The sequence below is a fragment of the Equus caballus genome, chromosome 1, assembly GCF_041296265.1.
Source record: "Equus caballus isolate H_3958 breed thoroughbred chromosome 1, TB-T2T, whole genome shotgun sequence".
NCBI lineage: Eukaryota > Metazoa > Chordata > Mammalia > Perissodactyla > Equidae > Equus > Equus caballus.
The window spans coordinates 54,270,532-54,342,620 of record NC_091684.1 but is presented as its reverse complement, the minus strand read 5'-3'; the positions used below and the strand labels follow the sequence as shown (position 1 = coordinate 54,342,620).

General features: G+C 38.1%; 1 long non-coding RNA gene and 1 pseudogene across 2 annotated transcripts; both read left to right on the top strand.

Annotated features, from left to right (window-relative positions):
- The first annotated feature begins 734 nt into the window (after positions 1–734).
- Positions 735–1,407, top strand: LOC138918682 (polyadenylate-binding protein 2 pseudogene; annotated as a pseudogene).
- Positions 1,408–29,783: 28,376 nt separating this feature from the next.
- Positions 29,784–54,189, top strand: LOC111774018 (uncharacterized). Of its 2 annotated transcripts, none has more exons than XR_011437342.1 (5): positions 29,784–30,180; positions 47,924–48,026; positions 50,346–50,430; positions 53,699–53,773; positions 53,867–54,189. It is a non-coding gene; the product is annotated as an uncharacterized lncRNA (long non-coding RNA). The 2 variants fall into 2 exon arrangements; XR_002808857.2 differs by having other exon boundaries at positions 29,811–30,180; positions 47,916–48,026.
- Positions 54,190–72,089: the final 17,900 nt, after the last annotated feature.

Genomic DNA, 72,089 nt, shown 5'->3' with positions numbered 1-72,089 from the left:
AACCTAATCACCACCCAAAGGCCCCACCTTTAAATACCATCACACTGGGGATTAGGTTTCAACATATGGATTTTAGGGAGACACGTACTTCAGTCTATAGCATTATGTATTGGGAAATCGCCCTGTAGAAGGGTGGTACCAGTTTGCATTCTCTTCAGCGATAAATGAGAATATGTTTCCCTACAACCTCACCAATAAAATGTCATCACATTTTTTAATTTTCACCAATCTAACAAGGGTTTATCTAATGTCTCTAATAATTAATACACTTGAACACTTTTCATATGTTTAAGGGACATTTTCATCTACATATGTTTTATAAAATGTCTGGTAATATCTTTTTCTTATTTTTCCAGTGAGTTTTGAATTTTTGTCCCTCAAATTTAAAGAATTATTTATATTTAAGGATATTAGCCTTTTTCTTAATTATGTTGAATGTATTTTCAGCCAATCTGTCAGTTTTCTTTTGACCATTTTTATGTCGTTTTTGCCATAAAAATGTATTGTATTTTTGTAGTTAAGTTTATAAATCTTCCCTTTTATTGCATCTGGATTTTGAGACTTAATTGAAAGTGTTTCCCTAGATGAAGGTTATAAAGAAATTTACTCATATATTCTTCTAATACACCCCTGATCCATTTGGAGTTTCTTCCCTGAATGGTGTGAGGGATGGATCCAACTGTATTGTCTTCCACTGGCAACCCTTTCTCCCAGCACCATTTATTCAACGGACAATGAGGAGCTGCTGCTGGAGTCCAAGCCTGAATCCCAGCACTAAGAGGAGTCGCTGCCCACCCTCTGCCCCCCGGGTCCTAGACCTAGCCCAGGAGCCTCCTGGAGCCTTGGGGAGGGTGGAGCTGGGACTGGTGGAGGGTAACCCTGGAGACAGCGCCATTAAGGATGTAGAGCTGGAGGCAATCAAAGCCCGAGTCAGGGAGATGGAGGAAGAAGCTGAGAAGCTAAACAAGCTAGTAGCAAAGGAGATAGAGAAGCAGATGAAGGCGATTTCACCTCCAGGCAATGCTGGCCCAGTGATCCTGTCCACTGAGAAGACAGAGGCTGATGCCCGTTCATCTGTGCTGGCAATGTAGACTATTGTGCAACAGCAGAAGTGCTGGAAACACTCTCATGGTTGTGGTTCAGTCAACGTGCTACCGTACTCGGTGGCAAACGGTTTGCCATATACAGATTTCTCAGACAAAGAATCAGTGTGGACTTCCCTGGCCTAAGATGATTCCCTATTTAAAGGAAGACAAATCAAGGTGATCCAAAAAGAACCAACAGACCAGGCATCAGCACAACAGAGCGGGGTTTCCCCAAAGCCAATACCTTGCAGGGCCCACCCACTACAAAAGTTCCTGCTCTCCGTCCTACAGTGGTTTCTTTTCTTCCGAATTATTTTATTGAGGTCATAATGGTTTATAACATTGTCTAATTTCAGGTGTAGATTATTATTTATTAATTTCTGTGTAGACTGCAACAGCGGTTTTAACAGGCCCCTGGGTGGCACTTACGGGACTGGGTTAGAGTGACGTCATAGTATTCCGTTTTCTAAAAAAAGAGTGTATTAGGAGGAGAGAGAGGGAGGAAAAAAGGGAGTGGGGAAGGGGGCTGCTCATTCACTCTGGGGATTGCCATCGACACATCTCAGCTGCGCGGGTTGCTGCCCCTGATTCCCTGTCCCACTTCACCTTCTTGTGGGCTGCTCAAGAGTAGGTGGACAGGGGTGTAGGAGGGATTATTTTAATCCAGGGCTGTGGAAGGACACCAAACTGTTCTGTTGTTACCTTCCCTCCATCTTTACCGTAATTTTCACAGTCGTCTCCTGCCTGCTCCTGTCCTGCCAGCTCTACCACCCACCCACCCCTCTTTTCTGGCTCCCTGCCCCTCCAGATTGCCTGGTGAGCTATTCTGTTTCCTTTTGTGTTTCTTTTTTTGTTTTCCGTGCCTTTCTTTGCAGGGTAACTGGAAGATCTCCGTTCTACCCCCAGCCTCTGCAGTGTGAATTCCCTTTCCCCCTGGGGAAATGCACTTCCTAGATTTGGGGGCTTTGAGGGCATTTTTTGTTGTTCAGTGTTTTATCTTGTTTTTCTTTTTTCCCTTTTATTTGAAGGGAATGGGAGGAAGTAAGAACAGGGAGGTGAAAGGCAGATTTTGTTCATTTTTTTAGCTCATTTCCAGGGGGTGGGAGTTTTTTTGATAATGTCATGAATAAAGCCAGTTTTGAAAATTTTAAAAAAAATGACGAGTCCATCATTGTCCTGGTGAATAGAGATGCCACATTTATCATTTGCTACATTTTCATATGCATTGGAGCCTATTTCAAGACTTTTAATACTATTTCTCTGGCTTGTTTGCCTTTTCCTCCACCAGCACCATTTTGATTTAATTTTGTGCCTTAATTCTATACTTTAACGTCTGCTAAGGGCAGACTCCCTCATAGTTCCGCTCTTACTGTATCTTCTTACCTATTCTTGCTTGTTAATTTTTCTATAAGAACTTTAATATTAGTTTGTCTAACGTCATCAAAAAGCTTCTTGGTATTTTTATTGGGAACGTATTGTTTATAAAATAACTGATAGGACAGACATCTTTATAATACTTAGTTGTTCTAGCCAAGAACTGTGCATGTCATTCCATTTACTCAAGTCTACTTTTGTGTCTTTCAGGGGGATTTTAAACTTTTTTTGTTTTAATGTGATGCACATTGTAAATGGGGTTACTGATTTCTGTGTGTAAATTTTATATCCTGCCATCTAACTGAATTATTTTATTGTTCAAGTTATTTGTATCATTGATTCTATAGGGTTTTCCAAGAATCCAGCAAATTATGTGCAAGTGAAGATATTTCTCTTTCTTCTTTACCCACAGTTATGACTCCAAAGCATTTCTCTCATATAATTGCATTGGCTGATAGCTGCAGTATAATATTGAATAACGTAGATACAGTAGGCATCTTTGGTTCTTTCCTGCCCTTTGTGAAAATGCCTCTAGTATTTTTCTCATTAAGGAAGATACTGGCTTTATGATAAAGGTGTGTGTGTGTGTATATATATGTATATTTATATACGTACATATGTGTTTATATTATATACATATAAAGATACATATTTTAAAAGATTTTTTTTCTGCTTTTTTCTCCCCAAATCCCCCCAGCACATAGTTGTATATTTTTAGTTGTGGGTCCTTCTAGTTGTAGCATGTGAGACACCACCTCAACATGTCCCCGCCCAGGATCCGGACCAGCGAAACCTTGGGCTTCCGAACCAGAGTGCGTGAACTTGACCACTCGGCCATGAGGCCAGCCCCCCAAAATTTTATATTTATAATTTTGTATATATGTTCTTCAAAAATCTTTAAAAATTATATACATACATAATTTTTAAAAATTGTTCCTCAATCACTATTTTCACTATCACTATTTTCTTGGGTGTTTTTTAGCAGGAAGTGACTTTGAATTTTGTAAAAGTCTTTTTATAAGCATCTATGAAGATACTCATGTGTTGTTTTTCCTTAGATGTATTAATATGGTGTATGCTTTTAATAGATACCCTAATATTCAACCAATTTTATAAATCTAGTATAAATACCACTTGGCCGTGGTGTACTGTTATTTTAATATGGCTCTGGATTCTATTTTCTTATATGTTATTTAATATCTTTACATTGATATACATCATTGATATCAGCCTATTTTTGGACGTTTTTCATCAGATTTAAACATCAATATTATGTTTGTCCATAAAAGGAAATAAATTTTCCATGCTCTGAAACAGTATATAGGGTATTGGGTCTACTGTGTCTTTGAAGGTTTTGTAGAATTCTTCCGTAAATTTACCTGAACTGGTGCTTTTCGGGGGGAGGAAGCAGAGGGTTCTTAATAACTATTTCTACTTTTTCTTTGGAAATTGGATTATTTAGGCTTTCATTTCAGTGGGGTTTATTTTGGTAATCTGCATTTCCCTAGGAAATTATCCATCTGTTTTAGGCTTTCAAATTTATTTGCATTGAGGTCTGCAAAGAAGCCTCATGATTTTTTTTTTTTTTTACTTTATTTCAATGGTTACTTTCCCCTTGACATGTCTTCTTTTTATATTTTTTCATTCTCCCTTTTTCTTGATAAAGTTATCTAGTAACTTGTATATTTTTCGATTTAAAAAAGAGAATTTTGATTAATTAGGTCTATAACTTTTTTCCTATTCTCTACCTCATGAAATTCTGCTTCTATATTTATTGCTTCCTTCTTTATATTTTCTTTTTTGGGAGGGGTTATAAGTTTTTTTTTCCCAAGTAATTTTATTGGGATTATAATAGTTTATAGCATTGTGTAATTTCGGGTGTACATTATTATTTATCGGTCCCTGAATACACTTCATTGTGCTCACTCCCAGTAGTCCAGTTTTTACCCATCACCATATTTAAGTGCTTTTCATTTACTTTGTTATTCCTTTCCTCCATTTTGGGGCTGGATATTTAATTCATTTATTTTCATTCTTTCATTTTTACAGAAAAAATTCTTTAGTGATGTGTATTTTCCTCAAATCACTTTAATAATTTCTCCAATATGTGGTGGTTTCATTATTTTTTTAGAAATTCTGTAATGTCAGCTTGTATTTCCCTTTCAACTAATGATTCCTTAACTTAAATCTCCAAGTAGAAGAGCTCGTAACATATATAAAAGTTTTAGTAAACACAATGTATGCTCCAAAGTTTATGAAGAACACTCTACAACTTATCATGTGCTACATTTGGACTTTGCTTCCAAATCTTTCTTTAGTAAATAATGAACAAGTTGAATAATATCAAATGAATAATATCCAAGGAGTGCTTTTCAAGCTGTCTGTAAAGTAAATTAATTACTAAATAAACAAATGCATGGAGCAAAATGCTTTCAAAGGAGAGAATTTAATATTGCAATAAGTGTGAATAGCAAGAATAATAAATAATCAAATACTTGATTACAAGCATTATAGACACAATTAATTTGTAGTATACATTTTAAAAGTTTGTTTTAACTAGAAAACCTTGAGTGCTATAGCTTGGGAAACTTTTTTTTATCACTGGTAGCCAGCCAAACCTTATGCATCAGTCTTTCATATGCTCTTTTTTTAATCCAATAAGTGAAAATAATCACACACACACACACAAGACCACAGAAATTATTAGATTCATGCAAATATCTGAAATGCTTTCTAATCTGAGTATCTGCAAAAGTACCCTAAAAGTGTCATAAAATAATGATTTCTTGGGATTTATAGGTTACATTTTGGTATTTGCATCCTTATATTGGCCCTCATTAGAGGAAACTAGGAAATAGCAAAGAAAACTATTCTTAGCCTGGTTACCCAGGGAACCAAGGTGCATGCATTTTCTATGTGTCAGTCTGTTTCTATCAAAACCATTTCATCTCATGGGCATGAAGCAAAGTTAGTTAAAATTGGAAAGGGAAAATCCAAACTGAACAGATTTTCACTAATTTGATACATTCAGTGGTCATTAGGTGATATCAGTGATTAGCACTCAATTTTCATGGCTTAAAATTACTTACTGATTAAGTCTCTGTAGCCATGCTCGTTGTGTACTGCATACTTCCAAGGGGGGTACTCACATAGATTATAGACACACACTGCCCAGGGGGTTATGCAGTGCATAACTTACCCAACCTTATATATGGCAGGCCTGCAATCTGATAACAATGTCCAGCAGAACTAAAGTATGCAAAGGGAATTTCTACAACATCACAAGTTCAGCTCATCCAAAAACTAAAATGAAAAAGTGAAAAGCAAATTCAGTTAATTTCAGACATGTCTGAATAAGAAACCAAATATTCAAAACCAAAAACACAGATTTTGACAAGAGCTAGATATATGACAAAATTGTCAGTTGCTCTTATAAACCAGTTTGGGATATTCCTTAAGCAACTAATTAATCAATTATTTTCAATTTTAATGGCAGTGGGTTTTCAAAATATGTTCATTTATGCATTTATTTAACAAAAATAAATTGAGCCTTTACATGTGTACTAGTATCATCTGTAATATGCACAATCACAAATAAATGGGATCCAGTGTCAAGATGGCAGTGTAGGTGGGCTCTGAACTCACCTACTCCCACTGACGTAACAAATTTACAATTACTCTTGGAACAATTACCCCTGGGAGAGAATTGAAAACTGGAAAAAAGAACCCCCACAACAAGGGACAGTGCTAACTGAGGTGGAAGAGAGAAATTCCTTTCTGGAGAGAAATTCTGGCCATGGCACTTCACATCAGGCCAGGAGTAATCTTAAGGCATGAAGCCTTCCCTGGAGGAGTGAGGGATCTGAGAGGGGGAGTGTACCACAATAAGCAGCTTTTGGATTCAGCACAATCAAGACAAGTGTCATAATATCTGGCTTTTCTGGCTATTAACAATAATGAGGAATACCCCCAGAAAAGCTATCAGACATAAGGGGAAAAAAAGCCTGCTCTTAAAGGGCCCATGCTCAAATTCACCTGTTTTGGAAAGCAAACTAAAATTACCAGAAAGAAAAGTATACAGTCCTTTGGTGAAAAGAGACTCAGTTGATAGGATCTGGGAGCATCTCAGTGAGAGGTGAGACCTCCCCAGGCTACGACCACCTTCCCAGGGACTGAGGCATTGGCAGCAGCCACTGTTGTGACCTAGTACAGGCATGCTGACACATTCTGGCAGGTTCCATTGGAGTTCTTCCCCTGGCCCATTAGTGCAGGAGTCTGCCTCACCCTCTAGAGCACCGATTTAATCCAGCTAAGCCAGGGCAGGCAGCCCACCCTAGGGACTAGCCCCACCCAACAGCAAGCCCTTGGGTAACTTGTAGGCCCACATAAGAAGGGTGCTGGAACTTCTGCAGCTGGATAAAGTGTTCACCTCTGTGGGGCAGGGCATGCAGGAGGGACAAGACCGTGTTGGTGGAGTGCATGAAGCCTCTGCAGCAGGGTGACTGGGTTTGCTTCAGTGGGTCAGGGGTGTGCACATGAGGCAGGACTGTGTTGACAGGATGTGTGTCACTTGCAGCAGACTTGTGCTTCTCAAGCAGCCACATAGGGGAACAGCCCCACCTTCCAAAGTGTGAAACAAAATTGGGTGCTCCTATGCCTGGGGCCAGCCTTACTCAGCTGAAATCCTGAGAGAGTTGACAACAGCCTTGCAGGCCAGAGGGCTACAGTAATTGTAAGCCCCTGTGCCTAGCAACCAGTCATGCTGGGGGCCTACTCATTTAACAGAAAAATTGCAACAGGAATGTGCTATTAGACATTGCATCCAACTGTGCTTGGGTTCCTCAAGCTCAATAAAGTGACTGAAGGGACCATAGCACCCACACACAGCTGACCATTACAACCAGTCAGCCAGGGGAACAGTCTAGCCTCCCCAGGCACCTTCAGTAAGAGAAACCCTGCTACAACAGAAAGACACACATAGCCCACACAGGGGACACTCCTGGAATGTTTGGAACTGGTGCTGAGGAGGGAGCACACTGATGGGCCTCATAAAGTATCTCTTATGTAAGGCCACCTCTCCAAGATTAGGAGATGCAGCTGACTTATCTAATATGTAGATATAGGCACAGAGAACGAGGCAAAATGAGGAGACAAAAGAATACATTCCAAATAAGGGAAGAGGACAAAACCTCAGAAAAACAACTAAAGGAAACAGAGATAAACAATGTACCCAAGAAAGAGTACAAACTAATACTCATAAGGATGTTTGCTGATCTTGGGAGAAGAATGGATGAACTCATTGAGAACTTGAACAAAAAATTGGAAAATATAAAATAGAACCAATCAGAAATGAAGAATACAATACTGGAAATGAAAAATTCACTAGAAGGACTCAATAGCAGAGTAGATGACACAGAAGAACAGTTCAGCAAGCTGGATGAAAGACTAGAGGAAATCACCCAAGCTGAACAGAAAAAGGAAAACAGAATTAAAAAGAATGAAGACAGTCTAAAGGACCTCTGGGACAACATCAAGCACACTAACATTCATATTATAGGTGTCCAAGAAGGAGAAGAGAGAGACAAAGGGGCAGAGCATCTATTTAAAGAAATAATAGGTGAAAACTTTCCTAACCTAAGGAAGGTAACAGACATCCAGGTACAAGAAGCACAGAGAGCACCAAACAAGATAAACCCAAATAGGCCCATACCAAGACACATTATAATTAAAATATCAAGAATTAAAGATAAAGAGAGAATCCTATAAGCTGCAAGAGAAAGGCAACAAGTTATACAGAAAGGAAATCCCATAAGGCGTATCAGCTGACTTCTCAGCAGAAACCGTGCAGGCTAGAAGGGAGTGGCATGATATATTTAAAGTGCTGAAAGGAAAAATCCTACAGCCATGAATACTCTACCACGCAAGGTTATCATTCAGAATGGAAGGAGAGATAAAGAGTTTCCCAGACAAGCAAAAACCAAAGGAATTTATCACCAGGAAACTAGTCTTACAAGAAATGCTAAAGGGACTTATTTAAGAGGAAAAGAGAAGACCACAAATAGGAATAAAAAAATTATCCAAAAAAAAGAGCAATAAAATCACTAGTAAAGGCAAAAATATAGTAAAGATATCAGATCAACCACCTGTGAAGTTAATATGAAGATCAAAAGAAAAAATTATTTAAAATTATCTATTTCCATGACAAGAGGGTAATGAATACACATGCACAAAAGAGAGGTTAGATATGACATCAAAAGCATAAGATGAGGGAGGAGGGGAGTAAAAGAGTAAAGCTTTTAGCAAGAGGTCAAACTAAAGAGAACATAAACTTAATATAGGTTGCTAAATACATAGGTTGTTATATATGAACCTCATGGTAATCACAAACCAGAAACCTACAATAAATAAACAATGAAATAAGAAAAAGGAACCCAAACATAATACTAAAGAAAGCACTCAAACCACTAGGGAGAGAGCAAGAGAGGAAGGAAAAGAGAGGAACCACCAAAACACCCAGGAGAAAAGTAACAAAATGGAAATAAGTACATTCTTATCAATAGCTACTTTAAATGTCAATGTTAGGACTAAATGCTCCAATCAAAAGGCATAGGGTGGCTGATTGGATAAAAAAACAAGACCCATATACATGCTGCATACAAGAGACACACTTCAGATCTAAAGACACCCACAAACTGAAAGTGAAGAGATGAAAAACTATATTCCATGTAAATGGCAGTGAAAAGAAAGGTGGGGTAGCAATGCTTATATCAGACAAAATAGGCTTTAAAACAAAAACTGTAACAAGAGACAAAGATGGGCACTACATAATGATAAAGGGAACAATCCAACAAGAAGATATAACACTTGTAATATCTATGCACCCAACATAGGAGCACCTAAATATATAAAGCAATTATTAACACACATAAAGGGAGAAATAGAGAGAAACACAATAATAGTAGGGGACCTTAATATCCCACTTATACCAATGAATAGATCATCCAAACAGAACATCAATAAGGAAACTTTGGCCTTAAATGACACATTAGACCAGATGGATTTAGTAGACATGTACAGAACATTCCATCCAAAAACCAGGGAATATACATTTTTTTCAAATACACATGGAACATTCTCCAGGATAGAAGACATATTAGACCACAAAACAAGTCTCAATAAATTTAAGATTGAAATAATACCAAGCATCTTTACTGACCACATGGTATGAAACTAGAAATTAACCACAGGAAGAAAATTGGAAAAGCCACAAATATGTGAAGATTACTCAAAATGCTACTGAACAATGATTGGGTCAATGAAGAAATAGAAGGAGACATCAAAAAAATACCTGGAGACAAGTGAAAATGAAAATATGACATGGCAAAATTTATGGGATATAGCAAAAGGGGTTTTAAGAGGGAAGTCTATAGCAATACAGGCTTACCTCAACAAAGAAGAAAAATCTCAAATAAACAATCTAACAGTGCACCTAAAGGAACTTGAAAAAGAAGAAAAAACAAAGCCCCAAATCAGTAGAAGGAAGGAAATAACAAAAATAAGAGCAGAAATAAATGAAATAGAGACTTAAAAAAAGAAAAAAAGAAAAATCAATGAAACAAAGAGCTGGTTCTTTGAAAAGATAAACAAAATTGACAAACCTTTGGCTAAACTCACCAAAAAAAAAGGGAGAAGGCTCGAATAAATAATATCAGAAATGAAAGAGGAGAAATTACAACAGACACCTCAGAAATACAAAAGATTAAAAGAGAATACTATGAAAAACTATATGCCAGCAAATTGGATAACCAAGAAGAAATGGATAAATTCTTAGATTCATACAACTTTCCAAAAATGAATCAAGAAGAAATAGAGAATTTGAATTGACCAATCATGAGTAAGGACATAGAAATGGTAATCAAAAACCTCCCAAGAAATAAAAGTCCAGGACCAGACAGGTTCCCTGGTGAATTCTACCAAACATTCAAAGAAGACTTAATACCTATCCTTTGTAAACTCTTCAAAAAAATTGAAGAGGAGGGGAAGCTTCCTAACTCATTCTATGAAGCCAACATTACTCTGATACCAAAACCAGATGAGGACAACACACAAACAAAGAAAATTACAGGCCAATATAACTGATGAACAGTGATGCAAAAATCCTCCACAAAAAATTAGCAAACAGATTACAACAATACGTTAAAAAGATCATACACTATGATCAACTGGGATTTATTCCAGGGAGCAGGGGTGGTTCAACATCCACAAATCAATCAACGTGATACACCACATTAACAAAATGAATAATAAAAATCATACGATCGGGGCTGGCTCCGTGGTCGAGTGGTTAAGTTCGCGCACTCTGCTGTGGCGCCCCAGGGTTCGGATCCTGGGCACGGACATGGCACCACTCATCAGGCCACGTTGAGGTGGCGTCCCACATCCCACAACTGGAAGGACCTGCAACTAAGATATACAACTATGTACGGGGGGTGGGGGGAGGTTGGGGAGATAAAGCAGAAAAAACAAAAAAAAAGATTGGCAACAGTTGTTAGCCCAGGTGCCAATCTTAAAAAAAAAAAAATCATACGATCATCTCAATAGATGCAGAGAAAGCACTTGACAAGATACAGCATCCATTTATGATAAAAACTCTGAATAAAAGGGGTAGAGAAGGAAAGTACCTCAACATAATAAAGGCCATATATGGCAAACGCACACCTAATATCATTACCAATGGAGAAAAACTGAAAGTTATCCTTCTAAGAACAGGAAACAGACAAGGACACCCACTTTCATTATATACACAATGGAATACTACTCAGTCATAAAAAAGTATTAAATCTTGCCATTGCTGACAACATGGATGTAACTTGAGGGCATTATGCTAAGCAAAATAAGTCACGGGGAGAAAGTCAAATATTGTATGATCTCACTCATAAATAGGAGACAAAAACAACAACAAACAGACACACAGAGACAGAGATTGGATTGGTGATTACCAGAGGGGAAGAGGAGAAGAAGGAGGGTGAAAGGGGTGATTGGGCACATGTGTATGGCGATGGATTGTAATTGGTCTTTGGGTGGTGAGTATGATGTAGTCTACACAGAAATCAAAATATAATGTTGTACACCTGAAATTTATATGTTTATAAACAAATGTTACTGTAATAAGAAAGAAAGAAGGAAAGAAAGACGAGGGGGCAGAGAAACAGGGAGAGAGAAAGAAAGAACGAAAGAAAGAATAAACGAATGAAAGAGAGAGAGAGAAAGAGAAAAGGCAAGCAAGCGAGCAAGAAAGCAAGCAAGCAAGAAAGAAAAAGGCAAATAAACCTCGTTTCAGGCAGCATTCTGTCTACCTAGAGTCTGAGAATATGAGGTGGTCTCTCATTCCATTATTAAAATAATAACACAATTCTATAAATATCTAACCAATTAAATATCCACTGGATACAATGAGAAATTAATGTGGCCAAAAACTGGAAGGTGTTTTAGTTGTTGTTGTTATCGTTGCTGTTATCAAATATATGGAACTTACTCAAAACTAATATAGGCAATAAACATGTATCTCCACAAAATAGTAGAATATTGAGAGTTGTTACAGAGAAGATGGGCTAAATGAGAAAAAAAGATCAGCAGCCATATTGCTTGAGGCAAGTTAAGTAATGGAAATAGAGGAGGCATAGAAGGGAAAACCTTAACTAGAAAGCTTGAGATGGAAATTATTTTGTGAAAAATGGGAAGAGATAAAAGTTCAAAACTATCTCAAGACATACTATTCAGGTGGGAAACAGAATAAACCTGAAATGACATAATTCACATATAATTTAGACATACATTCTGGTTTATTGAAGGGAAACAACATGTCAAATTACTGGGTAGGTGAAGTTAATTGACTATTGATTAGGGGCCTGCAGAATGAAAGGAATTTATGAAGCTTTGAGTAATTGATGGGAAATATCATAATACATGGGCTTGATATTGGTAATGAAAAGTTGAAAGGGAAGTCTGGTTATTGTCGTGATTGTATTCCAAGTAGAGTTGTTTGGTGACTAATGAGATGCCACCAAAAATTTGTGTAAATAAAATTCAAGAGACCATTTCTCTATTTACTCCATGCACAATGAACAAGTAGAAAGTGACTGGAGCATGTAATAAAAGTTCACCCCAAAACTGCAAACTCTTTCTAGGAAGTCATTGAAATGGACAAGACTGAAGAATGAGAGCACGTGGGAGACATTCTCACCAGCCACTTAAAAAGACGATAACTATGGGATCAATACTGTGGCTCATCAAAGAACTATGATGGCTTAATGCAGGGAAAACTGCAGAAATCTTGTGCCCAGTCTCTCTCAGAAGAAATTTTTAAACAGAGGGCTTCAACTCTGACATAAAATGAGTATTATTAAGAGAAGTCCCCTGAGGATATCACATTCCTACCAATGTATATGGATACCCCTGAAGAAATCTTCTGAATTCCTGGACATGGGGAAAAGCATAAAACCTAGATGGTCCTTTACCTCCACAGAAACAGAAACATCTTCCCTTTACTCCAACATAAGCAAGTAGTTGACAGTCCCCAAACATGGTCTTTCAAGGAATTCAGTTACCTTGGCCCTTGGGGTCAGGTGCTGGGGAGTAGATATGGAATTATAATCCAGTGCAAAAGCTACTCATGGGCAAATGGACTCATGCCACGTGATTCAATATTACTTCAAATAATGAACTTATCTTAATCATGTATGCATTGAAATGGCTGGTCCTGACTTATATAAGCAGAACAAATCTGTGCTTGTAAAAGCAATTAGGTTCTGTTTCTCTCCTCTCCTCTCCTCTCCTATTCTCAATTCTGCTCTTACAAGAGAAACACTCAAATGCAAATCTCAAAACTGCTTTACAATGCATTGTATTGCTGTGTATTCCTTTGCTTAGCAAAAGTGAGAAGTTACTTCATTTTATATTTCCTCAAAGTGTGTGGATATTATATTAATTAGGATTCTGGTTGGAAATAACAGAACGAACTCCCACTGGTTTAAAGAAGAAGGAGGCAAAAAGAAAATGAGGAGAAAGCAAAGTGGAGGGGTGTATTTATTATAAGGCAATCATCAATTGTAAGGAAACGTTGGACTCCTAAGTAACCCAAAGCCTGGACTCTCTCTGGGCTATAGGAAAGGAAAAGAACCAAGAAATGGAACACAATAAGAATCCAGGGGATACTTTCTCTCCACCTCTCATCTCTGTTCTCTCTGTAGATCTTTATAGATGAAAGTAAATAGCTGCGTAAATAGCTTGAGCTTTTACGTCTTCTGTATTCAATTGACTTCAGAATCTTGAGAATGAACAGTTGATTGGACCAAGTTTGATCAGGTTTTCACTCTTCATAACTAAACTAAAGTCAGATGAAACAAGGCTGCCCGGAGCCTACACCTGTGCAGAGTGTGGGCTGTACTCAGGAAAGACAAATTGAACAGAAAACTCAGTAGTTTCCATCGCAATATTACAGTTTGTTTTGATCTATTCCTTGATGCTGTGTTTTTAAAAAACTAGTAGTTGAACAAATCTAACAGATCCTATGGGAACTGCTTGTCCCAGTTCTGAGGAATGACTATCACTTTAATGCAGAGAAAATAACCCTTCCCAAAAAAGTATAAGTGATTAAAACTAAATAAGATATAATTTTTAAGGTTTTATAGTAATTTCTATAAGTACATTTTCTTCAATTATACTTACAAGAATACTAAAGTGCCAACATTTAAGGATGTTGACTTTTTGTTCTTAACATAAGTAACATATTTACAAGGATGTAGTTTTAATATATCCTTAAGAAAAATAACAGAATATTGAACCACCTACTCTGGCAGACACAATACCCAGATGAATACTTTTTTTATCTGGTGCCTAGAGACCTGTTCTCATATTTCCAAATTCTGAAATATCCAGACACACTTGAATATTCAACTGTATTTTTCAATTTTCGTACAACGTTTCAAATTGTGAATGATAATCATATATAAATATTATTTTCTGATATTTCTGGCTTATCATCAAACATCAGACATCTGTTGAGGAATGCTAGAAGTGAAGTGAGGAGAACGGAGAACAAGTATGATTCTCAGAACTCAATACAATTCAGGTTCTCTGAAGTCAGAGCTGATTACTTCAAGTGCTTCACTGTGAGCCTCACGGAACTGCTGAGGTCAAAGACTGAGTTTAACACCCAGGAAGACTTAGTGAGAAGGTGTCCTAATAGATTGAGTGATAGCGTGTCCAACACCACACACCTGATTCTAATATTTAGACAGAACTCACCTGTACCCTTTCACATAGAATTATTCAGAAAAAAAATTGCCTTCATCCAGTCAATAATTTGAAAGGATGAAGGAAAATACACATAAAGAATATGCATCACAAATGGAAATGGGGGAAAGAGCAAAGGATTTGAACAGATTTTCTACACTTTAAAAAAGTTAATATCATTGTAAACAGAAGTCAAACAAGAGATTTAGTGAGAAAAGAGAAAATTAGACAAAAGTAGAAGGTAAAAAGTATGACTAATAATTGAAAGTATGCAAATCACATTAAAAATAATAGCTATTGAAAAAAATATAGTCAGGGCATGCTTGGACTTTTGTGTGTTGGGAGGTTTTTGTTTACTGATTCAATCTCCTTACCAATAATCGGTCTGTTCGGATTTTCTATTTCTTCATGCTTCAGTCTTGGTAGGTTGTATGTTTCTAGGAATTTATCCGTTTCTTCTAGGTTGTCAAATTTGTTGACCCTTTTGTCTTCTTAATAGTATCTTTCAAAAAGGATTTTTAATTTTTATTATGTAAAATTTATCAAATTTTTCCTTCACAGCTTGTGATTCATTTTGTCCTAAAACATCTTTGCCTGTTCCAGGATTGCAGTATTTTCTTTTCGACACTTTGTAATTTATTTCCTTATAGACACATTATAAATTTAACTTTATGTTATATTTATGATTCATTTTTAATTTTATGTAGTATGAGGTAAGGGAAAATATTTTTTTCCATATGAAGATCTAGTTGTTCTAACATTATTTTTTGAACAGTCTAACTTTTTTTTTTGAATTGCCTTGGCATCTTTGTTGAAAATCAATTGGCCATATTTAGGTGCACAAAAAGCCTTTGACCAAACATAGCATTGATTCATGATAAAATTTCCCAGTCAAATAGAAATAGAAGAGAAATTTGCTATTAATATAGCCTTTGCAGTTCTTTTTTTAAGAAGTACTTACAAAGTACAGTCATCCCTCAGTATTCGTGGGCGTTGGTTCCAGGAATCCCTGAGAATACCAAAATCCGAGGATGCTCATCACTTACATAAAACGATGTAGGACATTGAGTACAGTTGGCCCTATATATCCACGGCTTTCACATCCCCAGATTCAGCCAACCAAAATTTCAACCTGCAGTTAATTGAATCTGGGGATTAGAAATGCACAGAGGCAGAGGGCCAATTGTATGTCATTTCCATCCACTTATTTTACCTATATATGTCTTCATATTAAAGCAGGTTTCTTGCAGACAGCATATAGTTGGGTCTTGCTTTTTCATCCAATCTGATTATCTCTGCCTTTTGATTGGAGTGTTAAACCATTTATATTTTGATTAATTATTGATATGTTTGAGGTCAGATCTACCATCTTGATATTATTTTGTTTGTCCCATTGTTCTTTTTTCCTCATTTTCTCACTTCTTGATTTCTTTTGGGATAATTATGTAGTTCCTAGGTATTTCATTTTACCATTCTATTATTAACTGGTTAGCACAGTCTTTGATGAGGAATTCATAATAATTCTTCTGTTTCTCCCTTATATGGAATTAATCAGCCATTTGTATGGCAATAAAAGGTATTAATTTTTAGCAATTTTAATTATGATGTGTCTGTTTATTTATACTACATTAGGGTCATAGAGCTTGTTGGATCTGTGGTTTATTGTTTACACCAAATTAGGAAATTTTCCATCATTTTTTCAAATATTTTTTGTAGCCCCACTTATACATGTTACATTGCTTAATGTTGTCGCACATATCACTGAGGATCTGTTCATTTTTCTTTCTTTCTTTTCTTTTGGTGAGGAAGATTGACCTTGAGGTAACATCTGTTGCCAATCTTCCCCTTTTTGCTTGAGGAAGATTGTTGCTGAGCTAACATCTGTGTCAATCTTCCTCTATTTTCTATGTGGGACACTGCTACAGCGTGGCTTGATGAGTGGTACATAGGTCCATGCCCAGGATCTGAACCCACAAACTCTAGGCCACTGAAGCAGAGCACACAAACTTAACCACTACACCACCAGGCCAGCTACTATTTTTTTCTCGTTATGCTTCAGTTTGGATTGTTTTATTGCTATATAGATTCAAGTTCACGGAACATGTCCTTTTTAATTTTTTTGGTGAGGAAGATTGGCCCTGAGCTAACATCTATTGCCAATCTTCCTCTTTTTGCTTGAGGGAAATTGTTGCTAAGCTAACATCTGTGCCAATCTTTCTCTCTTTTGTATATGGAACACTGTCACAGCATGACTTGATGAAAGATGCATAGGTTCATGCCTGGGATCCAAACCAGTAAATCCAGGGCCGCTGAAGTGGAGGCATGAACTTAATCACTATACCACCAGGCTGGCCCCTGATCTTGTCTTTTGCAGTGCCTAAATTTCTTTTAATTTGTTCATGTGAACTTTCATTTTAGATAATGAGTTTTTCATCTCTAGATGTTCCATTTGGTTCTTTTTACTTCTTTAATTTCTCTTCCATTATCTTCATGTTTTCCTTTAAGTCCTTGAGCATTTTTAGGCTATGTATAACAGGTCCTTTATATTCTTCATAGGCTAATTCTATTCTCTCTTTATTTTGGGGGGGGGGGTTGGTTTATTTGTTTTTGTTTTCATTTTTTTAGGGAAGATTAGCCCTGAGCTAATATCTGCTGACAATCTTCCTCTTTTTGCTGAGGAAGATTGGCCCTGAGCTAACATCTGTGCCATCTTCCTCTATTTTGTATGTGGGATGCCTACCACAGCATGGCTTGATAAGCAACATGTAGATCTGCACCTGGGATCCAGCTGGCAACCCCCGGGCCACTGAAGCAGAGTGTGCAAAATTAACCACTACACCACTAGGCCAGCCCATATCTCTGTCTTTTCTGGGACTGTTTTTATTGACTCATTTTTCTTGTTTTGGGATCACATTTTCTTCTTTCTCATGTCTAATATTTTAATTGGATGCTGGATATTTTCAGTGTTGAGTTCTGTTGTCTTCTAACAAGTGTTAGATGACTTCTTTATGATAGGCAGTTAACTTACTTGAGGGTAAGCTTAATCCTTTTAAAGTCTTGTTTCTTTACCTTTATTGGGATATTTTAAAGGAGTCATCCCTCTAGTTTAGTCCTACTACCTAGGTATGGCCCTTATTTGGTCATTGAATGCACCAGACATTCAAAAATGATTCTCCACTCTAATTAGTTTGAACTGAAAAATCTCCCAGCCCTGTGTGGGCTCTGGTAATTTTTCTACTTTTATTTTCACAGTTGTTCCTGACCCAGCTTCGTAAAGTTTCAGCTTTTGAATATACAGCTTTACATACAGTAATAGGCTATAGAAAAAACCCATGCAGAGTTCTGGAACATTTCTATTTGTAGCTTCCTTTTCTCTGTTATTCTTCCCTACAATTTACAGCTTCCTTAACCTCCTCAACTTTATCTTTTATCTCTTCAATTCAACAAGAATCGAAAAGCTTCATGCTTTGCATTTGATTCCCCTCACTTCACCATTGTCTGGAAAGCACCTCTAGGTGGAAGATGGGACTCTCTCCATGCTCATCTTGTTTGTGTTCCCTCTATCATGGATTGCAGTCCTGGGCTGCCTACTGTCCAATGTCCTCAAACATGTTTTTCATATATTTTGCCCAATTTTCTAGGTTGTTTGCAATGATAAGCAAGTACTAGTTACTCCATCATAACTGTACCTCGTTTCTATTTTAGACTGTCATTTGCTGTAGCACAAGGGATGAATTGAAGCACACAGAAGCCATAAATGGGAATAACAAGGTAGAAAAGGCTGTGGTAATGTGTAAAAAGGAAAAGGAAGCATTTGAATCAGCAGCATCAGTGGAAATACAAAGAAATAGAGAGAGTCGAGACAACTTCAAAGAGAAATGAAGTGTTTGGTAGAGAGTGTTATGAGTACCTTCTAAAACTTGATCTTTGCAACCACATCATTTATTCCAATTAAATATAATCATATGTATCTATATAGCATATGCTTTACTACCTTTTTATGACATACTTTCATTTTCTATGTCTACTCCAACCAGGGCACTTTAAAATGATGACACTCTAGAAAGCAACGACCATGCTTATATACTATCTGTAGAAGGCCTTCTTGTAAAAATTCTTTATACATCTACACAGAATAAAGTGACCTATTTCTGGATAATTGAAGTTACTCCTGATTATTTTCATGAACAGAAGAATGCAGTGACACAGATACTGCAAGAAAACACGTAACTTGGACAGCATTTTTGATTTTTGAAAGCTTCATATAATTTTATTGATATGTTGTTATCCTTCTAATTATCGTTTACTTCATTCACATTCCATGAACATACATTGGATTCAAAAAACATATACCAATTGATCACGATATTATTCTATATATGAAATCGTGAAATTTTGGGAATATGTATGTATGTATCTATATAGGTGTGTATGTGCATGTGTATACACACATATCTACTAGTGGATGAAGCAACACACACAAAATAAACAAATGATGACAAAAGTGTTAGAGCCATAGTCTAGTCATGTTAGAGATACTACAGAGGCCAAAAATAGAGAGAAGTTTAACTCTATAATAGGCTGGCATTTGAGCTGGCTTGTAGGGAACCACAGGGAAAGAAATGCGGAGAAAAGGCAATTCTAGAGAGTGACAAGAAAGCATCTAAGGAGAAACATTGGGCAGGCAGCCTATGTCACTTGCGTGCTTTGTTGGGTTCATTATCTTCTGCTGCTTTGTTCTCAATGTGGTCTTTCAGAAAGTTTCCCTACCAGTTTGAGACCAATGAGACAGAGGCATTTAGAGAGCACTGGAACTACATTGGAAATGGACATTTTCATATAAAAAACTTCAGCAGCCACTCCCTTAAAAATGCAAGAAGAGGGGCTGGCCCCATGGCATAGTGGTTACGTTCAGTATGCTCTGCTTCAGTAGCCCGGGTTCACGGGCATGGACCTATACCACACATCAATCAGCAACCCACACATAAAGTAGAGGAAGATTGGCATAGATGTTAGCTCAGGGCTAATACTCCTCAACAACAACAACAAAAAGCAAGAACAATTAAATGTATTAGAGGAATAATCATCATTATCATAATTGATATTTACTAAGCACTTACTATGTGGTAGGCACTGTTCTAAGGGCTTTACATGTAATTAGTTCATCTAATTCTCACTACTTCCCAACAGAATAAAAAGAAGGAAAGAAAGAAAATGGCCTTTCTGCAGGCACCAATCACCATTGCTGGTTCTTTGTTCTATCCCACCTGGCCTGATGTCTTCACCAGAAACTGATGAAAATATAGCAGACTCCACTCACATACAAGACTCCACTCACACGCATATACAGACACGGACCAAGGCCCATACAGTCACACACATACATACATGTAAGCATTGCACTATGGTAGAGACTGGGTAACACCACCCAGATCCTCCCCCACCTTCGGAATTGCTGGGAGTCCCGATGGCTCTCTTCAGACTTCAGATGGTTCACTTTACCCTGTACTGTGGAACCCCAGTTTTCTGTGGGAGCCTGATCTGAGAAACTATGACTCAAAAAATGACTAGTTATCTAAAACAATTAAATGCAGCAGTGATACAATCAGATTTTAATTTAATACCTGATTGTATTTTGCAGCCAGCATTGATTTCCCCTTTTTCTGGTAAGAATACTCTTACTTTTGTCTGAAGAACTACCCCAATGTCTGGGGGTAACATGGAAACTAGACCTAACCAAACAAATCAATACACTCCCCTCACCATGGTTTAAGGATAAGCACACACATAGCCAGGACAGTCAAGGCTGATTTCAGGACTTTTTCTTCAAGAGCATAAGGTCTTATCTTATGCAATGAACATTCACATGTAAGTTATTGTGAAGACATACGTTTTTATTTCTCTTGGGTATCTATGTACCTAGGAGCACAATTGTGGATCACATGGTAACCCTATGTTTAACCTTTTGAGGAATTGCAAAACTGTTTTCCAAAGAGGCTACAACAATTTGCGTTCTCACCAGCAGTGTACGAGGGTTCCAATTTTTGATATCTTTGCTAACATTTATTATTATGTCTTTTTTATTATAGCCACCTTCATAGGTATGAAGTGGTGTTTCATTGTAGATTTCATTTTCATTTACTTGAAGCTAACGATGTTGAGCATCTTTACATGTGTTTATTGGCCATTTGTATATCTTCTTCTACCTGTGTTCATTGGCTACTTGTATATCTTCTTTGAACCAATATCTATTCAGAACCTTTGCTCATTTTCTTTTTTATTATTGTTAAGCTCTTTTTTTGTCTGTGAAGGGTGTAAGGTCTGTGCTTAGGTTTATGTTTTTTGCATGTGAATGTCCAGTCGTTCCAGCAACATTCGTTAAAAAGACTGTCCTTGCTCCTTTGTATTGCCTTTGTTCCTGTGTCAAAGATCAGTTGACTGTATTGATGTGGGCCTATTTCTGGGTTCTCTGTTCAGGTACACTGCTCTATTTGTCTATTCTTTCACCAGTAGCACACTCTCTTGTTTATTGTGGCTTTAAGTCTTGAGGTTGGGTAGAATCAGCCTTCCAACTTTGCTCTTCTTCAATTTTGTGTTGCCTATTCTGGGTCTTTTGGCTGTTCATATAAACTTTAGAAGTAGTTTGTTGAGATCCACAAAATAACTTACACTAAATAACTTCCTAAACATTTGTAATTACATAGAACTTGGTTTAATGGAATATCACACTATCTCATTGCACTGAGTGATCGACATATAACACAGTCACTAAAATTTTGTTTTGGAAACATCTCAATTTTTATTATATCAAACAATATATTTGAATATTGGACCCTGTCTTCCCTTTAATTTGCAGGAGATTCTTGCAATGACTTTGGACTGTAATATTCCTTAACTATTCAGTTTACTTATTGCATTAACTCTTTCTGTAGTGTATCTTTGTGGTTTAGACCTCTTAATGCCATTTTTCACAGTTGAGTATTCTAGACTCTCTTACATAAGGTTTATTTGTCTATTGCACAAATTTCTGAGCACTTACATTTTAGTCATTGACATTGACCTTGAAATAGCAGTAAATAGAAACAGATAGAACCCTGCCCCTTTGGAGCTTTCAGTGTAGGAGAGGAGATAAGACACTAATCAAAAATATCACACAAATCTGATTGTTTTCCTCCCTCCCCAGACTCTGCTCACCAGTGAGGCTTTCCTGGACCACCATTTAATATGGCAACTCCCCAACCTTGTCCTTATAGTTTTTACTCCCTTTCTTGCTTTTCTTCCCCAGAGCCCTTGTTTTCCTCTGACACTCTGCATGTTTTTCTTGTTTGCTTATTAACTGTCTCCTCCACCAGAATGTAAGTTCTTTTGGGGGCAGGAATATTTGTCTGTTTAGTTCACTGTATTATTCCCAGAGCCTAGACCAGTGTCTGGTATTCAATATGTTCATGTTAATTATTTGTTGACTGTAGGAATACATCATTCATAAAATATCAAGTATATTTTCCCAATAAATCTGTTTTTCATTTCACCATAAAACAATGACAAAGAAGTATTTTTTATGTGTTTTCAAGAAACAGCACAAGCATCATGATAGGCCAAGATGTAATGTCCCTTGATAGATTGATAAATTTCTTAAAGTATAAAAGGTACAATTATGAGCAAATTGGCTACTAACAAAAGTATTCTTCACAACATTTAAAGATATTTTGTTTTATACTAGTAAACTTGCAAAATAACACCCATTTACCACAGATAAAAAAAATTGAGAATTCCTTTGCCTCTTTTAAGTATTCCTGGAAGTATTAAGTTAGAGTATTACTGGAAGTTGCAAAAATAAAAGGTCACCTTTTTTTTTCTTTTGTTGAGGAAGATTGGCCCTGAGCTAACATCTGTTACCAATCTTCCTCTTTCTGCTTGAGGAAGATTGTTTCTGAGCTAACACCTATACCAGTCTTCCTCTATTTTGTATATGGGACACCACAACAGCACGGCTTGATGAGGTGGTGTGTAGGTCCAGCCCTGGGATCCAGGTCCGTGAACCCTGGCCTCCTGAAGCAGAGCATGCGAACTTAACCACTATGCCACTGGGCCAGCCCTAAAAAGGTCACTTTTAAAGGCAAGAAAACATGTCTTTTGTGGTTTTATACAGGGAGAGGTGGAAAGAAGAGAAGTACCTTTTCTGAAATAATAACTACATTTTGTCAACTTGGTTAAAAGATAGTTGAAAGTGGATACGTTAATAGCAGATTATTAGTTTCTCAAATATTTTTTCTGGTATTCTTGGTTTAAAAAAACAGTATGGAAAAATAGGAAGCTTACTCTTTGTCTCCTTTCAGGTAGTTTTATTCTTCTGGTTCCAAGAATAAACTTGGAGAAGACGGGTATAGTGCACCGATGCTTTTTGTTTGCTAAAAGGCATTTTTAGAGACCATCGGTTCCACTCAGCTGGAGCCACTTTGCTTACATTTTTCTCCTAAAAGTTCTTTGAATTCTTAAGTACTTTAAGTTTTTTGAGCAAAAACGATTCTGAATGTTAATAACCAGAAATTTTTATCAAGTACTTTTCTGCAGTGGCACTAGGTATGGTATTATAAAATAAGATTGAAACAAATAAAGTCTTTCTACCAGGTACCGGGAAGATTAATTTAGTTTATTTTCTTGGAATAAAACATAGACTCAGACTCCATTACTTGAAATCAAGATTGTCAATATAATAGCCTTAGCTAGATGAAACATCTGAGTTATTAAGATCATTATTACAACTGTCACTACTTTCATTATTATCATCTTTTAGAATCATGGTCAAGGTTAATCCACTAAAAGAATGAGTCATGAAAATTTTTCCAAATCTTTTTTACTTTTTTATAGTAAAAAGTTGTTTTATTTATTATGTTGTATCAATACTTCTTCATGAGACTTCTGATGCCTTAAGCTTAGAAAGGCTTCCAAAGACTTGAACTTCTCCTTCTGAAACGGCAATATCAAACAGTCTACAATGGTCTTACTAAATCCAAAATGTTTTTTACTATGTTGACAGATACAATTAGAGTCTACAGCCCAGCAGGCATAGCCAGAAAATAATGAATTCATGGTGAAACTAATCAGAAACTACCAGCTTTCTCTTTTTTCTTCATCCTCATCAAAACTAAGAACTGGGAAATAAAAACATAAGTAACAAATAACCATTCCAGAGTCCAAAATGAAAACGGCCTTTTGACTTCTCCAGTAATGAAATCCAAATGCAATGTGAAAAGAATAAATGGATCACTCAGCATATTGGTTTAATCCATTTTAGAAATGAAGGTCTTGCTTGCGTACAAGGTAAAAGGACTGCTCCCCGACCATTTCAATCAGGACTCTTGGTAGAACCAATCAACCACACACAAAATAATGGACATGTCAGATATTTCCCTGCTCAGCCAATCATACCTTTTATAAATGAAACACAGTTACTAACCACAACCAAGAGTGCATAGATACTCTGATGCTGCTGGTACACTAGTTGAATTTACTTGGGAACACTTCCCCAGCTCTAGAATTTTCTTATACTAGTGGCTGTCTCATCATCCCCCTATTAGCTGAATCATCCCCTCAAGCTTTATGAATTCCATTCTGAAGCATTCACATGGATATTGACAAAGCCTCATAGACTCAGAATCGTAGAATACTAAAGCTAGGAAAGGTCTTAGAGGGCACACTGTCCAGTGATTTTAAGTTGCTGTCTACTGACATGTGAGCAGGCTTCTGGAAACCTATACTTTTGATTCAATAAAAGCATTTACTTTATATGTTTTATAGATTGATATAACATATAATATTCTCTTTAAAAAAGAGAAAAAAAAGAGGTATGTTCTAAACCAAAATACAAAATCTACTTATCTAATCCAGTCATTTTATATTGTAGATGGGGAAGCTAAGACCTTTACCTGCTCAGAGTCTGGGACTTGACAAGAGGCCCACAGCTACTTAACAGATAGTTAACCCAACTCTATGTGGCAAAAGGCAAAAACTCAAGTCAATGAGCTTAAAAGGAAAGGAAATGTAGTTGATCATATAAATGGGAAACTCCTGAGTAGTTTCAAATAAGGTTGGATCCAGATGTCCAGACTTGGCATACAGGTGTCCTTCCCTCTCCGTCTCTCAGCACCACTGTCCTCCATTTTGGCTTTATTCTCAGGCAGGTACCGGCCACAGAGTTGCCCTGGAAACTTCAGATTTATATTCCATCAGCATCAAGTCTAGTGGAAAGAGAGATTCCCTTTCATGTGGGTTTCACCATATCTGAGCCAACATTGAGCCTTGTTGGCTTGAATCATGGCACTGACTCACTCACTGTGTGCAGGAAGATGGAATGTGTTGACTAGCCAGGCTTAGGTCACATACTAGCCTTTGATTAGAAGGTACCATGAGCCCACTTGAACCACATGGCTAGACTGTGAAGGAAGCGTGGTGCTCTTCAAGAAAATTGAGGCTCCGTTATCAGAAGAAGTAGCAACAGATGTTGGAAGAGGAAGAACACAAAATGTGCACCGCCTTTGGTCAACTGACTCTGTCCAGAGCCTGTCCATTATGCTACTCTCCATCTTTAAATGAAAGTAGTAGTAGCACACTCATGAAAGGCAGAAATGGTAGCATGCAAATGCAAGAAGCAATCAAATGTTTCACCTCTGTTTTTTCCACTCGTTGCTCTTAAGAAAAACCCTCCTTCATCCCAGGTGCTGAAGGGTGCCTGGATACCGCTTGTTATAAGAAAAGCAGCTAATGAATTAACTTACTTTGTCTTTACAATGAGTCCTAACTTCTTCCTGGGTCAGCTACTTTCTGCATATTTGTTCCCGGGCACTGAGTTCATGCCTCTATTAAATCACTTACAATCTGACACCACAATTTATCTATGTGCACCTGTGTTCCTCAAGGGCAGGCATTCCTTTATTTATCTCTGTAACACTTACCTCAGGGCTTGGCACATTCCAAACACTGAATAAATGTGGGTTATAGTTGCAGTAATGATTTAAGGCAAGATTCTCAAAATGAGTTCCCAAAACAGTGCCTTGTCAAATGTTTGACCAAGCAAGTTTCCTTGATCACATAAATTTTGCAAATACTGTGTACCACAAGACATCCTAGAAATCCATGATTCGGGTATTAGCATCTTAGGTGCTCTGATGTGTCCTCTGTTTAAGAAAATTTTTGGATTTTGTTTAAAATTGTTTGCAGTATTTATAATTTATTTTAACTTAAATACTAATATCCAATGAGATCCATATTCCACAGAAGATATCTGAGGAAACACTGTTTGTTTTACCTTTTGGGGGAATATTTTGTTTTGCAGAAGGAATTTGCAAAAGATAGTACTTAACGGAAGAAAACAGCACTCTTGCTCACTCACTCATTCATTCAGCCAGGCTGCATTTTCTGTGTGCCTACCCCATGCCAGAAGGACTCTTGCCTTCTAAGAGTCTATAATCTAGTAAATGGAAACAGGCAGGTACATTTTTAACACTAAATCATTTTATTCTTTTTAGAATGGAGTAATTCCTTAGGCATAACAGAGCAGGGTGAAGGTGGCCATAAAGGATCCCGGCACACATCACTGTGGAAATCAAGTGATTGAAAGACTCAGGAATGTTGATGGGAGTTTGCTTATTGGTGTTGGAAGGAAGGAACGAAGGAAGGAAGAAAAAGGGAGGAAGGAAATTGCAATCAGCAATTCACACATATTGCCCCTGAAGCTGCATGCTACCCTCTGTGTTTCTTTTTGCTCTTTCTGCCTGCAAGATGGCCACCTTCCACTGTGCACTGAAGCTTAGAACTCTCCAGCTGAGGCCCAGAAAACAAATAGCACCTGAAACATTGTAGGGATCACAAGGGAAGATAATGTGAATTCCACGCAATTGTTATTCACAAAGGCAGCTATTTTCTGTTTCTGCTCAGACTCTTAATCTAATTTGTAATGGAGTACAGATTTGGTTCATGAAATATTTTGATATGGTATGAAAGATTTCACCAAACATAGTCACTTATGTGTTTGGCAATATAAAACTATACAAAGCTCAGTTTCATTCTCCCTAAAGTAGCTTGTCCAAAAACCAATGTATGTGTGTGTGTGTGTGTGTGTGTATACACACACTGAAATTAAAGCCATGTTGCCTTCTCAGATCTTTTTATTTTAAGCCAAGTCATTTAGCATATCTGTTGATTTAGTAAAATTATTGATGACAGATGCTTTGTTAATTCTTCAGCTAAAATGCTTTAAGGTGTATTTTTTTTAATGCATTTAGGGCTTTCATTCAAACACATTTCCTACATACTTACTCTGAACCAGGGAGACCATTCTGGGGCTACAAACAGAATGACACAGTCTTGGGCCCAGTTCCTGTCCACACTTCACCATCAGGTGGGAGAGACCCATGATCATAATATAATTTGGACTTCTGTATGTCTAGAAATACAAACCAACAAAAACCTAGGTAAGTCAGAAAAAACTCAAAAAAGGATGGACATTGAGGCTAAACTTTTTTGTGTGTGTGTGAGGAAGATTGGCCATGAGCTAACATCTGTTTCCAATCTTCCACTTTTTGCTTGAGCAAGACGGTAGCTGAGCTAACATCTGTGCCAATCTTCCTCTATTTTGTATGTGGGATACCACCACAGCATGAGCAGTGTGTAGGTCTGTGCCTGGGATCCAAACCCACGAACTTGGGCTGATGAAGCAGAGCATGTGAACTTAACCACCGGGCTGCCAGGCCAGCCCCTTGATGCTAAATTTTGAAAGATAAGGAATACTTTAAAAATTTGTAATTTATGGAGGATTCATCTTTGACTATGACCAAAGGAAATCTCATTTTTTTTCTTTTCCATAGAGCCACTCTAACATGAATCTCTGCTTTAGTTTCTACCCTGTCATGAATTCATTTAATTTTCTTGCATTCCTGTGTCACCACAGGGACTGTTCTATGTTGGCATACTGGTGTGCTTGTCTACCTTGGGCATTTAGTTTATTTCATTCTATTTTGACTTTTCTTGAGCACCATGTGGCTCCAATAAACAAATGCAACTTCTTCACTGTTTCTGACAGATTTGGTGTCATTAAACCAACTCATGGAAATGCCATAGGAGAAGTTATACCCTTTTCTTAAAAAGGTTTCAGCCTTCCCAAATCTATGGGATACAGCAAAAGCAGTTCTAAGAGGGAAGTTTATAGCAATTCAGGCCTACCTCAACAAAGAAGAAAAATCCCAAATAAACAATCTAACAGCACATCTAAAGGTACTGGATAAAGAAGAAAAAACAAAGCCCAAAAGCAGCAGAAGGAAGGAAATAATAAAAATCAGAGCAGAAATAAATGAAATAGAGACTAAAAAAAAAAAAATAGAAAAAATCAATGAGACCAAGAGCTGGTTCTTTGAAAAGATAAACAAAATTGACAAACCCTTAGCTAGACTCACCAAGAATAAAAGAGAGAAGGCTCAAATAAATAAAATCAGAAATGAAAGAAGAGAAGTTACAACAGACATCTCAGAAATACAAAAGATAATAAGAGAATATTATGAAAAGCTATACACCAACAAATTGGATAATCTAGAGGAAATGGATAAATTCTTAGAAACATACAACCTTCCAAAACTGGACCAAGAAGTAGAGAATTTGAATAGACCAATCACCAGTAAGGAGATTGAAACAGCAATCAAAAACCTCCCAAAGAATAAACGTCCAGGACCAGATGGCTTCCCTGGTGAATTCTACCAAACATTCAAAGAAGACTTAATACCTACCCTTCTCAAACTGTTCCAAAAAATTGAAGAGAAGTGGAGGCTTCCTAACTCATACTACAAAGCCAACATTATCCTGATACCAAAACCAGATAAGGACAACACAAAAAAAGAAAATTACAAGCCAATATCACTGATGAACATTAATGCAAAAATCCTTAAGAAAATACTAGCAAATCAAATATAACAATACATTAAAAAGATCATACAACATGATTAAGTGGGTTTCATTCCGGGGATGCAAGGATGGTTCAACTTCTGCAAGTCTATCAACGTGATACACCACATTAACAAAATGAAGAATAAAAATCACATGATCATCTCAACAAATGCAGAGAAAGCATTTGACAAGATACAGCATCAATTTATGATAAAAATTCTAAATAAAATGGGTAGATAAGGAAAATATCTAAACATAATAAAGGTCATATATGACAAACACAGCAAGTATCATTCTCAATGGAGAAAAACTGAAAGCTATCCCTCTAAGAACAGGAACCAGACAAGGTTCCTTGCCCACTTTCACCACTCTTATTTAACATAGTATTGGAAGTCCTAGCCAGAGCAATCAGGCAAGAAAAAGAAATAAAAGGGATCCATATTGGAAAAGAAGAAGTGAAACCGTCACTCTTTGCAGATGACATGATTTTATATATAGAAAACCCTAAAGAATCCACCAAAAAAACTTTTAGAAATAATAAATGAATACAGTCAAGTCACAGGATACAAATTCAACATACAAAAATTAGTTGTGTTTCTATACACTAACAATGAAGCAGCAGAAAGAGAAATTAAGAATACAATCCCATTTACAATTGCAACAAAAAAATAAAATACCTACAAATAAACTTGACCAAAAAGGTGAAAGATCTGTACACTGAAAACTATAAAACATTCTTGAAAGAAATCAAAGAAGACACAAAGAAATGGAAAGATATTCCGTGCACTTGTATTGGAAGAATTAGCATGGTTAAAATGTCCATACTTCCTAAAGCAATCTACAGGTTCAATGCAATCCCTATCAAAGTTCTAACAACAGTTTTCACAGAAATATAACAAAGATCCTAAAAATTATAGGGGACAACAAAAGACCCCGAATAGCCAAAGGATTCCTGAGAAAAAAGAACAAAGCTGGAGGTTGTAGCCACCCCTGACACAGGAAGGGTTAATAATCACTGGAAAAAGCTTGCCAACAAACTGTGACCTGGAGGTGAGAAGGCCGGTTAGCCAATGACTGGTAAGACCCCCGCGCGGCGGAGGGGGGGGGGGGGGGCAACGTAAGCCAGGCGGCGGCCACCTGGGGGCACAGATGGAGAAACGATATCGATATTGGGAGCAGGAGGGACCGTTGCATAAGAGACCTTGCCTGCTCCAAGATAAAAATATAGGAGCACAGCAATAACATGATAATATCAAAACAGAGGCCAAGGGAGGGCTCCTTGAGAAATCACTAAGAATTCTTGGCATTCGCTAATTACTTCATCCAGAACACCTGTGTATGTTTAACAGCTGTAAGCTATGTATATATTGAAACGCTGGTTATAATAAACTCAGAGTGGCCATCAGCTCTCTCCGCCTCTATCCTGATGTGTACATTGGATTGCGACACCGACATATGGTGACCCCAACGTGATCCAAGATCGGCGGCATTATTGGTGAGTAACGATATGGGGGAATTTCAATCGCCTTTTGGCGGTCCGCCGTGAGAATGATGGGCCAACAATTGGCGATTCAGCAGAAATTATGCTTTAAGACACTTCAGCGGCTGCTGAAGGTAATTTCAGTTTCGCTTTCTCCTTACGAGTTACAGAGGATATTGCTGGCAATATCTCTAATCAACCGTGACTTGGCATCGGGAAACTCGAAATGGGGCACGCTCCCCAGTGCCCTGATAAATCAAATTTGGGGAGCTCTCAATCAGCAGGCTGACTCTGTGTGAATGATTTAGTGGCGGCCTCGTCAGGAAGTGCCGGAGTGGATCTCATGGCTTCAGAGACAGTCGTCATAGATTGTGTTGATGAAACCTTTCTTGTTCCTACCAATGTATGGGGACCTTTACAATCAGGATATTTTGGGCTATTAATAGGATGCTCTAGCTCAGCTTTGAAGGGCTTAAACATCATTCCCGGGGTAATTGATGCTGACTATCAAGGTGAAATAAAAATCATGCTCCGTTTATCTAGTTATTATGTGATAGAAGCTTTTATGAGGATAGCTCAGTTGGTATTAATACCTTACTTGTCCCCTGCTCACGCCTCGATTTCAGTTTCGGTTTCTCCCACCGAGTTACAGAGGATATTGCAATATCTACACATTGCCCCTGGTTCCCTGAGGATGGCACCTTGGACATTGAGTTGTGGGAAAGGGCTGGCAAGGTACTAAAGTCTCGCTTTGAGCATGGCCTTTTAAAATCTTTAAAGGATGTACATATCTTAACGACTTGGGGAACAGTATGTACTGCACTGTTCCCTTTGTGGGATCTATCGGCTGAGGAAAACTCGGCCTCTTTCACAGGAGCGCCCTTCAGGCAAAGCTGAGGAGACGCCGCCACTGCCTCCTCCGGCTTGCTAGCCGTCAAGAGACTCTTTTAAAAAGGTCGTTAGTAAGTCTCAGACAAATTTTGAACAAACGTCCTCAGACGATGATGATTTACCATTCCCCCCTCCTTTAGAGAGGCATTTCGCCTTCAAGAACCCTCCTGTCTTGCCTACTGCTCCTCCTTGTGCTCCACCAGCCCCGTATGTTGATTCCAGGCAGTATAGTGTGGTTCATAATTCCCTTCGGGAAGGATTAAATCGTGGAGATCCTGATGTTTTTTCCTGTGCCTTCCCTGTGATGGTCAATCATGGGCAAAGAAAACATGAATCCCTTTTTTTTGAGGTGTTTAAGGAGCTGAAAAAGAGCATTAGAGAGAATGGAGTGCAGTCACCTTTCACTGTCGGGATGCTAGAGGCACTGGGAGCCAGTTATTGTATGCTACCCTGTGATTGGCTTTTGCTCACAAAGACTCTTTTGTCGCATGCTGAATATACTCTTTTCAGGTCTGAGTATAATGAGATATCTGTATCCTGATCTACGGATAATCGATCTTTAAACCCCCCTCTCCCAATCAGTGCCGACATGTTACAGGGGGTCGGCCAATATGCGACGCCTCAAGCACAGGCTGAGGCAAATGGAATGTTGCATAGACAATGTTCAGAGGTGGCATTAGCAGCCTGGAAGGCAACTCCCCCTTCAGGGGCAGACAAAGCCACCAATTCCTTTATGAATGTCCGACAAGGGCCAAACGAGCCATACATAGAATTTATTGACCGTCTCCAGCAGGCAATTGAGAGACAAATAGCTCATCCTGAAGCAGCTCAAATTATCCTGTTGAAAATAGCCTTTGAAAATGCTAATGCTGATTGCCAGTCTGCTATGTCTCACCTTAAAGGGCGAACTCACACCTTAGGGGATATGCTGGAGCGTGTCAGGAAGTAGGAACTCATAGTCATGTGGCCAAAGTAACGGCAGCACCGTTTTCGCAGCTGCCCAAAGGTGCTTTTTGATAATGCCTGTTTTAAGTACGGAAGACCTGGACACCGTGCAAAACAATGCAAGTCTGGTCCAAAAGATATCCCTGGTAAAGGAGGGCCAGCCGATATTAAAAAGCCACCTTCTAAACCATGTCCTCGGTGCTGAAGGGGATTCCATTGGGCGAATCAATGTTGCTCTAAAATTAATGTAGATGGTAATCTAATCAACCGTGACTTGACATCGGGAAACTCGAAACGGGGCACACTCCCCAGTGCCCCGAAAAACGAAGTTCGGGGAGCTCCGCTGCCAAGAGGGGGACCAGTGGCTTCGGCCACACTGGCGACGGTGCTTTATAGTCTCGCCCACTGACCTCCCCATTGGCCTAAAAAGCAAACCTCTGCATCTGTACAAGGTGTAGGGGGGCTTATGACACCTGAGGGAAGTGATCACGTACTCAAAGTCAGAAGACCTGAAAACAGAAGTGCCTTAATTACACCCTACGTTCTTCTAACTCCATACTCCCTATGGAGATGACAAATAAAAATGGCAAGCAATAGGATATATTGGAGTATATGAGGAAGCCATTTGGTATAAACCTAATTCCGCCTGACTTTGTTTTGCCAAAAGGGCCTGACTGTGGCCATTGAGCATGCATTGTATATCTGTTTAGACATTTTGAGATAAAGGTGCAACTTCCCTCCCCCTCCCGACGTTAGCATCTCCTTAAGGATTAAGCATCTTTCTTTAGTCTGGGAACTGATTGTAGCACTCATCTGTGACCGCCCAGCTTGAGGCAACAGACCTGCCAGCCTGCCGGGTTCACTGAGACAGCAGACCTATCTGCCGTTTCCATCAATGGCTGTGTGGACAGAGCAGCCTCCTGACTATTGTAAAAGGGACATTTCAATCATATGTGAAACATACTCTTTGAGGGTATATAACCACCCTGTGTACCCGCACTTCTTTGGAGTGCTCTGTTCCTTTGCAGAAAGACTCTCCCGCGTTATAATCCTCAGATTTAAGCTCAGAATAAACTCACCCAAATTTTCATTTGTAGATTGCTTATGGATTATTTTCCTCGACAGGGGTGAGATTTGCTTTCTCAATGGAAAATATCTCTAAACGTTAAGCCTTTTTCCTAGGGGCCACTGATGTTATTAACATTCCTCCCATACCTATTCAATGGAAAACTACCACGCCTGTATGGATAAATCAGTGGCCCCTTCCAAAAGAAAAATTATAGGTTTTAAAGATGCCAGTACAGGAGCAACTAAAATTAGGCCATACTGTACCCTCAAACACCCCAGTATTTGTGATAAAAAAGAAATCTGAAAAATGGAGATTACTTCAGGACTTAAGGGCAATTAATGCTGTCATGCAACCTATGGGGGCTTTACAGAAGGGATTGCCAAACCCTTCTTTAATACCTGAGAATTGGCAAATTGTTGTTATTGACGTTAGAGACTGTTTCTTTTCTCTACCTTTGTGCGCCACTGATAGGGAAAAGCTCACATTCACTGTCCAAGTTTATAACAATCAAGAGGTCCCCCAGAGATATGAGCGGAAGGTCCTGCCTCAGGGCATGAAAAACAGTCCTACCATATGCCAACAGTTAGTAGGAGATGTGTTATTAACTTTTCGAAGCAAATACCCTACTATACAACTTTACCATTATATGGATGATATTTTATTAGCAGCACCAACTAAAAATTTTTCATTAACAGCATACCTACAATTAATTGAATTGCTAAAAGGCAAAGGCCTGCTTATGGCTCAAGATAAGGTACAGTTTACCTCCCCCTGGAAATTTCTAGGATTAATAATTGATAGACACCTGGTAAAGCCATGCATTCCCTCTATTTCCATACCCAATACTTTAACATTAGTTCATTGCAACAGCTTTTAGGAAATATCAGTTGGATACGTCCTTTTCTTGGCATCCCGACGCATTCTCTGAGTCACTTGTTTTCCTTGCTACATGGTGACTCTTCCCCCTCGTCTACGCGCACTCTTATCCCTGAGACAAAACCAGAACTAAGCCTAGTAAACAAGGCTCTGACCTCCCAATTTTTAGATAGCTTTGATCCAGAAATTCCCTTATGCCTTTATGTGATAAACACACCTAAGAGTCCTACTGTTATCATCTTTCAAAAAGCGGGCAAGGTTATAAAATGCTTGGGGTGGATATACTTGCCCCACACACCAGCTAAGGTACTCTATACCTATTTTGATGGAATAGCAGAGGTTATTCAAAGGGGACGTTTGCGGTGTTTACAATTGCGAGGCGCTGACCCTCAGACCATTTTTTTACCTTGCACATCTTCTCAATTTGATCATCTCCTCGGTTATCTCTTCCCAACCTATTCCTGATGCCTTAACCCTGTTCACTGACGGCTCCGGAAAAACCGGAAAAGCCGGTATAGCTTGGCTTGCTAATAATGACCGGCAGACCAAAGTCTCTCACGGACATTCAACTACTCAAATTGCAGAATTGGCAGCTGTGCACATTTCCTTCTGTTATCGCTTCTATTGACACTCACTCTTGATTTCTTTTCGCATCGGCACATACAAAAAATAGCACTAAACAAGTCATTCATCATTAGCTTGCTACATTTGCTTTCGTGGGGTCTCCTACATGCATTAAAACTGATAATGGTCCTGAGTTCTCAGCGCAAATTTTCCGCCAATTTTGTGCAAATTGGAATATTATCCATAAAACTGGCATCCCCTATAATTCTATGGGACAAGCTATTATTGAGTGATGTCATAGAACGCTGAAGGCTGCTTTACAAAAAATGAAAGGGGGAAATGAGTATTATAAGAATGATCCACAAGGTATCCTCAATCACGCCTTATTTACTTTAAATTTTTTCAATCTAGCGGAGGACGGCACATCAGTGCAGAAAGATATATGGGTCAAACTCAGAACCATATGGCCCAACAAAGGCCGCATTACACACATCTGTTTTGACACAATATCTTGGCAAAGTGTGGATTAAAACGTCCTTATACGGATATCTGGGAGGGCCCTTTTATGGTTAAATGTGGGAAGAGAGGAGCTCTTTGTGTTTTGACAGATAAAGGCATTGAGTGCATTCCATCAAAACGCACACAGCCTGCTCTGGAATAACCGGAAAATGGACAAACAGATAAGTAAATCAGCTTTTTCTTTTTCCTCTTTTCTTCTCTAATGCATGTTGAGGTGATTTCAGAGCATGAGAATCTCACATATTGGGCCTTTATTCCTAATCCTCCTCTCTCTACTCCGGTTACTTGGTGGCATGCCAATCCCCCTTTGTCCTCTAATGATTCTGATTGGACAGGAGGAACCGGGGTACCCCGACAACAACATACAGGCCTGCACCAAAAGGAAGAAGAACCTCTGGTGATGTTTGCTAACAATTCACCTTTTTGTATGGTTTATTAAAACAAAAGCACAACATGTGTCACCTTTCAGGAACAAATGTATTTTATTACCAACCTAAGAAAGGACAACAGGCAGCCAATGTGACATACATTACCACTATATCAACATCTTACGAAGACAAAAGTAATGTCACAGAAGTTCCTTCCGTCTCAATTTGCCATCCAAAAACTGATTGGCGTTACAAACATTACTCAGTACAGTGGTCCCCTTGCCGTACAGCATATCCAAGTCGGGGCAACATCTTTGGGGCTAACGTGCTGGATTGGGGACCTCATGGACATCTTTTGAACGACAGTCATACTTGGGCCTTCAACAGATCAAGTCAGAAACCTATAACATGGAGCGAACACAGCCCATCTGGACCCCTGTTACAACTATCTCACAATGAGACAGTGTACAGCCCCCTCACAAAGGAATATGGAGGATCGGGCTGCCTTTTATATCACAACGATTGTCCCATGGTAAATATGAGAATGCAAGTGGCGATAATTCATTGACTCTGATTCAAAATGTTTCTGATACCGTTATGATCTGTACCACCCATCCTTATGTGTTATGGGGAAAAAATGTCCCCACTATTGAAGAATCTTCTAGTATGGATGTAGTTAATATTTTCCCCCCATATTGGTATTCTGATTGTTTAACGCATTGTAATGTAACCTCATTGAATGTGACCTATGTAATGGTGTTAAAAGAAGAGCACATATTTGGTTACCTGTTTCTCTAAATTGGACATGGTCTGAAGAGCATGCTCTACATATCCTCCTTGAGTCCATGAAAAAATTATGCCCTAAACGGTTTTTGGCTACGCTAATCGCGTTCATTGTGTCCACGGTGATTATCATTGCATCAGCTGCTACAGCTACTACTGCCTTGGTTAACAGTGTTCAAACAGCCCATAAGGTGGAGTCCATCTTGGTAAATGTCACTCAAGAATTACAGACACAGGTGGATATTGATAAAGGGCTAATGTCAGGATTGCAGGCATTAGAGGCAGCAGTAGAGTGGCTGGGAGAGCAGTAAAATGCATTCTATATGCGTATGAAACTAAAATGTGACTGGCAATTTACCATGCAATGCATTACCCCCACACACACACTGTATAATAGCTCACTGACATCTTGACAAGAAATAAAAAAAAACATTTACAGGGGGCATTTACTACCTCCCTGGCCAATGACATCACTGGGCTACAAGCTCGGTTAGAGAGGCAGTTACAAGAAGTACATAAGGTGTTCTCTCAAAAAATATTTCAAGACATTGAAAATGGGTTACACTGGCTAGAGCCCTCCAACTGGTTCTCGGGCCTCAATTTACACATATTTGTTAATGCTGGTGTGATTTTGATATTATCCATGTTAATAGTTTATGTTTTACGTCTGCTGTGCTCCCTGAAAAAACAACAAAGTCAACAAGAGCAAGCATTGGTTATGATGGGCCTTCTGGCCTCAGCACAACATGACACCTTCGCTGCTTTAAAAAACAAAAAAATGGGGAAATGTAGCCGCCCCTGACACAGGAAGGGTTAATAATCACTGGAAAAAGCTTGTCAACAAACTGTGTCCCGGAGGTGAGAAAGCCGGTTAGCCAATGACTGGTAAGACCCCCGGGGAGGGGGGCGGGGGTGGCAAACTAAGCCAGGCGGCCGCTGCCCGGGTGCACAGCTGGAGAAACGATATCGATATTGGGAGCAGGAGGGACCATTGCCTAAGAGACCTTGCCTGCTCCAAGATAAAAATATAGGAGCACAGCAATAACATGATAATATCAAAACAGAGGCCAAGGGAGGGCTCCTTGAGAAATCACTAAGAATTCTTGGCATTCGCTAATTACTTCATCCAGAACACCTGTGTATGTTTAACAGCTGTAAGCTATGTATATATTGAAACGCTGGTTATAATAAACTCAGAGTGGCCATCAGTGCTCTCTGCATCTATCCTGATGTGTACACTGGATTGCGACACTGACAGAGGCATCACACTCCCTGATTTCAAAGCTATAGTAATCAAAACAGCGTGGTACTGGCACAAAAACAGACACAGATCAATGGAAGAGAATCGAGAGCCCAGAAGTAAACCCACACATTTATGGACAGCTAATATTCAACAAGGGAGCCAAGAACATACAATGGAGAAAGGAGAGTCTCTTCAATAAATGGCGTAGGGGAAACTGGACAGCTACACGCAAAAGAATGACAGTAGACCATTCCCTTACACCATGCACAAAAATCAACTAAAAATGGATTAAAGACTTGAATGTAAGATCCAAAACCATGAAACTTCTAGAAGAAAACATAGGCAGTACACTCTTTGACATCAGTCTTAGCAGCATATTTTCAAGTCTGATCAGGCAAGGGAAACAAAAGAAAAAATGAACAAATGGGACTACATCAAACTAAAAAGCTTCTGCACAGCAAAGGAAACCATCAACACAATGAAAAGACAACCTAACAATTGGGAGAAGATATTTGCAAACCATATATCAGGTAAGAGGTTAATATCCAAGATATACAAAGAATTCATACATCTCAACAGCAAAAAAAACAACAACTCAATTAAAAAATGGGCAAAAGAGCTGAGCAGACACTTCTCCAAAGAAGATATATAGATGGCCATAAGGCATATGAAAACGTGCTCAACATCATTAGCTATTAGGGAAACACAAATCAAAACTACAATGAGATATCACTTCACACCCTTCAGAATGGCTGTAATGAACAAGACAGGAAACAAAAAGTGTTGGAGAGGATGTGGTGAGAAGGGAGCTCTTGTACACTGCTGGTGGGAGTGTAAACTGGTGCAGCCACTATGGAAAGCAGTATGGAGTATCCTCAGAAAATTAAGAATAGATCTACCATATGATCCAGCTATTCCACTGCTGGATATCTATCCAAAGAACTTGAAAACACAAATGCATGAAGATACATGCACCCCTATGTTCATTGCAGCATTATTCACAATAGCCCAGATTTGGAAGCAACCTAGGTGCCCATCCAGGGACGAATGGATAAAGAAGATGCTGTATATATACACAATGCTATACTTCTCAGCCATAAGAAATAATGAAATCTGGCCATTTGTGACAACATGGATGGACCTTGAAGGTATTATGCTGAGTGAAATAAGTCAGAGGGAGAAAGTCAAATACTGTATGATCTCACTCATAAGTAGAAGATAAAAACAACGACAAACAAACACATAGCAACAGAGATTGAATTGGTGGTTACCATAGGGGAAGGGAAGAGGGGGGAGGGCAAAAGGGGTGATTAGACTCACATGTGAGGGGATGGACTAAAATTAGTTTTTGGGTGGTGAACATGATGTAATCTACACAGAGTTCAAAATATATTACAATGTACATCTGAAAGCTATATAATGTTATAATCCAATGTTACTGCAATAAAAAATAAATATTAAAAAAATGTTTCAGGCTTCATAAATTGAGCAAGAAAATGTTGCGAAAAGGAAGTCTAATATAAGGTTGAATTTTGTTTACTCTAAGGGAAAATGCAAACTGAGAAAATGACAATAATTCCTTAAAATCTATGGAATAATTACATCAAGCATCTGATACATATAAATTGATAGACTTTTATTAAATTTTAGTTGCATAAGTACCAAATTTTTATTGCATAATTTAAACACAAGTAAACAAACAAAAAATATGAGGAAACTCAAAAATCATCATACTCTCAATTCCCAGTGATAATCACCATTAACATTTTGGGGTACATTTTTCCAGACATTTTTCTACACATTTATTTGTCTTCATAAATATGTTTTTAATAAAAGTGGGTTGATATTATGCAAGCTGTTTTCAGTTTGGAAAAAACCTACATTTCCCACTTTCACTGTCAATAAATATATGTCTGTGCTATCATTTTTAATATTTCCATTAGTTATCTAAACAACACAATAATAATACAGGATTTTGCAAATAGAAACCACACTTCAACAAATGTTGTTTAAATGTCTTTGCATATAATCTCAATTACTTAATTGACATAAATTCCTAGCAGAATTTTTCAGTCAAAACATATGAATTTATAAGAATTTTTTTACTATACTGCCTAATTTTTCTTCAGAAAAGTTCTATCAGTGTAAATATCCATCAATAGCATATAATAGTGCCCACCTCTCTTTACTTTTACCATCACTGAATACTAGTTATTTTGTTTGTAATCTGCCAATCTGATAGGCAACAATTTTTTATTGTTCTAATTTGCATTTCTTTGATCACTAGTAAAGTTGAACGAGTTTGGAGGGGTTTGTTTAGTTTATTAGTTATATTTTTCTGTTATGGGTTATCTAGTTACATCCTTTGAAAATGTCCTATGTAAGTTAAAGACTTTTATTTATTTTTCTGAATTATTATTTATTTTAATTTAATTTTTTGTTGCAGTAACATTGGTTTATACCATTACATAAATTTCAGGCGTACATCATTATATTTCCATTTCTGTGTAGACCACATCATGTTCACCACCCAAAGACTAATTACAATCCATCACCATACATGCATGCCTAATCACCGATTTCACCCTCCTCCCTTCCCCTTACCTTCTGGTAACCACCATTTCAGTCTCTGTCTCTATGTGTTTGCTTGTTGTCGTTGTTATCTTCTATTTATGAGTGAAATCATATGGGATTTGACTTTCTCCCTCTGACTTAAATTGCTTAGCACAATACCCTCAAAGTTCATCACTGTTGTCACAAATGGTAAGATTTCATCCTTGTTTGTGGCTGAGAGCTATTCCATTGTCTGCTATTCCACTACATGCATGTGTGTATAAATACCACATTGTCTTTATCCATTCATCTCTTGACAGGCACCTAGGTTGCTTCCAAGTCTTGGCTATTGTGAATAATGCTGCAATGAACATAGGGGTGCATATGTATTTATGGATTCATGTTTTCATGGTTTTGGATAAATACCCAGCAGTGGAATAGCTGGATCATATGGTATTTGTATTCTTAATTTTCTGAGGAATCTCCATACTCTTTTCCATAGTGGCTGCACCAGTTAGCACTCCCACCAGCAGTGTGTGAGTTCCCTTTTCTCTACGTCCTCTCCAACACCTGTTATTTCCTATCTTGTTCATTATAGCCATTCTGAAGGGTGTGAGGTGATATCTCATTGCAGTTTTGATTTTCATTTGCCTGATAATTAGTGATGTTGAACATCTTTTCAAGTGCCTGTTGCTCATCTGTCTATCTTCTTTGGAGAAGTGTCTGCTCAGTTCTTTTACCCATTTTTTAATTGGGTTATTAGTTTTTTTGTTGTTGAGATGTATGAGTTCTTTGTGTATTTTGGATATTAACCCCTTATCAGATATATGCTTTGCAAATGTCTTCTCCCAATTGTTAGGGTGTCTTTTCATTTTGTTGATGGTTTCCTTGGCTGTGCAGCAGCTTTTTAGTTTGATGTAGTCCCATTTGTTTATTTTTTCTACTGTTTCCCTTTCCCAGTCAGACATGGTACTTGAAAACATGCTGCTAAGACCGATGTTGAAGAGCATACTGCCTATGTTTTCTTCTAGAAGTTTCATGTCTTACATTCAAGTCTTTAATGCATTTTGAGTTAATTTTTGTGTATGGTGTAAGATAATGGTCTACTTTCATTCTTTTGCATGTGGCTATCCAGTTTTCCCAACACGATTAATTGAGGAGACTTTCCTTTCTCCATTGTATGTTCTTGGCTCCCTTGTTGAAAACTAGCTGTCCACAGATGTGTGGGTTTATTTCTGGGCTCTCAATTCTGTTCCATTGATCTGTGTGTCTGTTTTTGTGCCAGTACCATGCTGTTTTGGTTACTATAGCTTTGTAGTATATTTTGAAATCAGGGAGTGTGATACCTCCAGCTTTGTTCTTTTTTCTCAAGATTCCTTTGGCTATTCGGGGTCTTTTGTCATTCCCTATAATTTTTAGGATTCTTTGTTCTACTTCTGTGAAAACTGTTGTTAGAACTTTGATAGGAATTGCATTGAACCTGTAGATTGCTTTAGGAAGTATGGATATTTTAACGATGTTAATTCTTCCAATCCAAGAGCACGGAATATCTTTCCATTTCTTTGTGTCTTCTTTGATTTCTTTACACAATGTTTTATAATTTTCAGTGGACAGGTCTTTCACCTCTTTGGTTAAGTTTATTCCTAGGTATTTTATTTTTTTGTTGCAATTGTAAATGGGATTGTATTCTTAATTTCTCTATCTGCTACTTTGTTGTTAGTGTATAGAAAAGCAACTGATTTTTATGTTGATTTTTTTATCCTGCAACTCTACCATATTCACTTATTATTTCTAAAAGTTTTTGGTGGATTCTTTAGGGTTTTCTATATATAAAATCATGTCATCTGCAAATAGTGAGTTTCCCTTCTTCCTTTCCAATTTGGATCCCTTTTATTTCTTTTTCTTTCCTGATTGCTCTGACTAGGACTTCCAATACTATGTTAAATAAGACTTATGAAAGTGGGAATCCTTGTCTTTGTTCTGTTCTTAGAGGGATAGTCTCAGTTTTTCTCCATTGAGAATGATATTAGGTATGAGTTTATCATATTATGTTGAGGTACTTTCTTTCTTTACCCATTTTATTCAGAGTTTTTATCGTAAATGGATGCTCTATCTTGTCAAATGCTTTCTCTGCATCTGTTGAGATGATCGTGTGATTTTTATTCTTCATTTCATTAATGTGATGAATCACGTTGATTGATTTGTGGTTGTTGAATCATCCCTGCAATCAATGCTAAAGTTATATACTTTTAAAGGACTTATGTGTTTTATAAATTTCAGCTATCACATATTGTGCCAAAGCGGTTAAGCAGTCATGTTCATGTATACGGTTTTGTAAGATAAGATATTAGATGGGTCATTTTGAATGATGCCCTTTCTCGTTGCTTCCTGAGCTGCCACTGGGAGGTAAGAAGAAAATGAGGAGAATTTTTTCTTCTTTATTTCCTTCACATTCATGATCTTGAAATTTTTGAAACTTAAAGACAGGTATTTTGTGAAATGTCTTTGATTTGGGTTCATCTGACTTTTCTTCACAGTTAGACTCAGTTTATGCACCTTTGGCAGGAACATCACAGAAGTGATGCTATGTTCTTCTTGCATCATTTCAGGGGGCACATGGTTTTGATTTGTCCCATTACTGATGATGCTAACTGCTTAAGGCAGTATCTGCCAAGTTTCTCCACTGAAAAGTTACTCCTTTGTAATTTATAAATATCTGATGATGAGCTACTTTGAGACTATGTAAATATCGTGTCCATCAAATTTTCTTTTATTTTATTTATTTGTGACCATGTAGATGCATGGATCGGTGTTTTATTTAAAGGATACGATTCATTATTATCATTATTTATTTAATTCTCAAATTGTCCTGTATTTAACCAGAGAGAACCCCTTAACACTGACTATTATTTCCCCAGCACATTTTGAGCATTTCCTTATGTTCTTTGACAATGAGATATTCCAGGCTTATCGTGTACCCTCCTTGCTCCAGCCTGGAATTAGCCATTTCTCAAAGAGCCATGATTTCTTTTGATGGAGAATAGTGTTTAGAAGATGAGATCTGGGGGCTAAGTGTGCTCATTGTTATTGGGATGTTGCTACCAGGCCCTCTCAGTGGACAGATGTGGTGAATATATGTAGAACACATATATACACACACACACATTTGCATCTATATGTATTTCTATGTCTATACATATACATTGAAAACCACAAGTTCCAACCCAATTCCAACCCAAGTTCCAAATCCAATTCCAACCCAATGTAACAGAATTTATCCTTGTTTTCTCCCTTTCCATATTTGTAACTTTATTTTCCAACAATGAGAAACTTGCTCCCATTATCTTTATATACTTACTAGTTTTATCAACCCCCTTTATGTAATCTGTCTTCCATAGTTGCTGCCACCCCTTTCTCATGCGGATGCCCTCGTCACTCCACTCAGGCTATTACTCAACTCAGGCTCCAACACCTCACACAGGAATGCCTGTCTACGCAGACGCCCTCCTTATCCTGCTCAGACTCTGACAGCCTGTTGCAGGCTTCCCCACTCCACGGACATCTGCTCACCCTTCTCAGATTTCAATATAGCATGCAAATCACACTTCCTGTGGATGTCATTATTGCCCTACTTGGGCTTTGACACCACCCTCCATCCCCCCACCCACCCACCCCAAAAGATGCCTTCCTCACCAAACTAGAGTGCCAACACCCTGGACCAGACCACCCTTCACAAGGAAGACCTTCTCACCCAGCTTGAGCTCCAACATCCCGGGGAAGACTATCTCACAAGGACATCTTGCTCACCTCACTCATACTGTAGCATGCTGACCCCCTACATGAGTGTGCCATCATCACGGGGCTGTCCTCCTACACAGACCTCTCTCTTCTCTCTGCACATTTTTCAACGCCCTGTGCTGAGCCACCACCTCCCAGCACAGACACCTTCCTTACATGAGTTAGCTACCCCACCCTTCCCAAGTGTGGACACCCATCTAGCTTGGCCCTTTCTAATTTCTTTTGGACTGAATTGTTCAAGGAAAACAGAAAAAGAAGGTAAGAGAGAGAGGAAGAAGAAAAATTGCATTTTAATGAAAGGAAATTTATAGAATTCTTACCCTGACAGTTTATCACTTATAAATGGACCTCCCCTTGCACAGTGGAAATGTTCTTACCCTTGTTAATCAAAAAAAGTGATATTTATTTTTCTTTTTTAAAAAATGAGATAGTTGAATATTAAGAACGATCAAAATTTATATTCTTGGGTTGGGGGGAAAGGATTCTGAAGGATTTGTCTATACAGGGTAAGTAGATTACATCAGAAAGAGACATTTTGTGCCTGGAGTCAATTTAGTAAATCTCTCTAATTCTAAGAAGTGTCTACATTATGCAATTATTCATATTTCTTAAGCTTCTCTGGGTCATTGCTCCCTTTTCAAATCTAATGAAAACCATAGCTCTTCTCAGAAAAATTTTCATACTGATTCAGAGGCACACACACACAATTTGCATTCAAATTCATAGTATTCACATTCTTCTCTATAGAACATTTGACCTTCAGGTCAAGAACAGAAATGTCTCTCAATAATGTCAACGTTTGCCTAAATAAACATAACAGCAGCATCCAGTCTTTGCAGCAGACCTACCTAGGCTTAAGAATAAGCTCTACCACTTACTTGATTTATAACTTTAGCCTTAACTTCTCGGAGCCTTATTTATAAAACGCATATGATAACTACCTCTGGGCTATTGCAAGAATTTGAGTTTATGTAGAAAACAATGTCATACTCACAGTGGCTGCTGAGATTGAGTTAATTTTTACTAAATGACTACTTGGAATCATCTGAACACTTTGCAGAATGCTTCAGCTTCTCACGAGATGCTTAGTGCCATCCTGGAGAAGAGGTTTTGAAAATCCAAGTTCATTCAATTCCTATCCTTTGGTTCTGTTGTAAAAAGATATTTTCTTAGTGACAATTCTTGAGTTTTAAAGGAATCAGTGCTCAATGCGTGTTAACTCTTCCATTAAAATCAGAGATTCCAACCTAAAATACCTTCAGGGTTCGCCCGTGAGAGGAAAGCAGGTCAGAGGGAAGTAACAGGAAGTGGAGAAGACAATAAAAATTCTCCTAGAAGTAACAGTCAATCCTCAGCTCTGGACCAGCGTTCCAGTGGAAGAATGTGGGACTAGGTTACTAGAATGTAGAAGTTTTTCAAAGAAGTCAGAAATTTGGGTTTTATAAGAAATTTCCCAATTTTAATACATTGTGTGGCCCATCAATTTGCAACCTCTGCCTTAAATGGAAACACACTTATATGCCAACATTGGTCTATTTTTGAGTAAAAAGAAGAGAAAAGCATAACTACATGAAAATACATGTTAAGAGTAGCAAAAGTTTTTCCATAATCTTAAGTCCATTTAAGATACTAAACAGAGAAAGCAGAACCTCAGCAATTACACAAGATGTCCATAATAAGCTTTATTATTATAGCTTGAATATGACATTCATAGGATTATGTATATTTGTTTATGGTTTCAGGCTTATAGACAACTTTGTAATACTTAAAAAATTAAAAATTGTATGTAATCATGAAAGGCTTTGAATAAATAGCCAGAACTTACACTTCAACAAGTTTATTTATAAATTCTAGAAAATCCAACAGTGGTAGAGTGTTTTTATGTTCACCCAAATAGTGATTAACCTAAGTATAACTTATCAAAACCACAAAACCTTTGTTTGGACATCCTCATTAAAATGAAGCAATTCAAGGTAGAGTTGCCCTTATCAAGCAAGATTGAAACAAAACAACACAAGACTGTCCTAGAAAGAATTACTAACTTTGATTCTTACTTTAAATTAAGAAAGTATTTCAGGGGACCGGCTCAGCGGCACAGCAGTTAAGTTTGCACGTTCCGCTTCGGCAGCCCAGGGTTCGCCAGTTCAGATCCCGGGTGTGGGCCTACGTACTACTTGGCAAGCCATGCTGTGGTAGGCATCCCACATATAAAGTAGAGGAAGATGGGCACGGATGTTAGCTCAGGGCCAGTCTTCCTCAGCAAAAAGAGGAGGATTGGCAGCAGATGTTAGCTCAGGGCTAAACTTCCCCCCAAAAAAAAAAAAATTGAGTATTTCCCTGAGGCAACATATTCCTTGCTTCAAATAGCATGCTTTGGACTCATTCTTGCACTGAAGTTATTTCCCTCACCTGGCTCTACGAAACCGGAGCCCAAACAAATATTCAACTGAACAATATGGACTCCAACACCGCCAAGATACCGATGAAACAGAAACACACACAAAATTAAGACAATCTTCAACAACAAACTAAATATTTAAAAAGTCATAAACTTCAGATGACTCATGGAAAGAAACTTACTATTTTCTTATAAATTTTGACTCTTTTAACAAAGTCAAGCTTACAGCAGGTTAACCAGCATTGAATACACAACCATCCCCATGTCTGCTATTGCCCTGTTTTGTTCCTATAAAAGTGAGCCCCCACAGACAACTTGGTTACCAAAAAATGCTGCTTTTCCTCAGAAATCTTTAAAATATCTTTTAGGAAGTACAATCTATGTGCTCTGGGTGCTTTCAGAACTGAATTATGAGAAACGCCTTCCTGCCCCAAGGTGCCGTGAAAAATCTTATCTGAAGCATTTCCAAGGCAGTCATCAAACTGACTACTTAATTCAGTAGATACAGCAAATAAATTCCTGCGGGGAAAAAACCCACATCAGTAAAAAGGGTAGAAAAATTAGTGCATTTCATTAGACAGTCCTTCAACAAGCAAGGCACTGATTATTTTCAGCATCTGAATTATGATCAGAAATTGGAATTAGTAAGGTCTAAGAGAGAAAATTCCAGTACTTAAAAAGAAGCATTTGCTGAGTCCCGAGGAGCAGAGCTGCATAACCCTAGAGCTGGAGTTGTGAGAGGAGGAGAGGCCTGCACACAAGTTCTGGAGTGAAGCTCCAGGCGGACTGAAGGTCCTATAGACATCCCCCGTCATCCTCTCACAGTGTGGCCACTTTAGTGTAGGAAGTGCATGGCGTTATCTGCATTAAGAGGGCCTGCGATAGCTCCCAAGAGTCCTCTGCCACTCCAGGTAACATGGTAGAATATGCAAATTTTCCTTTGATTCCAAAAGGGCACCAGAATTGCAAGAGAAAATAAGAAAGAACAAGAGCGAGAGCAAGAGAGAGAAAGAGAAAGAGACAGAGAGACAGTGAAGGAGAGAGAGAGAATACCTGAAAGGCTGCTGAGACAAGGAAAGGAATAGAGGAAGTAAACTAACCACTGGAGATGGATGGAAACGTGTTATCCAAGCACGTCTGGGAGAAAAGTTGTGATTAAGAGAAGCTAGTAAGAAAAAAGATTCAGCAGCTAATGCCAACAAGAATGAAGAGCCAGGATGAAACACCCTCTCTGATGAAGCAACGCTTCATAACCTCCCTCTAAACTTAGGGCAGCCCTACAGATAAAAGGAAAGGAGGAAAACTCTGGATGACTTTGAGAACATCTGAATTAGCTATGAGAAACCTGAACTAAGTGAGCAATTACTCAATTGATCAAGCTTATATTTGCATCAGTGGAATTGGAACCCTAGGAATGATTAACTTCAGTTATTTTTACAATAGAGAAGAATTATATTTCTTATATTCTTGAGTTTTGTGGATTAAAAATTTACATTGATGCAATTATTATGAATACTCGGTAAACATTTTAGTCTATTCTTTCAGTCTTTTTCCCATTCAAATATTATATTTAATGCTTTTGGCTTTGGGTTGGGGTGGTTCACAAAAATCCAGCTCATACTGTCAAGTGGTTTCACTTGCTATAATAATAACAGTAACAAAGATGATGAATAATAACACATATAGCAGTTGCTCTATGTCAGGAAATTTGCTAAGCATTTTAAATATACTAATTAATTTAAGCTTCACAGCTACCTAATGAAGAAGCTTCCCTTATCATCCCATCTACCAGATGAAAAGACCAAGGCACAGAGAGTAAGACGTACACCAGGAAGTGGCAAGATCAGGACCCAGGTGAGCTCTAATCCGTCCTCCTGAACACTGTGCCTCCTTATTAGTCTTTGAAAGCAAGCTTCTAAGACTTTACATGCTGTCTGGCACATGAACATTCAAATTGCTGATGGAGGGACAAGCCTGGTGGCATAGTGGCTAAGTTTACACACACCACTTTGGCAGCCTAGGAGTCCTGGGTTTGGATCCTGAGCACAGAACTATACACTGCTCCTTAAGCCATGCTGTGGCAGCATCCCACATACAAAATAGAGGAGGATTGGCACAGATGTTAGCTCAGGGCCAATCTTCCTTACTAAAAAAAACAAAACAAAACTACTGATGGAATAAATAGATGACATATGGTGTCATAATATTCTAAAATTATTTATGTACCATCATTAGTTTAAATGCTTGCCCAGTTGCCAGACAGTTCAAAGGTACTGAAAAATAACACTATGATGGCCATCTTTATATATAAGCTTTCTTTCCTAATTTCTGACATATAACTTAAGCTAGGTCCCTAAAAAGGGATTATTAGGTCAAAGAGTATGAATGTCATTAGGTCCCTTTATAAATATCACCAAATTGTTTTCCAGAAAAGTCATACCAATGTAACAGCTGCCAATGGTGTATTGTTTCACTTTATCATCGCCAAACATTGGATAACCAAATTTTTTTCTTGTTAACGTAACAGTGAAACATATCATCTGATAGTTGTTTGACTCTTTCGTTTCTGTGATTACTAGTGAAGTTAAATAAGGTGTTTTTTTAATGTTTATTGGACATTTGTATTTCTTTTGTTTCACCACCTTTGTAAGTCCAAATCTAACTCTAATTTAACTATTTGTTTTTCTTTATACATATTTTTCCCACTTCCAACTTTGCAAAATGTTCTGTTGGCCTAGAAAATATATTACTATTTTCCTTTCTGCAAAGCTACCTACAGTAAGGCCCCTGTTCAGAACAAGTGGCAGAATAAGGGCATCAAAGGGCAATTGTGAGGAAATCAAATATTCTACGTGAGGAGCATAGAAATCCAAGTTTAATGCCCATCCCCCCAAAATAAATAAACAAACAAATAAATGGGGTGTAAAGCTGAATATGTATAATTGAAGTGAGCTAAAAGACATAAAGTGCAAACTGAGCAAATAGCTTTAGGGAACATATATTTATTCATGACCATTAGTGTTCCAAGCCATAAATCTACTTAATAAGATTTAATTACAATACTGCTCAAGACAACACAGAGATTATAAAATCTGAGAGTAGCATTTTATATATTGCTAGAGGGATTGTCTGTTCATGCAAATAACTGGCATGTCTTCACCCAAAAGGACCAATTGAATGAATTGTTTAAGACTTTATGGCTAATGAGGGGAGTAATAAAACAAAAACAGTTCTGAATTCTTCAGATTTCAAAGACCTTAACCCCTCTTCTACTGGGATCTCTCACTCGCCAGGCAAAGTAGAGTACAATAAGGGGACATCAGAGAAGGGGAAACACTGAAGACACTGATGTTTCTCAAACTTTCAGCAAAGTTAACTACTACCTTCCTAGTTGATATTCCTGTCCTTATTTGTCTTTTGTATTATAACTTGTCTATTTAGAAGCCTTTTCCCCTAAAGCTGTGAGCTCATTGAAGGCCAGGACCATGTGTGGTTCATCATTGTACTCCTAATTGTCGGTAAGTCCCAATGTCTGGAACGTAGTCCCTGCCACATGAGAGAGATTCAGAAAAGGTGTTGAACATAGGAATAAATAGGCACTAGGAGAACATTAAAATGCCAGTAATAGGAGCTTTCATTTGGTCATTGTTTCTAACTTTAAAAAAGAGTTTTCACCTTTAGTCATATGTTCTAAAATCAAAACCTAGCCTTGATCATTTCAGGATCCATTCCTTGCGCTGATGATGGCTCTATAAAATTCCTTTACTCCTTCACAGTCAATTGACCGTGACACGTAAAAGAGGAGAGCTTTGGGGATCAAGATGCTAACAATAAACAAAATATCAGATCCAGGCACACAAAGCTGCCATAAGACACTCAAATGTCCAGCCACCACTTCACATTACTATTGCAAGGAATAAGCAAGGGACCTTGTCTGTCTGCTCGTGTGATGTGACATTGGAAACCTATCGATTAGTCTGTCTCTCTGCAAGCTGGATTCTCTAAATGATTGCCCTGGGCAGGGTATAAACTAATTCCCTCAAACTTTTTGACAACTCCAGTCTGCTGCACCATGTACCACACCTGGCTGTTGCTCCTAAAGATGTACCCTCTCCATCCAGCCTCCCATCCAGGTATAATGGTTGTTCATCCTTGTGTTCGTATTTACCACAGATAGTAACACAGCACCTGCTGCTCCGGCTCTGATCACTGTCATATCTAAGCTCGTCAAGTGACATTGCTGTACCAAGAGACAAAGGTAATAAGCCAACATTTCCCAAGCTTTTGCACATCACAGCATACATAGAAAGTGCAGGAATTGTCCAGAGGCAGATGAAGCTGCTGCTGCTGGCCATCCTGGCCCTCCCCAGCTGCTTCCAGGCCTAAGGAATGAGGCATACCTGTGTAACTCTGCATAGGGCGGGTGCAACTTCACAGGACACAACTTTAGATTGACCCTAATGTATATCTCAGGGTCCCACTTGTCTGGCTTTCAGGCAAACTTAGCCAAATTCAGTGATACCTCAATTAGGAATAAAATACATTCATATTTCTGATTTTTCTCCTCTTCCTCTCTTTCACCCTGAGATCGATGCTCAGGGAACTTAAATGCTGCTAGAATATCAGTGGGTGTGTAATGACAAATAAAAATTAAAAACAAGAGGCTTAATTCTCCCTGCTAAAAATAAGAGAAATCTCCCCTTCCTTTTCTTAGAGCATTTTCTTTTATAAACTTGTAATTATAAATGTATATAAATCTGTCCTTAAAAAAACCCCTTGACCCACAACTAGAGGGACCTGCAACTAAGATATACAACTGTGTACAGGGGGAGTTTGGGGAGATAAAGCAGAAAAAAAAAAAAAAAAGATTGGCAACAGTTGTTAGCCCAGGTGCGAATCCTTGAGAAAAAAAAAAAACCCTTGCCAGTTTTACAACCCAGGAATTTCTTTCTCATGGACCTGGAAGCCACTCTCTTGAAATGTGTTCATCAAGTGTGAGGGTGCCCATACCCCCATCTCTGTAAGGAGGAGGGGCTTAGCTTCCACAGGCACCTGGCCCCAAGTTGCAAAACTACCTTCTGTCATAAAGATATGAAAAGTGTAAATTTCTCTTCGTATAAAGCCAATAAACTAACACAGATGATCACTCCAATTACCAGGTAAATTTAGGATGAACTACGTGTGACTAGTGATCATGTATCTTGAGAACATATATGTAATGCTTTGTACCTGCTTGCCTATATAAAAGAAGGGATTTCTGTTTTTGCAGTCTCTTAACAGACTGCCTGTGATATGCATCACATTCTAGTTTAATGCTCGCTCAAAAACAAAACTGTTTTCTTTCTCTACTACCTTTGTGTAGAGGTTTCCTGGGTTGGGAGATTTTGTTTTTAATTATATTTCCCCAAAAGCGAGGAGTCATATGCTCACCCACCTTTGTCTTGGTTCTAGCTGATCTCTCCATTCAGAAGATACTTCTTTTTTCATTTGATACTCAAGTACATCCCACAGCATGCTGGCAATCTACTGGGCTATAGATATGTCATCATCCCATCTCTGGCGGAACTAATCTATCCGCCTTTATTGTCTTGTCCTGACTATCAGCGCTTTGAATGCTCAAGAGCTCTGTCTCCCAGCCAATGTCCACAGGAGCTCAAGGAGCCACAGGCATTTTTTGATGCCTCCCAGCACACTCTGGAAAACTTGTAGGCAGTCTCCAACCTCCGCATGACTAGACATACCACATCAATATTTCTGTTCCCTTTCACCATGACAGCCTAGAGAATTCTTCTATGAGGCCCACTCTTTCCTAGGCCTTACCTATCTCAGAGATCCCAGAGTTCTTACTTGTCCGCCGTCAAGATTTGGCTCAGGCTGGAGTGAGGAGACGGGGCCCAGAGCTCCGGCACCATTTAACACTTCTTTCTAAACTCTTCTCTCCTCCGCAGCACTGAGGGCCTTTTATCTTGTGTGGAGAACGGGAAAAGAGAAAACTATTCTGCCTGACTGTAGCATCTTTAAAATATTTATCTGACTTACATTGCAATTGTGCCTTTTACACCTCAAAAATAAGAACTTTGACTTATTTGTTCTCTATTTCCACAGTGCCTAGACAGTGGCAAGGTCCTCAAAGTAGTTACAGAAGAAGCGTATAGGTGGGGAAAAACACCTCTCACACCCTAAGCTACCATCCACTCGATATATGATTGAGGGGAAAGCCTAAACCTCTCTCTAAAATTCTCTCAAATGAATGCCAGGTTCTATCTTAAAGTAAATAATCTGATTGTTCAAGTTTCTTCTGTCCTTCTCGTGGCACTTGCACAATGACCCTTTATTTATGGCTAAGGTTTCAGGCATCTTCTTGTTATTCTCCATAAAGAAAGAGAGCAAACATAGTGGGTTTCCCACATTTGGAGTTTTTAAAAAACAGCTCACCCTAGTAGGAGCAAGGACACTACAGAGCCATTTGAGGACTTAAAAAAAATCCACTGCAGACCCATCGTCAGGACTAAAGAATCAAATCAATAAGATAAAGAGATCTCCTGGCCTGTGGACTAAATAATATGTTGGAAAACCTGCAAGCTAATGAAAATCAATACATGTTCATCTCTGTGTAGAAAAACCCAATAAACTCAGAGCTCCTCTAATTTACCACCTAACAAAATGTATCGCAAATATACATCAATAGAGGTGAAATATGCTAAGGAGCATGGCTGGGAGACGCCATTTTCCTCATGTAGTTCTCAAACACTCAGTCACAGAGCCCTGTGCTCCTGGCATATGGGAGTACATTCTCAAATGTGGAAAGTGACCAGACTATCTGAGAGGAGGCATAGCACGTACCAAGTCATACTACCCATCTTCTGAAGCTATACCTGTCTTTGTTTGCTCTACAATAGCCTCCCCAGGCTCAGGGAAGGAATTCATTCATTAGCATTGTTCAAAACTAAATGGCAAGATATGGCTCATGAAAGCTAAGAAAAACAAATCAGACAATTCGATATTGCCATGGGGCATGTCCACATGAGAACTTTGCAAAGATGAATCAGACAGATATAGGAAAGTTAGAGAATAATAGAGCTCTCATTATATTTGGCTTAGCCCAAGATGGACAGAAGTACTGTGGAATTTGTGGTATGAATTGGAATCTTTCAAAATAATTAACAGTAATTTTCATTTTGTATTCTATTAGAAGGTTCTCTGAAAATAGGCAGGACTGTTTCTTGGGAACAGGGACTAAGCAAGTAATAGATATTTGATAATTTTTTTCTTTTTTTAATTATTCATTTAACAGATTCGTATTGAGAATTTGCATGTGTAAGATACTGAAGATATAATACTAAGTTTTTTTTTTAAGTCATGATACTATTTCTAATGAGCTTCTAACCTCTAAAAGAAACACACGTGTGTGTTTTTTAGCCAGAAAATGAATATAAGTAGAAAGACAAAAACACACGCCCTGGCTTCTGTGGACTAGCTAAGCTAGAAACACGGTTCCCAGCATTCTTTTCCCTGTCTGATTCCAGGTGAGGGTTGGGCACAAGAGAATACACAAGAGTTTTGGAAAGCAGAAGTGAAGCAGGAGCAATTCTGTTCTGAAGGTGAGTGCAGGGCGTGTGCCCTCCACATCCACACCCGTGAGCTGGCTCACCTTTTCACAGCAGCTGGTTCTCAAAGCCTGGCTTTCTTTCTAGATTTCCTCCTCCCAGTGCTCCAAGTCCTGGGGCAGATGAGTATGTGGCTCCACAGTGAAGACTGCCAGTTCCTTCCATGGGTCACCCACAACTTTGAGATTAGTGAAAAAGAGACGAGGACTCCAGCTTGCTTTCGTGGGCCCAGTTCATCCTTGCTCGAACACCCCTCACCTTCATGTCCTGCTTTTCTTCCTGACTTTCACACCAGAAGACCTACAGTGACTTCAGGTCCGCTACCAAAAAGCAGCCTCCATGCCCTTTTCACCAGCTCCCACCACTGCCTTCAGTTTCATCCCCAATAATAAATCCCATCTTTCACGTGAGGAATGGTGGTTCTGCTTCTCTTTTGAACTGTAACCGATCAGCCAAAATTATTGAAAGTTAGCATGCTTGTCAAAAATGCCTCAGATTTTATACTAGAAAGAAAGAATTATAAATACAGTTGAAGTGCCCTTTATTCCTCTTTTCTTCCCTAGAAACAACTATCGTGATTTTGATGTCTATTTTCCAGGCCATATATTTTATGCTTTTACTATTCATAGGCAACCTATAGGCCTTGGGGTTGTTTTGAAATTTTGCATAGATAGTAATATGCCAAACATATTACTTCACAACTTATTTTTTAAACTCATTATGTTTAAGATCCATAAACTGGTTCTAGTTCATATATTTATCTGCTATATAATATGGCATCATATGAATATACCAGATTGTTTCTATTTTTTTTCTATAAATGTACTGCAATGACATCTTTTTTCTTTTATCTGGAGAATAGTTTACACACTGGAAAGTACACAAATCTTAAGTATTCAGTGCAATGAATTTTCACTTGTCTACATACCTATGTAGTCACCACCCAGAACAAGATATGGAAAATTTCCGGCACCTCTGCAGGCTCCCTCTCAATACAGTCTCCTAAAGGTAACCACATGTTTGGCTAGTTTTTTGTTCTTTTAAACTTCATGTAAATGGAGTCACACAGTGCATACGTTTTGGTGTCTGGCTTTTTCCCTCAACATTATGTTCCCATACAAGATTCATCTGTATGGTATGTAGTAGTAGCTACATACAATACACCTCATCAGTGCAGTGTTGTATGAATTGTATGAATATCCTATAGATTGCTTAGCCATTCCACTGTTGGAGGACATTTAGATTGGTTCCAGTTTGGGGCTATTATGTATAATGCTACTATGAACATTCTAGTATTACATTGATGAGCCATAAAAATTGGAATTTTGGAGGTCAAAACTGGTTGAATATCTGAAATTTAAGATTGTTAACATAATATATGTATTGTGACAGACATAAAAGCACTCATTCCCCTTCAGTTTGTAGCAACCATGGGGCTTTACCACTCACATCTCCAGTGGAGAAAGAACTTGCCATTCAGCTGTACGGAGGGCACTTAACTGGCAGCCTCCAGCGGGTGGCACCTTCAGGCTCCAATCTCACCTTTTCAGCTGAGGCCACATTCTTCCTGGGTAGTCTCCAGAGAATGACTGAGCAGAGCAGAGTTCTTAGGCCCTGACCATTTCTGCCCACAGCCAGATTCTTCTTAGGGGTAATCTGTACTCTGGAGTTCCTCGTTGGATTGAGCCAGACTGTCAGGTAGGCCTCGCAGTATAAAGTCTTTCCCAGCACAATCCTGATCATTTTATCACTTACAGATATAACCCTTCAATAAACCTCTTGTAATCCAACTCCATCTGCTGCCAGAAAGAACCAAACAACACAGTTGGTACCAAGCATAGTGTGAGAAAGCAGGTGGTAAAATGGAGTTTTGAGACTGGATTGCTCACTGTCTGAGTGTCAATAATAATCAAATGGTATGTGGGGCACTGAGAGTCCACAGCACAAGATAGTGGACCAATTACTTAAACTTTTATCAGTGGTGACTTGGGAAAGTATTCTAGCAGAGGGGACCACCCTGGCTAGTGTTTTGGCATTTGAAAAGTAAGGGGGATCAACGCAAACAAGGACTGTGGAATCAGCTGGTTGTCACTAAGTTTCATTGATGTCCTATAGACAGGTAATGAAAGCTGCGGGTCATTAACAACTAACTGAAAACTATGAAGGTTAGAGGGCCTGATGCGTAGCTTACTAAGAGGCCCTTATCTCTTATCATGGAAGAGCAGAAAAAGCTACAGACCAAAGCTAGGATTCAGTATTTGGAGTTACAGACTTTCAAAAATGATTGAATGCTAAACTGAAGCAGGTCTGTTATGTCAAGTCCTGGTCACAGAAAATTGGGATCTTGATATATGGGATGGGCACATCTGGATGGAAGCCCCTGAAGATTTCGGCTCCCTGGCTCTTCTAAGCCTTCAGAGCCTGTAGAGGTTGCCTATCCTCTCCCTATTAAGAGTTCTAATTACTCTACATCTTAGACAATATTAACCGATGAAATCAGATTTTCAAAATTTTTACAAAAATGAAGAACATAAAACGATATCTCACTGTGTTGCTAATTTGCCTTTCCCTTTTTACCTTTACCTCATTAGCCGTGAACTGCATCTTCATAGCTTTTGCCTATTTTCCATTTAGTTGTTTCTCTTTCTTTTATTGAAGTGTAGAGTTCTTGCAATGTTCTGGGTACCAATTAGTAGGTTAAACCCTGCAAATATCTTCTCCCAGAGTGTGGCTTGTCCGTTCATTTTTTAATGGTCTCACTTGAGGCAAAGAAATTTTAACTATAATTGACCTTATTACTCTTACCATTTTTGATTTGCAGGTTTTGAGTTTGTTCAGAAATCTCTCTCTGATTCAAGATCATAAACATTTCGTCCTATATTTTCTGCTAAGGGTTTTAAATTTTGCTTTTTATATTTATGTCTTTAATCTACTTGAAATTTATTTTTCTGTGTGGTGTGCAGTAGGGAAGCCCTTTAAACTTTATTTTTCCTGTCTAGATAACCAATTTTCTCAGCATAATTTGTTGTATAGTCTGTTCCTCCCTCTGACTTACAGTTCAACCTCTTTTATATATCCAATTTTTATACATGTGTGGGTCTATTTCACTGTTCTTTACTCAGTTCCATGAGTTATATGCCAGTAGAGACTATATTCCAGCATCTTAATTACTACAAATTTGGGACTTGATGAGTCAAGTCCTCTTTTTCTTTTTCAAAATTGTCTTGGCTATTCTCAGCCTTTAGACTTTTCACAGAAATTTCAGAATCAGCTCATCAACTTCCATAAAAACTCTACTTTTTTCTTTCATTTCTTTTTTATTCACATTGTATCATGTACATTTGATTAATTTTCCATCAGTGCAAGGCAACATTTCTGATTGTTCACTTTGTGCCTCTTCCTTAAATTACTGAGTCTCCTCAAGTTGGTTGTAATATATTTTTTTCTTACTCAATAGATCAGGCTGCTGAAGTGACTGGAAACATAGTGAAATAGCAAGTGCAAGGATTATCTCAGGAATTAGCAGCATGTAGTTTGTCAAAATGAGACCCATAAATTGAAGATGCTGGGAGACAGAAAGATAGACACATACATATTTTTGTTGACGCTGCTGAACTATTTGAAAGTAAGTTTTAGCCATAGCGACACTTCCCTCTTCCAAGCTTCAAGATGTATCTCCTATGAATTAAGACATTCTTCTAAGTAACCACAATATCTGTATCACACCCAGAAAATATAACTTTCACACAAAATACTATCTTCTATATGGTCCTTATTTAAATTTAATTATCCCATAAAGCCTATTGCAACTATTTTTAATTTTGATCCAGGATCCAATTTTGGTAGCTTAAATAAGTATTCAAAACTATTCACTCACTCCTCTTTTGCACTTGGCCCTAGCCATGTGACTTTCTGGAACCGGTGAATGGTTAGAAGATCTGAAGTAAGCAGGGCCTTGAAATGTGCTTGCCTGTGTGTTTCTATCATTGCCATGAAAAAAGCTTCCCTAGTATAGGAACTGTACCTTCAGCCAGTACTCTCAAATAACCATACATGGAGCAGCGCTGCCCAGCTGACCCACAAACCCAGGAGCAAAATACATGCTCATCACTGTATGCCACTGGGATTTTGTTCTTGGTTGTTATGCCACAAAAACCATGGGATATATCAATAAAAGTTCCAAGTATATTTACTTATTATATCTTTTGTCGTCCTTTATTCTAGAAGAATTCTCCACAACTCTTACCTCACCACACACACACAAATACACACACCATTTTTTTTTTGTCTTTCGAGCCATTGATATTTTTTGGAGAACCCATAACACTTGTCATATAGGATAGTCCACAATCTGGACATGTCTGATTGTTTCCGCATAAGTAGATTCAGGTTCTGCATGAGTAGATTGTGGCAAGAATATTGCATTAGCGAAGTTGTGTATTTTCCATAGTTTTACATAATATCACATAATAAGTCCCATAATATCAGTTTGTTTGATTTCTAATAATGCTGAGTTTGGTCACTTGGTTTAGGAAATGTCTGCCTTATATCTCCATTTTAGTGGTACTTTTTCCCCTTTGTATTTAATAAATAATCTGTGGAGTGATACTTCAAAACTATATGAATATTGTGTCCCCAACAACCTTTTACAAAATGTGTTTAGCAACCATTAACGATCTTTGCCTGAATCAATTTTTACATTCATTAGTTGTTTAAAAACAGCAATTCTTAATTGATAATCTTTTGTAAAGAATGCTCCTACCATTTATATTTTATCATTTTAACTATGGATTCAAGGGTTATTTTATGTGTCAATGGGCTATAATCCATTAATACAATTATTTGGTGGGGGGCGAGGAAGGGTGCTTATAACATCGCAAGTTTGATCAGTGGAAGCCCTGTCAAACCCTTCAGCGTCTTCTTATTTTGTCAGTTTCCTATAGGTGAGCATAGACAATGCTTCTAAAATTCACCTGTTAAAAACAGTGCCGTAACATCTTCATATAGAGGCTGTTTGGTACAATCATAGAAGCCGAGCTGCAAGGTCAAATGCTAAATATATATGTGGTTTTGCTAGATATTCCCTAATTGTCCTCATTAGGGGTTGTGTCAGTCACAGTCCGGGCAGGAGACAGAAACCACAGTAATTTAAGCACAGAAAGATTAATATAAAGAATTATTAACTGGTAATAGGTGATTAGAGTGACAGATGATTGGCTACTAAAGGGTAAAGAAAACTCTAAGGAATATATAAGAATATCAGTTACATGGAATAACTACGATTCCTGAAGCTGAAGCAAAGTACCAAAGGAAGAAAAGGTTTTAGAGAGACCCCCACCCTCATGAAAAAGCTGAGATTTAGATCTCACTGGAGAGGGAGTGGGCATTTCCCGTTGGGTAGCAGAGAAGTTTGCTGCGCTGCTTCAGCCACTCACTGGGGTGCAGACGAAACTTGGTTGAAAGCTGACTGCGGATGGGAGGAGACACTTCCTGTTGAACTAGCTGGGAAACTGAAAGGGATAGTTGCTAGAAGGCCACCAGGAATTATGTCACTGGAAGGATGTTGAAATTTCTGGGAAACCAGCTAGCACACCTGTGGAACTCACCTGGAACCTGCCTGAGTAGTTGCTACTGAAACTGTGTGGGGTGAGCTCCACTGAGTGTCCCACATCCACTGAGTGTCCCAAACACTGCAGAAGCAATTAGAAAAGAAAACACAATGGAAGCATATAAAGAATCTCCTCCCTCCTACAGTGTCCTTCCACTGGTAATAGGTGATTAGAAGCTTACTACTTGCGAAGCTTAACATAATGCTACTTGGCAAAAGGAGAAGTGTTCACAAGATCCAGCTCCAGTATCATAAGTAGGGCAATGCAGGAGGATTTGGAGATGAGAGGTAATGAACTGCTCACTGGCACAGGGGTTGAAACAGTTTGCACTCCACCAGCAATGCATAAAAATGGTTTTTTCGTCAAAGTTCTACCAAGAGGCAAGCTTTGGGAATTTTGTCAGTCTTATTGGTGAGCAATGGTATTGCAGTATATTCGTTAATTTTAATTTATCTTATGAGTAAAGTTGAACATCTTTTGTATATTTGAGTCATTTTATATCTTTTTCTGTGAAATGTTTGTTCATGTCTTTTGTCTACTCTCTATTGAGTTTTTATTCGGGTTTTTTTTTCTTTTTTAATTGATTTTTAAGAGTCCTGTACATAATTAGAGAGATGACCCTTTGTCTGTGGTATATGTTACAAATATTTTCTCCAAATTTTTCATTTGTCTTTTCACATTATTTCTCATGAGGTTGTTGGGGTGGGGTTTTTTTTGCCATCATTCAATCAATTTATCAATATTTTCTTTAATTACATCTTGATTTTGAGTAATGGATAAGAAAACTTTCCCTATATCTAGAAATTCATCCATGTTTTCTTCTAGTACTTTGGATAGTTTCATTTTCCATATTTCAGAATCATTAGGATTTTATTCAGAATAATGCAAGGTATCTTTTCCCAAACGACTATTCAGTTCCTTTCAAAATAATTTCTCCAGTGATTTGAGATGATGCCCTTATCATCTATTAAATTTTCATATGAATTTTTCAATAATGGCTAGAAAACTGAAGGAAAAAATGAGAAGGTTTCACTTACCAAGTGTTAAAATAAAACATATTATAAAGCTTTTATAGTTAAAGTAATGTGACATTGGTACAGAAATAGAGAAATAGACCAAAAGTGAATTTAAAGTCAAACTACAATAGAGGTCAGGAAAAAGGACACATCTGGCTCTGCATTTCAACCTTATAGAGGTGATCATAAAGTAATGGAATTGGTTGAAACTGCTGCTTAACAGAATACTCTAAAATTTACTGACTTAAAATAACAACCATTTTACTATCTTATGATTTTGTGGGTCAGGAATTCAGGCAAGGCTTAGCTGTGCCATACTTCTGCTCCACAAGGCATCCATAGAACAGTATTCGGCTGGCAGATGAACTTATCTGTAAGAATCAAAATGGCTTCACTCCTCCACATTGATGGGGATGGCTGGAAAGCGGAACTCAGCTGGAACCGTCATCCAGAGCACCTATAAGTGGCCTCTCAGTCATAGACATTTCATGGTAGTGGGCACCTCAGACACTAGATCAAGGCTTTAAGCAAGAGTGTTCCAAGAGCCCAACATGGAAGCTATAAGGCTACATCTGACCTAGACTCACAATTTACCCAGTATCTCTTCTGCCACATTCTATTGGTTACAGCAAGGCAAAGGCCCAGCATAGAAACAAGAAGTGTGTGAGTACTGGGAAGTGTGGTTCACTAGGGCAGGAGTATATCTTTGGAAATTGGCTACTACAAAAATGAAAAAAATAATTTAAAAACTAAATTGCAGAAGAAATCTTTTAAAATACCTACATTACTAATGGTCAGAGCGCGAATGTAGTGCAGAAGCATATCAAGCCTACTCAGTGAAAAAGCCATAGAAGAGAGTCATAAAGAACTATGTAATACTGGAAAGTGCAAGTAATAGAAAGAAGACGGTCCACCTTGTCACAGGCTGGAGAAGAGCAGGAAAGGCGGAGACTTGGAAGAGGCAATCGGCTTTATTAAGAGTCATTGGTAACTTTCAAGAGAGGTATTTATGTCGCGATGTTTAATAATTCTGAAGTCAAATAATAAAAGGTTGTGAGTAGAGAATGAAAAAGAAAGTCGCTACACTCTCTCTTTATTATATTGCAAAGATAAAATAAATAAAAATTGAAAGCTCTGAAGAATAATCTTGAGGTAATACTCATATCACTCAATATATCCCTATCTTTGGCTCTATCAAAACACTTTTTTTTGTAGAAAAAAAGATTTTTACTGAGACCTTTCCCAACAAGTTTGGAAAATAATATAGAGTACAAAATGGGAAATTCACTAGATATTTCAGGCCTCTAGTAACTAGTTAGTATTTAATTATCTCCTAATGTGAAGTGATAAATAATTATCAAGTGTAAAAATCAGTGAAAATGGCAATGACTGGTATTTACTGAATATCTACCATGTGTCAATCACTATCCTAGATGTAAAAAATAAGCAAAATTATTTTTCTACATGAATTGCAAGGATCAAATGGTACTTTTCTTATTCATCTCTTAATACAGATTAGTCTAGGCATTGGGATTTATTGTAGCATACAAAGACAATCCATCTCCTATAAGATCAGTTCTGCAATGACTTTCAGAGGCCGTTCCTACTCCTATAGCATTCCCACGCCGCTAGTCACTGGTGTGGTGTGGAAGAGCTTAGCACGAAGACAATGCAGAGTAGAAGGGCTCACATAGAGATTCTACAGAGCTTGCAAAGTAAAAGCCACAGTCAAACCTCTTGTCTGGAGCTAGGCAAGTCAAGGAAAAAGCAGTAATGGTTGCATATTACACATAAACACTTTTCTATAGTAATCTCTATTTTATAATGAATAGAAAGAAAAAGAAAATCTTGAGTACCATTGTAAAATTATAATGGAAATGTTCTTGTTCCTCTATAGCAATTTAAGAATTAAAACATTTTCCTTGAGGAAAAAAAAATCCAAATTCTATATTGTTTACCCAAATTTTCCAAGCTGGTTTAAAAGTGAAAACTTCAGTCAATAAAGCAACTATTCTGTCTAACTCAGGAGTAGACAGACGTTAAGCTCCCTGAATACAATGCCCATACCTATTTCTTCCATCAGAGAAGTAACACCAAAGAAAGTTTTAATGTAATTTTTCTCTTTTGTCCTTTTGTATTTTCTAGACAATTGGTTGACATCCATCTGCTTGAGAGCAGATTGGATTCTATCACAGAAGAAATGCAAAGTAAAAGAAAAAGATAATATTCAGCCTTTGGCATGTAAAATTACTGTCCAAAAAGAATTTTCTAATTTCTTCATTCCTCCACCAACCATCTCCATTTATCATAACAGAAAGTAAGTATGAATGACTCAGACCATAAAGTGCTCTTACAACACAGAGAATATTCCTCTTCTAGTGATCCGTATTTGAAGAGGGATATGATGTGGGGTAAGCAAAAAGAAAAGAAAAACCCACTGTTTTCCTAGCACTAGAGAACAGAAGAGGGCAAAAGAAGAGAGTGAGTAATCATTTCTCTTGTTTTCCCCCTTGGAGCCCCCACCCAGAGAGAGATGAGGTATGTGAGATGTGTCAGAGAGAGGAGCAGAGGGAAATCTTTCTGTTTATGACTCTGGGAGGTAGCTGACCTGCAGGCTGCCCAATACATGTTTCATCTACTGCCACCGCAAAGTAACCTTAATTTTACAGGATAGTCAGCCCTGGGAATTAGCTCATTGAGTAAGTGTCTGCTCCTCACCAGCACAGACTGAGCTCAGAAGGAATGGAGAGGTTGACTGGGGAGTTTCCAGAGAGATACCTCCCTAGTGAAAAGAGCACAGCAAATGACCCAGATGGGGCCGAATGTGCCAGATCTCAAAATGGTTTATACTGGTGTAGGGGATAAGAAGACACTAAGTCATCCAGTGAGTACCACCAGGCACTGCCCAAGTAGACGGAATCTACAGCTCTAAAACTGATAAGCCAACAAGTTAAGTAGTAAGCAAATGGACAAAAGACACTGTCCTTGAGATTGAAGGAGTCAGGAAAACAAAGGTTGAAGACCTTGACTCTCCTTTTTTATCATGAGCTTGCATAAATCTTTACATCACCACCACCCCCACCCCACCCATACATACACACACTTAAAGAGCATCAAAGAAGAGAGGTAGAAGACTGAGAAATTTTGGACAATGAGGTTTGCTTTTTTTTCTTGAAGATTTGAGCATTACTTGAAGAGGCTATTTAAATTATCCAATAAAAGAGGAATGATGTCATCCATATGGTGACATAGGTCATTTCAACTTCAGTACCCCTCACAAGAAGACCAACTAGAAACTATCCATAGATAATCACCATTCTGAAAATCTCAGAATACGAAGGTGAGGCTTAAGTACCCCCGTGAATAACAGAGATTCAGGAGGACCACCCAGGTTAGAAGGGAAAGAGAGATGGTTCCACTTAGACCACATCATTGCACCAAGAGGGCCCCCCGGACTTCTGGTTTCTCTAGTAGGAAAAAGAGAACCCAAGGTGACATCCAGATTCCCCAGCATTGCAGAATGCTTCCTGGAAAGTTCACTAGGGTCTCACCTCATGGGGATCACTGGAGGAACCTGTGGAGGTCAATGACTAGGGATCAGATAGAGACAGAGAAAGAAGGCAGGGATTACAGCAACCAGAACTCAGATCTTGGTGGACCATATTTCTGCTTGTAGCATCACCTAAGCAGAGATACAAGCCAGCAGCTCTACTCATCTGTAGAGCCAAAGTGGTGGCACCATCTTGCCAGGGAAGTCAGTTGGCAGTCCTGCCTGAATGGGATCCTTAGCCAACAGGCAGTACTGGCCATGGAGTATACACTGTGGCCCTCCTAGGAAAGGGAACAAACTCACAGTCCCATCCAACTGCTCAGCATAACCTCCAGTCCTGCCCCACCAGGAAGCATAGCCAGACCCCGAGTATCTACAGAACACATACTATGGCCCACCCAGGCGGGGAGTCAAACCAGCAGTCCTGCCTGACACTTGAGCATAGCCTCTAGCTCTGGAAAACCATGAAGCCTGAAGAGTGACCAAGAGCAGCCTCGGAGTCCAGCCTACCATCCAACCCAGCAGCAAAGTGCAGCATACAGCCCTGCCCAACTGCTGAATACAGTTTGCAGCCTCACCCCCAGTCAATGACCTACAATTGCAGAGCAAAGCCTGCAGCCCAATCTAACCAAGTAGCCTAGCAAGGACTGCATCTAACCATGGAGCACAATCTCCAGTCCCACTCAATTATGGGGTACAACTGTGTTTATATACGCTGACAACAAACTATCTGAAAAAAGAAATTAAAAAATCCTATTTACAATAGCATTAGAAACAATAAAATACTTAGGAATAAATTTAACCAAGGAGGTGGAAGATGTGTAAACCGAAAACTATAACACATGCATGAAAGAAATTGAAGAAAACAGAAAAAAATGGAAAGATATCCCATGTTCATGAATTAGACGAATTAATTTTGTTAAAATTTCCATACTACTCAAAGCCATCTATAGATTCAATGCATCCCTATAAAACTTCCAACAGCATTTTTTTTACAGAAAAAAAAATCCTAAATTTTATATGGAATCACAAAAGATTCTGAATAGCTAAAGCAATCTTAAGAAAGAAGGAAAAAGTTGAAGGCATCACACTTTCTGAAATAGATTGAAGACTTAATGTAAGACCTGAAATCATAAAACTCCTAGAAGAAAACATATCTCAATAAATTCATTAATAAATGTATTACAAATAAACATGAAACATAGGAGAAAAGTTTCTTGACATTGGTCTTGGCAAGGATTTTATGAATATAACACCTAAAGCACAAACAACAAAAATAAAAATAAATGAATGCGACTAGATTAAATTTTTTGAGGAAGCTCCATATTGTTTTCCATAGTGGCTGCACCAATTTACATTCCCACCAAGAGTGCACAAGGGTTCCCTTTTCTCCACATTGTTGCCAACACTTGTTATCTCTTGTCTTTTTAATAATTGCAATCCTGTCAGGTGGGAGGTGATAACTGCATTGCAAATTTGCATTTCCCTGATGATTAGCCATATTGAACACCTTTTCATGTACCTGTTGGCCATTTGTATATCTTCTCTGGAAAAATGTCTGAGTCCTGTGTCCATTTTTTAATCAGATTTTCTTTCTGTTGTTTTTTTGCTATTGAGTTGTATGAGTTCCTTATATATTTTGGATACTAACCTCATATCAGATATATGATTTGCAAATATTTTCTCCCATTCCCTAGGTTGCTTTTTCATTTTTCTTTTTTTGATCATTTCTTTTGCTGAGCAGTATGGAACTTCCTCAAAAAATTTAAAATAGAACTACCATATGATCCAGCATTCCCACTTCTAGGTATATATCCAAAGGAAATTAAATCTCCTTCTCAAAAAGACATCTGCACCCCATGTTTGTTGCATCATTATTTATAATAACTGAGACATGGAAGCAAGCTAAGTGTCCATCAGTGGATGAATACATAAAGAAAGCGTGGTGTGTATACATGCAATGCAATATTATTCAGTCATATAAAGAAGGAAATCCTAGGACCGGCCGGGTGGTGCAGCGGATAAGTTCACACGTTCTACTTTGGCGGCCCGGGGTTCACTGGCTCGGATCCCCGGTGTAGACCTACGCACGCAGCGCTTGTCAAGCCATGCTGTGGCAGGCGTCCCCCATATAAACAAGTAGAGGAAGATGGGCACAGATGTTAGCTCAGGGCCAGTCTTCCTCAGCAAAAAGAGGAGGATTGGTGGCAGATGTCAACTCAGGGCTAATCTTTCTCAAAAAAATTAATAAATTTAAAAAAAAAAAAGGAAATCCTACCATTTGTATCGTGAGTGAAACTTGAGGGCATTATGCTAAGTGAAGTAAGTCGGACAAGGAAAGACAAACACTGTATGATCTCATATGTGGAATATTAAAAAACCTAAATTCATAGAAACAGAAGGTAGGATCGTGGTTACTGGTGGGGAGTAGATGGGGAAATAGGTAAATATGGTCAAAAGGTATAACCTTCTGTGATTAGATGAGTAAGTTCTGAGGATCTAATGTACAGAATGGTGACTATGGTTGACAATACTGTATCGTACATTTGGAAGTTGCTAGGAGTGTAGATCTTAAAAATTTCACCACACGTACCAAAAAAATGGCATCTATGTGAGGTGTTGGAGGTTTTAACTAACCTTATTGTGGTAATCATTTTGCAATACGTATCAAATCATCACTCTGTACAACTTAAACTTATGCAATGTTATATCTTAATAAAGATGCAAAAAATAAATTAATTATCCCATAAAACTAATTTTAAAACAAACTGGACACTTAGTTCTTTTCTCCTAAAGCATGAGAGTAAAGGACTTTGTGACGAGGGTCAGCACTTCTGCAGATAGCATTTAAAATGAGATCTCTACACATTCAGGCCTTTAGGTTGCAGTGTGAATTAAACATTTTCAGCATGCTATACTTCTTTTGTGGCCAACTTTCCATAAAATGCTGGATGTATAAGTGGCAAAAGGAGGTTGGAAAGAAGCATGTAAGGAAAAAGAAAGGAATAAAATATGTTTTTACTTGATTTTCACTCAGAACTGATATCACTAGTGTTTTGTAACATGTAGACATGTCTACAATAATTTCCCAACGTTTGCTAAGTCTCTCTCCTCAGTAGATGCTAAAAATAGCAACAAACCAGCAAACAATGTCAATCTGAAATAATGCAATTATTTACTACTCTGAAGAGTTCTGTTGAAGCCTGTTATTAGCTCAAGAGAAAAAATACAAGAGCCTCATAAAATAAGGTAGATTTTTAAGTTTAATAACGCATGGACTTGCTAAATTTCAAGCCAAATTGTTACCCCAGAGAATGTTCAAAAATAGAAGCAAAAGCTTCTCCTCCCTCCATAGATCGGAATTTAAAAAGACTTAATGGAAAGAGTAGTCAAGAGTATAGGATTAAAATATATCATAATAATAATGCCAGTGTTCTAGAAAAGAATCACCTGATAGAAAAATAATAAAAAGAACATATAAAAGAGGAGAATACAAATAAATTATTATTACTTCTGACACAAAATTCACTGGTTTATTAGTCTTCATTCCCTGGAATTTACAGCTCATAAAAAAAATTCCAGTCAGAGTCCTATTCAGGTTATATATTGCAAGGTTACCACAAAGAAAGACTGAATTAAAATTAACTATCACTAAGAAATCTTATGGTCATACAAAATGCTTCAGCAATAGTTAAATACTAAAGAGAGGAGAATATTTCCAGTGTGCTTGTTAGTTTCAAAGATACAAACACTAGAAAAGAAGCAAAATTCTAAATATAAAGAAGTAAAACTCAAGTGCATTTCCCATGGAACAGGTATGCTAACTTACTTCTGGATTACAAAGGCCCAACCCAAACCATATGGAGAGAGATAAGAGTATAGGCAGGCACATAATATCATATGCATGGTATGGATCTATTTCAGGTATCATATGATGATTTACAGATTAATTAGATCTTACATTCAAGGAACCTATATCCTACCAGGGAAAAGATGTATAAAACAACCAAGATAGGAAGTTACAGTGATGTTATAGGTTCAGACAAGTGGAGAAAGCGATCTCTCTTAAGCTGGAGCAATACAGAGAGCATACTGGAGGAAATGGAACCTAGCTAGTTATTAACGGCATTGAAAAGATGGAGGGGGAAATACAGTAGACAGAGGAAACATGAGTGAAAACATAAAGGCAGGATAGGTGGAAGTGGGCACTGTCACTTGGAATGTAGCAGTTACTTCATAATTTGGAGATGAGCTGACACTCACCCAAGATTACTTGCCAGTTGATAGATGTGGGAAGATGCAGTTGGGGGAGGGGCAGGTAGAGATGTGGTGTGGAGTGGATTATAAATGACTTGAGGAAAGGGACTGAAGTCATATACACAGTATGTTCTCAAAAGAGATAATTAGTAAATTTGTTAAACTGAAATGATTATTGATGAATGACCTGCATTTATTTAGCGCCTTTCATTCTAGGCTTTATGGCTCCCATAAAGTTTTTGTTGCATATTCTTTAATTTTTACAACCCTTTAAATATGTAAAACCCATTCTTAGTTAGTGGGCCATACAAAACAGGCTGTGTGCTGGATTTTGTCTGAGGCCTTAGTTTGCTAACCTCTACTAGACCAATCTCACTCATTGATATATATATATATGGACATATGAATTAAAATAGTGACAGATATAATGAGTAACATTAAAGAATATTCTTCCATAATCATATAGGGTATATTTCCAGTAAAAGAGTTAATGATAATATTTCAAAGAATATAGTTATCTCAACAATAGATTAAATAGGTTACTCTATGTCAATAAACTCACAAACTACATTTAATAAAATCCAGAGTTTGCTCTTAATCTATGATCCTTTCAATATCTTGACCTAATCACGTCCAAGGATCTTGGCAAAGAGTACACTAATAGCTGTGCCTATAACCTCTAGGCAGGAGATTGGCGAACTCACCTCTAGAATACACAGAGTAGTCCCGTAGGAAAGACTTACAGTACTTCACTTGGGGGTAGTCTAACCAACAGGCCAGATCCCTAACCATCAATCTACAGGCATCACAAGGTGCTTGGGCCCTCAGCTAGAGCTTCCAATCAACTTGACAATCAGCATGATATAGTGGGAAAGGGCACAGACTCTGGAAGCACAGCACTTGATTCAAATCCTGGCTTTTACTAATGATCTGTGTGATCACGGGCACCTTACTGAGCTTCTTCAGGTCTCAATTCCCTCACTTTTAAAAAGCGATATTAACCATGCTTACTACATGGGGCATTAAGAGGAATAAATGGGCTAATATTTGTAAAGTGTTTAGGACAGCGCCTGGAATATAATACACATTATGTTAATCCTTGTTAACTAAATAGAAGGAAAAGGAGGAATGAAAGAAGGGAGGAAGAGAGGGAGGAAGGGAAAAAAGATAGAGCAAAATAGAGAAAAACCAAAGAGCAGAAAAAAAACTTCAAAATAACTAGAACTGTTGCCCTCTGAGATCAAAGAGATGGGGCTGAATCCATAAAACAAGAATAGAATGCTACTTTTAAAAGAATAAAAGAATGCTAATTTCTAAGTTTTGGTAATTTTTCCATGGATACATGAGATGTTAACCTTCAGGGAAGCTAGGTGAAAGGCAGATAGGAACTCACTGTACTATCTTTGTAACTGTTCTAAAATTATTTACATGTTTTTATTTAAAAAAATTTTTTTCAAGAAATGAAAAAGAAAGAACATGAAAATTATGTGTATACATATGTATACATATATATACAACATACAACTTTTTTCTTCAAATATATGTGTGAGTGTATATATACATACATATATACATAACTTTTATGTTCTTTCTTCTTTTCTTTCATTCCTTTTTTAAAAAAATTATATATATTTGAAAATTTCAGTAGACAGTTTGGAAGACAAATTTGATGAAGTTCCCAGAAAGTGGAACAAAAAGACAGAGATGACTCTTCCCTTCTTCCTGGAGTGGAGGTGGGTAGGAACGAGGCAGGGTCACCGGCAGCACGCACGATGGTAGGAAGAAGAAAGGGGTGTGGAGACATGTTAGTGGCATGTCCACCAGCAATCAAGGATGCGAGGTGCCTGAGCACTACGTCTGGTGGGAGGGATGAGATGGCAGGCAGAGGAGGTGGCTTTCTCACTTGAAGGATTTATAACATTGGGCAAATCGGTAAATTGATTAAGCAAATAAGCAAATATTGAAGATAAGGAGAACTATGTTTCTCTTACTATTGGAGAACATATTTAAAAACATGGAAAGGAAAAAGCCAGCAAGAACTCTGAGGTTTTGGATTGAAATTGAAGGCTTTCGTATGAATTCATGATTTTTGAATACCTATGTCAGAATACACACATCAAATACCCAGATCTTGGGTTCTAATTACCATCCTCCACTAAAAGAAACCAGGGTTTCTTGGTGAAATGGCTGATTCCAAGGCAGGAGCAAGCACAGTACAAGAGCCCCAGGAATCTTACGGTGACAGACCATTATTTTCTTACATAAAGAATGATAAGAACGTATCAAAAGATATAGCAGTGACTTTGAAGGTGCTCCTATTCACCTAATCTTGGACAATTTGAGCATCAAAATGATGACAGTAATTAATTACAACTCATAGAAAAATAGGAATCCATAATTTCATACTAATAAACAAATAAATGAAAGAGAAGGGAAAGCTCCTCATGATAGTAGAATGATGGAACGACAACTAGCAAGTGTTTTTAAAACAGTGAAAACAGGTGGCTGCCAGAAGCAGGCAGGGGTGGGGATAAGAAATGGGTAAAAGTGACCAAAAGGTACAAACTTCCAGTTATAAGATAACTAAGTTCTGAGTATATAATGTACACCATGGTGACGATAGTTAGTAATACAGTATTATATATTTGAAAGTTGCTAAAAGTAAATCTTAAAAGTTCTCATCACAAGAAAAATTTGTAACTATGTGAGATGATGGATGTTAATTAAACTTATTGTGGCAATCATTTTGGAAAATATACATACATCAAATATTAAGTTGTACACTTTAAACTAATACAATGTTATACGTCAATTACAGTTGTGTATGGCTTAATGATGGGGATACATTCTAAGAAATGTGTCATTAGGTGATTTCATCATTGTGCGAACATCATAGAGTGTACTTACACAAACCTAGATGGTACAGCCTACGACATACCTAGGCTGTACGGTACTAATCTTACAGCACCACCATCACATACGCAGTCCATTGTTAACTAAACATCATTATGTGGCACCTGACTGTATATCTCAATAAATCAGGAAAAAATAACAGTAACAGTGAAAACAGAAATCACTATTATATAACCATCATAGTAGTAGTTAATTCAGGCACAGGTGTGAGCAAAGAGAAAGGCATCAGGGCAATGCAGGCTGGGCTACTTGTTTGTATAGCTTACTTATTGCCCTCATGCCTTCTTTAGCTCAATACTATATATACCAATTCTATCTTGCTATGAATTGATCCTGGTCCACCAAACCTTTTGAAATAGTGAGTCTGAAAAAATCTACTTCATGATGAATAATTCTGACCACATGTCCCTTGGTGTCCCACAGTCAAGCACTCCAACTCTACCAGCACCTAGTACCGTGCCAGAACTGTTACTGAAAAGGTGTAGGATTTTCCATTACAGATGGCAAGACCTTGCTCTAGAACCTGAAGGGTTTACATTGTGATTCTCCTGTTGACAAGGGTTTGCCACAAACCTCACTCTACATCTTTTATGACCACAGAGACTTCCAAAATCATTGTTCTTCAGGGTTTATGGTCCTTCTTACTAGAGCATTTACTTCTGGTAAGATTCTTACTTGCCTTTGTTCCTGTTTAATCTAAAACAACAAAATATCATCCTGAGAATGAGGGAAGTAATGGTTCTACTAAATACTCAGTTGACACCGGGAGTCATGAGGCCAATCTGGAGATAAACTGTAAAACTTAAAAAGAAGATGTATTTTTCTTTTCTGCGGCATCCTTGGCAGACCAAGGATGACTGGCATAAGCTAAAGAGGCAGATTTCAGCTGGATCTAGGGAAGTACTTTCTGACAATCAGACCTGTCCAAAGAAGAAAAGGACATGCTCTGGGGATAACGACCTCCC